The 72,089-nt window shown below is 40.5% G+C and overlaps 3 protein-coding genes across 5 annotated transcripts in view; 2 read left to right on the top strand and 1 right to left on the bottom strand.

The window, feature by feature from the left end:
• LOC147850465 (dihydroflavonol 4-reductase-like) overlaps positions 1 to 1,991 on the top strand; it is a 3,301-nt gene extending 1,310 nt beyond the window's left edge. The window contains exons 3-6 of the mRNA XM_087336411.1: positions 260 to 460; positions 941 to 1,100; positions 1,274 to 1,466; positions 1,589 to 1,991. Of these exons, the coding sequence (XP_087192537.1) occupies positions 260 to 460; positions 941 to 1,100; positions 1,274 to 1,466; positions 1,589 to 1,727 (693 nt within the window). The 3' untranslated portion in view covers positions 1,728 to 1,991. The remainder of the gene's footprint in view (positions 1 to 259; positions 461 to 940; positions 1,101 to 1,273; positions 1,467 to 1,588) is intronic.
• A 35,301-nt stretch (positions 1,992 to 37,292) lies between these two features.
• On the top strand, positions 37,293 to 40,477 carry LOC147850464 (dihydroflavonol 4-reductase-like). The gene is made up of 6 exons (XM_087336410.1): positions 37,293 to 37,491; positions 37,698 to 37,870; positions 38,590 to 38,790; positions 39,572 to 39,731; positions 39,898 to 40,090; positions 40,190 to 40,477. Exons 1-6 carry the CDS (start codon positions 37,377 to 37,379, stop codon positions 40,326 to 40,328), a joined length of 981 nt encoding a protein of 326 aa, XP_087192536.1. The 5' UTR covers positions 37,293 to 37,376; the 3' UTR covers positions 40,329 to 40,477.
• Positions 40,478 to 43,072: 2,595 nt separating this feature from the next.
• Positions 43,073 to 53,101, bottom strand: LOC147850463 (paired amphipathic helix protein Sin3-like 4). Of its 3 annotated transcripts, none has more exons than XM_087336195.1 (22): positions 52,468 to 53,101; positions 51,088 to 51,228; positions 50,838 to 51,012; positions 50,590 to 50,688; positions 50,335 to 50,481; positions 49,967 to 50,252; positions 49,757 to 49,890; positions 49,497 to 49,572; positions 49,392 to 49,421; positions 49,057 to 49,286; positions 48,810 to 48,964; positions 48,567 to 48,688; positions 48,171 to 48,425; positions 45,736 to 46,515; positions 45,491 to 45,624; positions 45,297 to 45,397; positions 45,069 to 45,207; positions 44,839 to 44,988; positions 44,471 to 44,637; positions 44,269 to 44,380; positions 44,048 to 44,177; positions 43,073 to 43,817 (listed from the first exon to the last, which is right to left on the bottom strand). In XM_087336195.1, exons 1-21 carry the CDS (start codon positions 52,530 to 52,532, stop codon positions 44,052 to 44,054), a joined length of 3,624 nt encoding a protein of 1,207 aa, XP_087192321.1. In that variant the 5' UTR covers positions 52,533 to 53,101; the 3' UTR covers positions 43,073 to 43,817; positions 44,048 to 44,051. The 3 variants fall into 3 exon arrangements, with proteins under 3 accessions (XP_087192321.1, XP_087192322.1, XP_087192323.1); XM_087336196.1 differs by having other exon boundaries at positions 43,073 to 43,718; XM_087336197.1 differs by lacking the exon at positions 49,392 to 49,421.
• Positions 53,102 to 72,089: the final 18,988 nt, after the last annotated feature.

Here is a 72,089-nt window from a genome sequence, read left to right as displayed (position 1 = left end):
ATTCTTATAATGCCCTTGGCCGTGATTCAGTATTTATTTCACTAATAGATGCACATTCTCATTTGTATGATGTTCCTGGACTCAGATTCAACCATTCATTCCATCAATAAACTAGATTTTTGAGCACTCATCTTGTGTTCTGCAATAAATCAATTGAATGAAGGACCCGATTTACTTTATTTAACCATTCTTTTTACTAATCGATTAAGCGTTTCGAGATCATACACCATATGACATTTATGTGTTAACTTTCTTGTAGAGGGATGTTATCGATCCATCCGTCCAAGGTATTCTTAATGTGTTCAGGGCTTGTATCAAATCACCATCGGTAAAGCGTGTTGTCCACGTTTCTTCCATATCCGCCATTCGATTTGGGGGCAAGGACGTAGCGGATAAAGTATATGATGAGACTTGTTGGACCGATGTCGACTTTGTAACTAAGAGCAAGATCCCTGGCTGGGTAAGCACTCATATATGCCAGTTTTCTCAACATGAAATAAATAATCTAGTGCTTGAGTAGTGGGTCCAAGGTTGTACAGGATTTGAAGTTATAATGCTTAGGAAGCTTTAGGATTTTCTGGGTTAGGCGGTTTTAGGAGATCCATTTAGCTTGTTTGTTGAATTCCATGTATTACTTGGATGTACCAGTTATGAATTTAAGAGTCTCGAATCAATATCTGATTATTTTGAAGTCCATGAGTGGTTTGAGTGGGCTTTTATTGCTTTAGCCCCTTGGGGATTTAGGGTTTAAGAAGTAATTGATTAGTTGATTTCAGTGGATTCCTAATTGAATTCAGTAGTTTTAGGCTTAGCAATTGAAATGACATGTTCTTGATTTGTTGAGTTCCATGTATATTTCTAGTTTGGTAAATATGAAAGAAGTCCCATTTGTGTCTATGTGTGTGTGTGTTTTTACTGAATGTGATGGAGTTTTCTCTAGCCATACATTGTGGCGAAAACTCTCGGAGATAAAGCGGCCATTCAATTCGCACAAGACCACAATATGGATTTGGTTATTATCAATGCGTCCCTCGTGAGTGGGCCATTCTTGCTCTCGAGGACCCCGAAGAGTGTAAACGATTCCTTGGCCCTTATCACAGGTAAAATTGTCCGAATAAACTTTTCTCTATGTACTTCAGGCTTCAAATTGTTGTCCATTTTTGAGGTGTTGAAGGCAAAAAGTAAGTATTTTCTCCACATTGTTCTTTAAAGTTCTTACACATACATAAAATGCGCCATGAACGAAGATGTAATTTACGTGGTCATTCTTTAGGGGAGTATTTCCATTTACTATTCCTCCAACTCATATCGTACCTCCACATAGACGATGCGATGCGGGCTTTTATCTTTTTGTATGAGCACCCAACGGCAAAGGGTCGCTACATATGCTCTTCAATACATGCATCCGTTGAAGATTTGGTGAATCTTATCACCAAACGATATCCCGAGTTCAAAATCCCAACAGAGTAATTGCAAATGTGTTTTAACATTTATTTAAAACTTTATTTTTTGTCTTTCTTGTTTATTTTTTATGTTCATACGATCGTGGATTTTACTCTCTTTTTTTATCTTTTTGATTTGTTTGTAGCTTGGCATATTCGAGAGAGGCATTGCGACATTATTTTGATTCGTCTAAGCTTAAAAACCTTGGTTTTGAATATGAACATACGCTCGAAGACATGTTCGATGGTGCCATCCAATGTTGTAGAGCGAAAGGGCTTCTTTGAATATCCTTGTGCTCGGAGGGTTTTGAACTGCAAACACCATGAACCTAGCTGAAAATTAACAATCCTCTCTCACTAAAAACGAGACCATGAAAGAAGGATGCCTTTTCTTTATTTAACTCATTTGTTGGCAATAGGAACAAGCTATTACAAATAAACACAAAATCAATTATTATTACCGTGTATGCACATAATATCCATGTGCACTTGCTTTATGTGTCTATGTCCATAAATATTGCAAGGTTGAAGCACCCGCTACGTGAAAATATTGCAATTAATTTTAACACTACAAATGGCGAAGATGCAAAAGAGGAACATGAAATTGAAAGAAGAAAGAATAATGTTATTAGAGGCATGTCAGAGAATGAATCAAAGAATGTGCTTTCACTTGTGGAGAATATTACAAAATTCTTTGAGTGTCGTTTTCTTGTTTGAAATGTTACTAACATATACACCACACATAAGGTTGGTAAGAAAAGGTTATCATCTTTATATTGGAGGATTGAAATCTAAAAGATCAAGAGCGTAGAACGCAAGAATATGTATCTAAGAAAGGAATTCAAAATCCATAGCATAGCAAGTGATGACCCATGGGACTACAAATACCTCAATTTAAAAAATTCATGTTTTGGAATTGTAGAGGATATCCATGGGGACTAAGGGATGTAGCACAGGTTATTGATTTTTTATTTTTGGTTGAAACTTGGGAGTATGATGCAAAACACATACCTAAGAGAGATGGCTACCTTATAAATCGATATGGCCTCACTCTAAAGGGAATATTAGATGTGCAGGGATAGCATATATTTACTATGAGAGATTAGATCATTATATAAGATTATGTAAGTATGATGATTATAAGCAATATGTATGAATAGAGATTAATTTGGGAGAATAGAATCTCTACTTAGGCACATGTGGGATTCCTCATAAAGAGTTAAACCATTATACTAGATTTGGTTTGGAACATGATGATCCTTAACAATTGGCAACGGTTTGGTTCATGCTCAAGTTTTTTTTAACGGTTTGATGGCTTTTAAATCTTTTGAATTTTGAATTTATTATTTTTTAAACAACCTTTTCATTTTAATCCTAATTCTCACATTTTAGGAAAAATCTTTAAATATTTGAAAATTTGAAAATTGAAATAATGAAAATTTTTAAGTTTTAAATTTTGACCTAAGTTAAAAACCAAAACCGAACCACGAAACCGCGGTATTAGCGGTTTAATGGTTTGGATATTTACCTAACGGTTCAGTTTAAACGGTTTCGTGGTTCGGTTTAGTTCGGTTCTGTTTAGGTTTCAAATTTTTTAAATAGTTCGGTTTGGACACCCTCGAACCGAACCAAACTGTTGCCGATTGTTAATGATCCTTTTAGGTTTATGTCAAGAGATACTTGTTTTTTAGAAGCTTGGTAACGTGTTGATTATGGGAGACTTATAATGCTAGAGTTGGAAAATACCAAATATAGAGATATCGAAAGAAAATATAGTGGATCCTTGTCTATTGTGTGACTCAAAGGATTGTATTGTGATGAAAGGATTCTTATACATATTCTTGACTGCACAAACTTGATTGTCTTAAATGCTAACAATGTTTTTCATTTAACAAATGTGCTCAAATGTTTACTAGCCTCATGTAGAGGAAGTGTAATAGATTATGTACTAATGAAGGCATGTGGTTTGTTCATGGTGGATGCATTTAAGATTGGTGCTTTATCTTCAAACTTGGTCCATAAGCCTTGGATCTTACACTCTCACACTCTATCAACAAATGTGGTAAAGTGAAAGAGGAAATAAGATATAGCATTCCACCTTGTTACAATAAAGTTACATTATATGCAAAAGAAGTTTAAAACATTTGAAAGATATATAGTTTGAGATATATCTTACATTTCCCATTACAAATTATATAAGATATATCTCAAACTATATAAGTTTGTGAAAGGGGAAAGTGAACGGGTCATGGCTTGGCACAAATATAAAAACGTAGTGAGGAGAAAGAAAAGACAATACTTCCAAATGCAATAAAGGAAAAAGGAAAGGTTGTTTAACCTCAAAGCAAGCATGGGATGATCAACCTCTGTGGTCCGCAGGGTCGTGCACTCTTGAAGCTTTGACCTCCATGATATAGCACCACCACCATAGGTGAAGATATACCCAGATGTTGACTTTCGATTGTTTGTATTACCGGCATAGGCGGAGTCAGTGTAGCCTTCGACTTCATTTGAGGTTGTCAAACTGAAAGTCAGTTGTGTATCTTTGGTCCCTCTTAGGTACCTGAAGATGTGCTTGACAGCCTCCCAATGCTTTCGTCCTGGATTTGACATGCACCGGCTAACCACCCCTATGGCATAGGCTAGGTCGGGTTAGGTCGGGTCACCACCATTGCGTACATGATACTTCCTACGGCCGATGCATAGGGCATCTTTCCATTAAGCTCTCTCTCCTTGTCCATTGAAGGAGAGTCTTTGTCCGATAATCGGATCGACGTCGGAAGCGGTGTTGATGTTGGCTTTGTATTCTCCATGTTGCAGCGCTTCAACACCTTCCTGATATAGTCGCACAGTCTGGGAGAGTCGGAGAGTCTTAGTCGTCCGATTTCGCTCGATCCTCATTCCCATTATGTGTTGGGCTTGTCCGAATTCCTTCATTGTGAACATGTCCTGAAGATTCCGCTTTAACTTCCTTATTTCCGTTTGATTGCTACTTGCAATCAGCATGTCGTCGACATATAGGATCAGATAAATCCTAGACTCGTCGGTCAGTTGTCGAATGTACATACATGGGTTAGAGTCAGATCGGTGGTATCCAAGTTGCCTAATGTAGGAGTCGAACTTCAGGTACTACATCCTCGACGCTTGTTTCAAGCCATAGAGGCTTTTCTTCAGTCGACATATGAGGTGACTTTTCTCCCCCGTCTCCGTGAAGCCTACCAGTTGAGACATGTAGATGTCTTCTTCCAAATCTCCATGTAGAAATGTCGTCTTTACGTCCATCTGTTCAAGCTCTAGGCCTTTTGTCGCCACAACTCCTAGTAGGAGTCGGAGGGTTGTCATCTTGACTATTGGTGAGAATATCTCATCGTAGTCGAGCCCATGTTCTTGTTTGAACCCTTTCGTGATGAGTCGAGCTTTGTATTTGGGTTTCTCTAAGTCAGATATATATTTGTATCGAAAAACCCATTTGCAAGTTAATGTCTTCCTTCCAGCTGGTGATTCGACTAGCTCCCATGTGTGATTCTGTTGAATCGAGTCCATCTCAGATTGCATGGCTTATAGCCATGTATCAGCGTCTGGTGTGGCTATAGCTTCTTCGTAAGTACTTGGTGCGCCTGCATCCGTGTAGTTGACGTAGTGGAGGCCCGGTTGATAAAACTCTATAGTCCTTCTGACTCATTTGGATCTCCTAAGTGCTGATTTTGTTTGTTCAAACTCTTCAGTCGGCCCGACCGGTTGATTGGTATTACTTGAACCGTCTTCAGGAGTCCTATTAGATGGCACACCCCTGTAGTAGGATTTCGGTGATGTTATGGCATCCTCCTCTTCTTCGAGATTAGTTGACATGGAGGTAGAAGACTTAGTCGACTTAGGCCTGTTTTTCCCTTTGGCTTTGGGTGTGTCGAGTGGATCGGCTTTGTCGTTTTTGGCGCACACCTTGTTGACTTTGCCTTTTTTTACTCTTGTCGATTCAACTTTGTCTTAGAGTTCGACTTGTGGACCTCCTACCAATTCGGAGTCAGCGGGTGTGTTATCAGCTTGGTCAAGTTCAACTGTTTGTCGAATCTCTGATTCAACCCTGTGGGTCGGTCTTTCTACGATGTTGTTATCGACTTTGACGGAGACCTTACTGATAGAGTGATGATAGAAAGAAAAGATAAAGAAGATATATATAAATCTAAAACTACAAAGATCTATTGATCATGAAAGAAGGAAGAGAGAAACAAGATACAACTACAAATATCTATTGATAAGAATTCAAACAACACTACATGAATTGGAAAGAAATCACCACAAGAAAGAGACTCTTCTTTCCACCACCTTACTCTTCTTGCTTTATATGAAGTTCTCCTCTACTAGATAAGTTTCCCTTACGTTCTTTTCCACGCTTTGTTTAGAGCTTTTCCATCTCCTATTCTTAGCTATGACACATAGATCTTCTAATCATCATATCTCCCTCATCCGAGCTCCAAATTTATAGTTTTAAAAATCTACGGATAGCTCTCTTCATAAGCTTTCTAACCAATAGTTGCACATGGTATTTGGCTTCCAAACGAATGAGTTATGATCGTTCGTTTCAGACTGTGTTTTGGTGGCCCGCTTTTTTCTTCTTTTACTTTTCTCCACGTGTCTTGCTTTTTGTTTGACTTATCCTCAAGACCTTGGTTCGTGTTCTCGTCCTCCGGATGTGAATGCTCCATACCTTATATTTTTGTAGTGTCCAATACCTTGAATTCTAAAATCACTTTCACACTTACCAACTATTTTCTGTTGGTTCCTAGTAGAGAGAATAGAGTCTTCATTGAAGACTACATAACTGCTTCGGATCAATTTCCGGTTCTCTAGGTTCCACAACCTATAGCCGAACTCCCCATCAGTTCCATAACCGAGCAATATGCATTTTGTTCTCCCTGGGGATGAAAGCGTAGGCTTCGCACCCAAATATATGGAGCCTATCGTAGGTCCGTTGTGTGCTTGACCATAGTGCATGTGGCACTTTGAGCCTGATTGCTTTCAACGGCGACAGGTTGATCAAATATATTGTCGTCTGCAATGCTTCGGCCCAATACTCTAGTTTCAATTCGTCTTGTTGGAGCATTATCGTCACTCTCTCCTAGATCATTCGGTTGATCCGTTCTACCACTCCATTTTGCATGGGTGTGTAAGAAACAGTCTTTTGATGCCGGATCTCTTTGTCGAAGAGGTATTGTTTCAAGGCTCTGGAGGTATATTCTCCACCATTGCCGTATCAGAGTGTCTTCATTATGTGTCTCGACTGGTTCTCCACTTCAGATATCCACCAAGTGAAGACCTTGATCGCTTTGTCTTTGGATCTTATCGAGTAGGCCCGAACCTTCTGTCTACAGTCATCTACAAATGCGATGAAGTATCGGGAGCCTCCTAGTGATCGCTTTGGCATGGGTCCACATATATCTGTGTGCACGAGCTCTAGGGTTTGTCGTACCATCTCGTAGTGGAGGATGCTCGCAGACGTCCATCTTTGCTTGAAGTTTCGGGATGTGGCCTACCGCCATCAGTCAATCGAGTCCAGCTTGAGACATATGGTCGAGTCGACCATGCCATAGGTTTGGGTCGGTCTTTTCAGCTACGTTTACTGCCCCTTCTGTATTGACTGCCATAAATGGGTACAGGTTGTTGTACTTGTCTCCACTCCCAATTCTAAGATTTCCCCGGCTGATCATCCATACCAACTCACTTAGAGTTGTTCGGTACCCGTCTTCAGCTAACATGCCGATGGAGACCAAACTCCTTTTTCAGATCGGGTACGTGCCGGACTTGGTGCAGGATTATTGTGTTGCCATTTGACAGTTCAATTGGTACTTCTCCAACTCTTGCTATTCTCCACTCCTGCCCATTGCCTAGTCAGACTGTGCCACTAGCGCTGGCCGAATAGTTTGAAAACCATTCGATGTTTGGGTTCACGTGGAATGTTGCACCGGAGTCCAATAGCCACGTGTTTGCATCTTATGCACTATAGAGGACTTCTCCGATCATTGAATCCTCTAAGGAGAGAATGTCCTGATCGCGTGTCAGCAACGTTGATTTGGTTGCCGACTGGAGAGTGGTCTGATCGGGTCGTCCTCGATTCTGCTCGGATCATCGACCACTCTCTTTCCTCTTAATCGACCAGTAGTTGGAAACATTGTGGCCAACTTTTCTGCAATGTGTGCAGAATTCGCCTAATTGCTCGTTCTCGACTTCGACCGTTGTCAGTCTCCCCTCGTTTTTAATTGACTATGGTGTCGACCAACTCAGTCGGCTTGTTCTCTTGATCAACTCAATCGGTCGACCGACTCAGTCGAGTGGTGGGCTTCTGCCGATTCGTCGATGGTGAGTCCCATCGATTAACGTCGAATGTCCTCGGTGAGGACTTGGCCAATTGTCTCATCTAGATTGGATTGGTCAGCTATTGGCGTAAGTCATGCAGAATACCTTCCAACTCGCTGCCAAGCTCAATAGGAGGGCAAGAGCTTTGACTTCTTCTTCGAAGTTGATCCCTTGTGAGGAGAGTTTTGACAACACCTAGCTGAAGGTGTTGATGTGGGAGGTAGCCAGATCGGCCTCTCTCATCTTCATGTTGACTAGTTGTTTGATCAAAATCAGTTTTGAAGGTCTCGTACACAGCTTGTAGCTTCTCCCACAATGAGAATGTTTTCGTCTCTTTTGCCATGCTGAAGTAGACATTTTCGGCCAGATGCATTCGAATGGTGGAGCGTGTGATTTTGTGTGTAGATCTCCACTCTTCGGCTATCATCGAGGCAGGTTTTTAACTGTATCGAATGGCTTCAACTTGTCTTTTGATGATCAACACGTCCTGCATCATCTCCTTCCATAGGGTAAAGTTTTTGCCATCGAAATTTTTTATTTTGACTCCTGTTCCGGATGTTGAAGCCATGTTCTTCTTTGAAAGTGAGATTTTACTGACCTGGTCTTTTTCCTTTCAGCTTTTTTTGCTGTTTGTTGCCGCCGAGCCGCAGATCGCTCTGATACCAGTTGTGGATTGAATATGCGTGGAAACGTATGCATGAGGATCTGCCATAGTGTCCAGCAAACAACATAAAAGGAATGCAAGAGAATAAACAAAGAATGGACACGTTCTAACCTTTAATGGAAGCTTTGATCTATTACATTCTTTCTCTCTCTCGCTCTCAGTCAGAGATCGCTCTACAAGATGATCAAAAAGTTCTCTCTCTTTTACACCGTTAGGTTTTTGCTTATATACTAAGCCCTAACTCTTTTGTACAAGTTCACACTAGGATACAAATTGGAAGGAGTCGGCCTTTTATGCCAACATAAACAACATTTGCCAAATGATTGGCTCATGAATTGGATTAAGACAAAATTTAAAGCAAGAGATAAAAATCAAGTGTCAAATTATCATACAATCATGGTGAGCTAAACTACGGGCTAAATTGTATAGTACCATCATGGAGCAAAAGTTAAAAACAAATGAGCACTTGAGCAAGCCGGTTTTAGACCAAAATACTACACAGTCTTCACAATGGAGGTAGGTTTTCAATTATTATTCTATTATAACTATGTTTAATTTATTAATTTAATTAGTTATTACTTTTGTATTATTATTATCATTTCTATGATATTGTTTACTATTTATTTATTATTATTATTTGCTTTATTGTTGTTGTTGTTGTTGTTGTTTTAGTATAATTTATTTATTATAAGTATGTAATCATTATTGTGGTTTATTTTATTTACTATGTAGTTAATTTACTTATTTATTTTCTTGATCTATTATATATTTATTTATAATTTGTACTTTGTTATTAATATTTATTTACTAATAATAATAATACTAATATTGCTATTATTATAGTTTTTTATTTAATTATTTTACTATTTCTATTTTATATATATATATATATATATTGTTGAGGTGGCCAGTGATGGTGACGGTGGCATATGTCGGATGGCGACAATGTAGCAGTAGGTGGTGGTAGTAGACGACGACGGCCATGCATGGTGAGTGGTTTGTTGCCTCTTGTTGTGGTTGGTCTTGCACGCATGCACTCTTGATTCGCAACCATACCTCTCTCTTTGGATTTCGAAAACACTTCTGAATCTCTAACTTTCGATCCCCCTAAACAATGATCTCTCTTCACCCATTTATAGGTTTCAAGAAACCCTCTCACAAATAAATAAATAAAAGTGGGTGTTTTTTAAATTTAGGCATGCACCATGTATTTTTTTTACTTGAATGCTCTACCATTTCTTTTGGCCTTGATTCTAACAAAAAGGTAATCATAATGTCCATCATTACATTCATTTATCCACTTAATCTACTATGCACTTATGCACTTGAACCTCTGACTTCCCACTCATAGCATATACAATTTATTCCAACTCACAATATGTCTTTCTTGCCACACCCTCGATCTATATTCAACTTTTTTAATATTTCTAGTTTAACTTAATTCCTAATATGCATTTCACACATCACAACAATCATAGATCACCTTGTTACAGTAAGAGTAATTATAGAAGAAAGTCGATTGCAAGGAAATACACTCTATTGTAGCTTTGTTTCATTTTTAAAAAAAACATTTGATACAATACCACAAAGTGAGCTCTGGAATAGAATGGTGAAAATTGGGTGCCATTAGAGCATCAAGTTGCTATTACACGATTATATGAACAAGCTAGATGCCAACTAAAAATTAAGAATGTTTTCTCTTAATACTTTTTATGTAACAAAGGGGGTTAAGCAAGGATGTCCATTATCACATACACTCTTTGGTTTATGCATTGATAAATTGGAAGAAGTGGTGAATAGCTTTGCAAGAGGAGAAGGATTAGATGCCCCAAACTTTATGCAACAAGTTACCTTATAGCTTTTATATGCAGATAATGTGGTTATCCTTTTACATAATGTTGATGGTATGCAACGTTTACTTGGAGCCTTAGAAGCATTTCGCCAAAGTGATGGACTAATTGTAAATGAGGATAAAACAAAAATGATGGTAGTGTGAACCATTCAACCTCACCAATACCCTATGCTTACATATACAAGAGAACATGTACAATTTTTACAAAGCTTTAAGTATTTTGGTGTCGATGTGTTGGGAAAACCAGGTCCTTCCGGATGGGATGAGCCGAATTGAAGAACAAGCTTGGCCGAGGCCAAGAGGCCGAGGATGAAAATTGATTTCCCGAAATCAAAATCGAGAATCGTTTATACCACTAATTCGAAAGACTATGTTTGTAAATAGTCTAAATGTGCCCTTTGTGGGCTATACTTGTAGATAACCAGAAAGTTGTTTTAGTATATAAACAACTAGGGCAAATTTTAGAAAATGTAGAATCATTGTAGTAGATCATTGTTGTATGATTAAGTTGTGAGTTACAAGAAGGTAGTGGCCTCTGTAACTGGGTAAGTTAGAGAGAGAGTGAGAGTGTAACTCTGTAACCGTCTGTCAGACGAAGGTGAACTCAAGGTCGTTGCCTCCAAGTTTCTCATTGTACTTCTCCTCTACCATAGTGATCTGTTTTGGAGTTTGTGGACTCCACGTGGTTTTTTTCCCAGTTCGGGTTTCCACGTTAAATATCTTGTGTCATTGTCTTCTCATTTTTCTGTCTGTGTACTGTCTATATAGTATTATGTGCACCCAAAGACATACGTGTAAACCGGTTGTGGCCGGTCGATTCTCAACACGATGTTCCTGCCACAAATAAATGGAGCATATGGTTTGAGTCTAGACTTCAAGTTGGTTGGAAAAGTGATTATACGTTGGAAAATAAATGCAACCAAATTTATATTCATGGATGGAAAATAATGCCATGATAACTTAAGTTTTCCTTTATGGAGTAGAGGTGTGGGGAGACACTATAGTATCTCTCCACATTCAACCTCACCAATACCCTATGCTTACATATACGAGAGAACATGTACAATTTTTACAAAGTTTTAAGTATCTTGGTGTCCATGTTCCTGCCACAAATAAATGGAGCATATGCTTTGAGGCTAGACTTCATGTTGGTTGGAAAAGTGATTATATGTTGGAAAATAAATGCAACCAAATTTATATTCATGGATGGAAGTGAAACTAATGTTATTTAATGCCATGATAACTTAAGTTTTCCTTTATGGAGTAGAGGTGTGGGGAGACACTATACTATCTCTCCACGTAATGCATGGAATAAGATTTAGAAGATTCAAAATATGTTTTTAAGGAAATAACTGGGAGTTAAATACACCGCCAGTGTTAGGCAAAGTCTCTAGCCCCTACCAAAAATTGTCCTGCTTCTTATGAACCTAACGGGACTTTTAAAATTTTAACCAACCACTCTCCTACAAGCGATAATGTCAACAAGAACATGTTGAATTTACTTTTTTGTGCATACCAAATCGAAAAGCAAAAATTCTAGCAATACCAAATCAAATAAATCACAAAAAAAAAACAAATACTAACTTTATAAATAAATTTCACTTTTCAAACCTTCGAGCTGAAATATTTAAGATCTAAAATAATATGTGTCTCTTTTATTTTTCCAAAAAAGAGTATACTCCATTAGTTAAAATATACACAAACTGGATCCCTTTCTCGGGTAGGCCTTGCCTAGACTATCCTATCCTATATAAGAGATCTCGCTTATTTATCTTACACTTTCACATATGTCTCTAGCCATCCTTTCATACATATCACCTACATTCACTATCTCACATGCCATCTCTTTCACGCCCCTCGTTCAACTAATGGGAGGGGGGAACAACCATCTTGGTACTTCATACTTCCATTGTATATTCATTCCATTTGTTGTAGCCATCAGTGTAGTACACCACTGCTTTCGAAAATTCTGCCTCATTAATTCTGCAACATCATCAATACCAGCAATCCGCTCATATTGAGCTCTTAGTGTAGTTATTAATGTGTGCCAGATTAGCTTAATTGATTCAGTTGGAGGGCATTTGTGTGCTGAAAATATCCTGGTACACCTTGTTGTCCATATACACCATATGGTAATGGGGGCAAGCAATGTCCAAAGATCTCCAAGTTTTTGATTCTGTGCATAAGCTGTAGGTACCCTGTTGTCAGTGATCAACCAAACCGTGCCATTCTCCCCTCTATACTTCGTATTGCATGTGCTATCGTATTTCACCACATCATCCTCAAGACAGTTCCAACAAGCATGTCCCCAATTGAGGGTGAACGAACTAGAGGCATGGCAAAGCAAACATAGTGCCCTTCCCCATACAACCACTGCCTCGCGACATTCCCATAGACAATGGGAAATGCTTTCTATCTGTCCACATGCAATACATCTAGGGTCTACATTGGGGCCTTTACCCCACGTCTCTACCGGCAAGGCTCTATGTGCAATAAGCCATAAACACATCATTATCTTGCGGTCATATCCGTCATGCCATATCATTTTCCAGAATTTATCTAGTCTCATTTCACTAATGCCCTCCTCTATCCAAAACTTCTTTGCCGCAATCTTGTCATGTTCTTATTCTAGAATAATTTGCCTCCCAATCTTCGTGTTGTACCTTTAAATTGAACCAGCTTTGCCCGATCAATTCGTGCTCGAGTTCTCCAAAAATACATCGCATGGGTCCCATGATAGCTGATCCAAGTGCCCTTCTATAGGCCAACACATTGTCGTCGATGTGATCTCCCTTGGCTTAGGGTCAATAATCATATTCTTTCCCTTTTTTGCTATCAGCCTAATCGACCTTTCTCTTTGAAAGGTTGGTTGCTCATCTCTTACCATTCCGTGCTCTAGTTTGTAGTAGCATACCTCATTTGATTCTACTTTCATTCCCTTAAAGCCAATTAAACAGTTCTTAGCATCTATAAGTCGTGTCCACGCAATTTCAAAGGTTGTTACTTCTTCCTCTTCCAAGGTATTCCTGTAGCATGCAATGGCATCTATAATTCTCTTGAGCATGCCTTTACCCATGCTTATTCTCCATATTCTAGCCTTTTGAGTGCCCACCTCATTGGGCAAAAACCTCTTCCACTCCACTAATGCATTCCCTTGGGCATTGATTAACTCAACCCATTTGAAACCTACTTTTTGTCATATCATCCGCCCATCCACATCTCTAATCAATGGGTTTCACACAATTTGCATGTACATTCGAGCATATGCATCATTTCTCCACCTACATGTGATCCCCTTTTTGATTTATTGCCATGCTTTCATCATTCCAATAGCACATAGACTCTACATACTTCCCCAATATTTGGGTCTCATTTATGGCACAAAGCCCCAAAATGGGTTGCTTGGCCAACGTCCACCTTGTCTCGGCTACCACATCTTCCATCTACGTCACCATAGAACTTTCCAGGGTGCCTCAGGAGGTTGTAAGCTCCTGACCACTAGTTTGCCTAGCAAGGTCTTCTTTTGCACCACGAGATCTATCAATCCCACCCCCCCTTCACTTTTCCTTTTTATAAGCGTGGTCCAAGCAACCTTTGCACAGGCCTGTTTTTCCTCCGTTGTCGGGGTAGTTGTGGTTCATGCGGTGAAGTCACATGGACTAAGGTTAAGAGGAGTTGAAGGAACTTTTATAAGGCTTGCGCACAAATGTTAGGAAGATTAAGGATAAGAAGAATAAGAGTTTAAAGTAATGTGTGTGTGTGTGAGAGAGAGAGAGACGAGTATAGATAAAAGATAGAGACAATGTATGATTCAAGAAGCAAGATAGAGACAAAGTATGATTTAAGAAAAAAAAGTATATGATATGAACATGATATATAATATTAAGAATACAAGATTTTACCAACTTTACAATGCTCGATAGAAAGATGAACTCTTTCTCTATCGACTCTTGATTCTAACCCTTGACTCCAACTTGGAAGCACGAGCCTCTTCATCAACAAGCTAATTTATTTGTTTCATTATATTATTCTCTAACTTTCTCTTGATTCCCCTCTTTTTATAGGTGCCCCCATGCATATAATGCATGTGAGGGTAAAGACATGCATACAGTGCATGAAATGCATGTGATGCATGATAGACATCTCGCTCATTTCAACTTCCATGTATGAAAATAGACATGGGATAAGTATAATGAATATTCTAAAATAACTAACCTAGCTAAGTGGTGTATACCTTATGCGTGGTATACAAGGTGGATGGTTCAAGTCTCTCAATTTTACTCAATACAATATTTTAGCTTCATTCTTATATCATGAAGCACATTCTTTACAATATTTCTAATAATAAATAGTTGAGCGTAGTGGCATGTACATTGTATTTCATATATAAGAGTGTGGGTTCAAGTTTCTCAAATATTACTAAATACAATATTTAAGTTCATTTTTATATCGTGAAGCACATTCTTCACGACACCCACCCCCTCTTAACTTGCACATTAGTTGTGCAAAGTTCATCCAACACTTCTTCTTATTCTTTTAGTTCTTCTACTTCTTTATAAAGTTCGGGCTCTAGTTACTCCCTCCTTTTAAATATTTTAATCCTTTTTCCTGCAATTGGGATACGAATTTCTGTCTCATCTAATTCATAGAGGAAATATGTGGCTTTATTTGCTATTTTCCTAACTTCATAAGGTCCAAACCATCTTTTTGCGAACTTCCGAATAGTACTATATTGATTATCTAGGCTGCTATCATATACTAATACCCAGTCTCCTTCTTGCACCTTTCTTGGTCGTATTCTTTTTATCTTATCAAATCTATCCTTATTCTTTATTCTTGCCTCTTTCAATCTAGTAGCAGCTTTTTCTATGTCTTCTATCCTTGATTGAAGTTGTTGTATCCGAATCGCAAGTAAATCTTCCCTACTCATTTCTGATTCCCAAGGCAACACAACCCATATAGTTATCTTTTCTTCAATTGGCATTATCGGCTTCTGCCCTGTGATTAATTCTGCAGGTATATATCCAGTAACAGTGATGTGAGTTGTCCTATCAGCCCACAATGCATAAGGTAAGATTTTTCACCAATCACTAACTCGTCCTTTACATGTCTTTCCTAAAGCTTTGACTATTGGCCCATGCCCCCTTTCTATCTTTCCATTAGCTTTTGGATTATACGTTGTTGTCAAAGAAAGTCGAATTCCTACTTTGTCGAAAAAATCTTGAGCTTCTGTAGAATTGAGTTCTCCCCTGTCTGCCACTATCTTCCCGATACATCCATATACAAACAATGTCCTCCAAGATGAATTGACATACTCCTAATGTCCCTTTTGTTCACAGTGCACGTCCTTCCACTTGATTGGTTAGATCTTCACTTGCAAGAACCAAGTATCTCTTTTGTCCTACTCCAAGTGGCATTGTTATCAAATCAATCATCCACTTGTAATGCACCCCCAGTGAGTATGTTGGGTGTAACTCATCACAAAATTTTACATTTGAATAATATTGACAAGTGGGACAAGTTTCCACATAATTTTTTATTTCCTCATAGTATCGAGGTCACCAAAACCGTTCTTTAATAAGTACTAAAAGTGGCCCACACTCCTCGATGACTAGCCCATTCTTTATCATGCAACTCTCTCATTATCTCCTTTCTTTGCTCTTTAGAACCTATTACTCTTTGCGGGTTTCCAGTCTTGGTTTTCAGATGTCGCCATAGATATCCTTCATGCAGGAAGAACTTATGGGCTTTCTTGCGAAACTGTGCAAACTCTTTTCCATATCGACCTTTGTACTTGTCAGGGGTTTGTAGGTATTTCCCTATTTCCTTGAATTCTTCTTCATACTCCTCTTCTAAAAACTGCATTCCTCCTTCCCGGGTAATGGTTGTGGTAAGGACTGTTTGTTCTTTGTCCTCGTCGTCCGAGTCTAGAATCTCCTCTTCCTCATACCTTGCTCTTGATAACATATCTCCTACTGCATTTCTATTCCCAAAGATATGCCAAACTTCAGGGTTAATTGATCTAATATAGATGCACCATCTTAACATAGCTTGATCTGGAATATCACAATTAGCTATGATACCAAGAATCGGCAAACAATCCGTTTCTATTATTACTTCAGCACCAATTAAGTAGTCTCTATCTGTCTTAACTGTTATTACTATCCCCCATAGCTCTCTTTTCACCTGTGCATATTTTCTTTGTCGACCACTAAGAACCTTCGCTCTAAATCGAACTGGATACCTTTCTTCCCCATCCAATTCCAATCGGATCGGAGTCTACTGTGAGATATATGGGCCAAGTGTAGTTAGGTTGCTTTAATGGTGGAGCGTGTGCCAAGTAGGACTTCAATTTCCTCATTGCCTCGGAATGCGTTTCACTCCATTCAAATGTTTCTCCTTTTCTTAGGAGTCTATATAAAGGTTCAGATAGATGGGCATAATGCGGAATCCATCGACAGTAAAAAACATATACCCCCAGGAACCTTCGTACTTCTGAAACGGATGTACATTCCTCTTGCATATTTTGAATTGCAGTGACCTTGGTTGGTGATGGCTTTCTCCCATACGGACCACACATATGACCAACTATTAATATTTCTTTTGCCCCAAATATTGACTTCGCCTCTGATAAGGTCAAATGCACTTCTTCCATCCTTGATAGTATCTTCTCACAATCCTCGATATGGTCGGCAACGAATTGTCAACAACCACTTTATTCCAATTCCTCATTCTTCTCTTCCTCCTTGCATCCCTTAATCGGAACATCATCTAAAAAAGGCATTGTAATATGAGGAATGAAATCACGAAGTACCTTGTTCATTCTATTCATCATATGTGCCACTGAGTTGGTCGCTCCTTGTGGAACACATCCATACTAACCCTATAGGTGTCTTGATAGAAGTAATATCTCGACTTTTGATAGCAAGTTGAAATTGATCATACCCGAAATAAAGGTCTCCCATAGAATATATAGCTCTTCCTACAAACATCTCAGCAAACTCATCTACAATTGGCCCTACTCCCAAGTTTCGAATTGTTACCTTATTCACGGGTTGCATATCTTGGATAAATCGGAGTCGCCCATCTTTCTTTAACACAATGAACCATCGACTCGAGTAAGGGGCGTTCGATGGTTCCAAGATACCCATCCTTATCTTTTCTTTCAGAAGTTCTAATAATTGAGGGATTGTACCCCTAGGCATGGGTATTGGCTTAAAATTCCATGGAATATGAGGGATAGTGAATATAACCATGGGCTCCACTATTTTTGGATCCACACCCTATTTCCTCAGGTTGGAATGCGAACGCCTTTCCATGCTTTTTTAATATCTCCCTAAATTGCTTTTCTTCAGCTGGTAATAGGAAGTCACCCCCTCCTATTTTCATCCCTTGTGTTGTTTTTGGAGTAAACACATGTCCCACCTTTCATGGGTCTCTAATCATTGGCTCTATGGCTGCTTCTTTAATTGCTCTTTCACTATCCCCTGGAAGTGGAGCAACAATAGGATGAACCTTCTTCTCCACTATCTTGTACTTTGTTAGGACATGTGCTTCATGATCCTTTCGAGCAACTTCTTCAATGACCTCGTACATCTTGATTGAATGGACAGGAACTTGGATTTCGTTGTCATCCTCCATTGCTTCCAAATGAGTTATCGTATCTTCAAAACTTAATTCTTCAAACATATCCTGAATTTATTTATCATCATCTATTAATCCAGAACACTTAAAGTACTCGAAAGCATTTTGTATTTTATTATTATCTACTTTTAGTATAAAAGTAGCACCACTAGATGAGATTGTACAAGGAATATCTTTATTTACATTATTATTCATGGGGTTTTCTTTCATGTCTGGGCTATCACAACCCCTACCTGTAAAAGCCCTATCTAAAAATCCTGAGAAAATTGTTCATCTACCTCCTGAACTGGATGCTCCCTCAAGCATTCTTTATTTCTTGTGGTTGGGCCTCACAATTAAGAATTGGACCGTCTTCCTTCCATCTTTACTCTTAATCCTTGCAAAAGTTGAACCATCATCAATCACCTTTGTTTCCATCTTTACTACGGTGATGTAAGGCTGCCCAAGGATGACGGGGTAGGTTGATCGATCCTGCACAAAGAAATTTTGATTCACCGACACATCACCAATTATTACCTTTACACTGGGACATGCTCCGAATAAATCTTTCGTGGTCTCTGTGGCAACTCTTACCTTCCACCCATGATTCTTGTCGATCGGCCACCGTCCTTGAGCGTAAAATTCCAACGACATCATGTTAATCTCGGATCCATGATCGATCAAAGCAATACATGGAATTTGTTTCCCCAATTTTTGTAGGTGCCTCCGTTGTTGCTCGAGCCCAATTGTCCCTTGTATAGTGACTCCTATCCTCTTCATGAACCCCAACATCATTTCTGTTTTTTACACTTGCAGCGTTAATGGTGCCACCATACAAATCTTGAAGTGTTGTTGAACACCCTCCCGTAACTTCCTCCGTCACTTGTCTCTTTCTTCTAATAATATCTATGATAACTTCATGAAATTCTTTCTTTGCTATACCCAACACTTCTCTTAAAGTAAATTCTACCTTACTATTTAATATTCTGGTTTCTAGTACCTTTTTTAAAACCGTCGTTGTTTCTATGTCTGAAGCAAGCTTGAAAGATGGGCGTGCCTTCCCTTTTACTCTATCAGCTTCCTTCATCTTAGGAGCACCTTTTTCCATATCCCTTCTCTTTTGTTCTCGTGTCTCATGTTTCTTTGCCGGATCAGCCTCCTCAGCTCTCTTTAATTAATCTCCTGCTCTTTTTAATTCATCCACTCGAACCTTCCCTTTTCTTGCATAATCCATCACATCTTGCCAAAAGCCAGATCCACCATATGAGTCTTCTACACGCAACCCTAACGTTGCGATGGATTGTATCGCTTGAGTTGTTTCTCTCTCGGCATCTTCCATTAGCTTTTTCATTCCACCTCGCCCGAAGTTGAGTTGAAGTGGTTGTCGAGTCTCTGTCGAGTGAATCTTACCATCTTGATAATAGATTTTATCATGATTAAGAGCATCCCTATGTTCTTGACAATCTTTCTTCTAATGGTTGATGTTGTCACACCACATACACCTTCGGACCATTCCACCTCCTTGCCTTGACGAAGTTGAGCTTTGTCCCGATTCTAGCTTCGTCACTTTGATTGGCAAGTCTTTCATGCCTTTCACCAACTCATGCAAGGGTGAATCTTCTATTTTCTTCTCTCCCGAGTCGTTTCCCGTTTCGTCTCCCTTCCTCTCCGGCAGCTCCATAAACCATAACTTTCTTTTACAGAAATGGGCGCAAGCCCTTTTCACCTCCTCCCAGTCTTCGGTAAGTCCATTCGGACTATTTTGATCTTCCAGAAGCATTCCCCAAGTCCTTCCTGTCTTTAATATTACTAGCTTGTAGAAACAATATTATTTTATCTGGCATTATTATGTTTCTATCCCTAACATTTAATTGCTCAAATCTTTCTGAAAACTCTTTTAACACTTCCAAAACACATAACTGTTTATCAGACTCTACCCAATCCATGAAAGCTCGCCTTGTCATCCTTGACATATCATTGAGGTTGTATTCATTCAATAATGCTCTTTTGAAAGTTGCCCATGTCTGATGCTCCCTCTATAGGTCTTGGATCCTCTCTTGTAGCCCAATTGTGGCAACTCGACTAAAGCGATTAATTTTTGTGGCTTCGTCGACACCACGTTTAAGCATTTCTTCATTGTAAATCTTCAGAAATCTTGTTAAATTTATACCTTCGAAGATTCCTACTCAAGCAACAATATTGTCGACAGCTTTGTCGATGCTTGACATCATCCCTTGGTCTCGCATCATTCGTTCCACCATCGTACACATAAGCCTCATTTGCTCCTCCATTTCTCCTTGTCGCCGCCTTCACGTCGGGTTCACCAAATGTGTCGGGGTAGTTGTGGTTCGTGTGGCGAAGTCACAGGGACTAAGGTTAAGGGGAGTTGAAGGAACTTTTATAAGGCTTGTGCACAAATGTTAGGAAGATTAAGGATAAGAAGAATAAGAGTTTAAAGTAATGTGTGTGTGAGAGAGAGAGAGACGAGTATAGATAAAAGATAGAGACAATGTATGATTCAAGAAGCAAGATAGAGAAAAAGTATGATTTAAGAAAAAAACGTATATGATATGAACATGATTGTAAAAGAATACGTTGTGCGGAAGTGTGTGCGTAAACACAGAGTACACAGTTCAGAGGAATAAGACAGTTCGGTAAGACACATAAAACGCAGAGATGGAGAGGGAGAGGGAGAGACAGAGAGTGAGAGAGCAGACAACGTAAAAACTCAAATTCACAATAATGACTCTTTGTTCTGTACATACTTCGTGTTCAGTGAGCACCTTTATACAAGCCCTGAATATTGGGCTGACACAAGTATTGACAGTACTTGACGCTCATAAATGAGCCGCTACACTCACTCCCAAATTTACTGCTATCAAGGAATATCTTTCTAACGGCCTCGCGGTTTACGCACCGCTACGGCTTACATTATGCGTACTGTTTTACGCACCCAGTCTACGCACTGGGTCACGCACAATGTTATGCACCCAACGTTGAGCTTGTCACTCAACACTCCCCCTCAAGCTCAACTTGAGGTTCTGTCTGCTCTTTCGGATCTACGCTCTGGTTCCTTCTGGCTTCACGCCTCGCCCGCGCTCCTCGACCCGTTCGATTCCGCGCGCTTCGACCCTTCTAGTCGGCTTGTCTACTTATTCGGCCCTGCTCAACTCCCTTGTTGTCGCGGTGTCGGTGCGTCCTTCGCTACCCTTTTCTCCACGTGGCCTTCAGTTGATTCGGCGTATCCGAATCGAACATACCGATTGAATCAAACTCCTCTGATTCAATTTCACTCCCATCCAAATTGGTTGTCTCCAACTCATCCTCAATCTTCAGGCCCCTGACAACATCCGACCACGTCTTAGTCTTGGCCTTATCTCCCCCTATTTCGGTTGTCCTCAACTCCTTCTTATGCTTACGGCCCTTGCTTCTATCTTCGGCTTCTTCAGCCGGTTCGAAGTCAAATTCTCCATCCGACTCCGCATCTTGGTTCTATTTGTCTTCCTTCCTCCCCCTCAAGTTCGACGTGTCGAGGTGACACAACCCAAGCTCACCCGAGAAATGTTGTAACTTATCGAGACCAAGAGGTTTTGTGAAGATGTCGGCAATCTGCCGATCAGTCGAAACATGCACCAATTCGACTTCCCCTGAAAGGATCTGCTCATGGAGAAAATGGAAATGCACCTCAATGTGCTTGGTTCGGGCGTGGAACACGAGGTTTTTCACAAGGTGGATACTGCTGAGGTTGTCGCAACATATCGTCATCAAATCAGACACCTCTACCTGCAAATCCCGTAATAGTCGTTTCAGCCAAATGACTTCGCACGTAGCGACAGTCGCCCCTCGATATTCGGCCTCCGTGCTCGACAGTGCTACTGTCGGCTGCTTTTTGTTGCTCCACGCGATCGCCGCACTGCCTAACGAGAAGGCGTATCTGGATGTGGATTTATGATCACTGGCGTTTCCGGCCCAATCGGCATCCGTGTAGCCGACTAACTGTTCGGCTACGCTTGCTCGATATAGCAACGCCATGTCTTTCGTGCCGCTTACATATCGCAATATCCTTTGCGCGCACTGAAGGTGTTCGGCCGTAGGTTACGACAGTCGAAAAACCCATCCTACGCAGCTATTGCGTAATCTTCGCGTTCCAAGCTCGCGGGGCTTGCTTAAGTCCGTACAATGACTTCTTCAATCGGCAAACTGCCGAGGTGTTTCGTTCAGATAGAAATCCGGGGGGTTGTATCATGTACACATGTTCCTCAAGCTCACCTTGCAGGAACGCATTCTTTACATCCATCTGATGTAAGTGCCACCCCTTTGTTGCAGCTACGGCTAGCAAAACACAGACGGTCTTCATCTTTGCGACTGGCGCAAACGTCTCATCGTAGTCGATGCCGTGTTGTTGCGCGTAGCCTTTTGCTACTAAACGGGCCTTGTAGCGGTTGACGGAGCCATCGGTATTGTATTTCACTTTATACACCCACCGACATTCGATCGGCTTCACACCCTTCGGTGCGTCAACCAGGTCCCATGTCTCGTTCTGCGTTAAGGCACGCATCTCTTCCTCCATTGCGGCACGCCAATTTGTGTCTCTCGTTGCTTCTGTGTAGCTCTCCAACTCACGCACTTCCGCCACTCGCGTCATGTATGCATAATGGTGCACCATGTACTCATTATACCCGTACCTCTTTACAGGATTCTTCTGGGGGGAAGATCGGCGTAATTCGTGATTACTCGATTTCGTGATCTTTTCGGTCGATTTCGACCTTGTCAATGGAGTTCTCTTTACGATCAGCTCAATGTCAGATTCACTTCGAACTGACTCGGCGGCCGAAATCATACTCCGGCATTTTCTTCTTGCCCTTCTCCGTGCGCGTAAACTGTCTCCTCAGTTCTTTACATGGGGACATCACGGCTGAGTCTCCACTACTTGCTGTCTCATCATCTGGTTGGCCATCTTGGCCCAACCTTTCATTCGGCCCGCTAAGCCGAAATGAGATCGGACTCTCTCTCAAAGCTCTGACGTCCTCATCATGCGGAGGCATTTCAGCCTCGCTGATCTCTTCTTCAGAAATCAGAACAAAGTCTTGAGGTACTAGAGATGAAGGTAAGTACCACGAAGCGGATTCGTCGAACACGACATCTCAACTTACGCGTACTTCCTTTGTTCGGGGGTTATAACATTTATACCCCTTCTATTTGTTGGGAGACAGGTCCCTCCGGATGGGAAAGGAGAAGAACAGTGTTGAACAAACTCGGCCGAGGCCGATAGGCCGAGGCCGAAACCGTATGACGAGTACCCGGCCACGGAGAGCTGGATGGTGCAGACCCGATGAAGACCGAATGAGGAGTACCCGGCTACGGAGAGCCGGATGGTGCAGACCCGGTGAGAACCGGATGAGGAGTACCCGGTTACGGAGAGCCGAATGGTGCAGACCCGGTGAGAACCAGATAAGGAGTACCCGGTTACAGAGAGCCGGATGGTGCAGACCCGGTGAGGAATGCTCACCGGATGAAGAGACATATTCGTAAATATGTTTCTGAGAGTCCATCGAGGCTATATTTGTAAATAGCCGAAAAGGCATATTAGTATAAATATGACTTAGGGCAAACTTTTATGTTACTGTTGTTGGTGTTATTCTTGTTGGCGCAAGGAGAGAGAGAGCGCGGAACTGTGTACAGAGAGAGAGAGAGAGAGAGAGAAAGAGGTCGTTGCCTCTGTTGTAACCGCCGCCTGTGGCGAGGATCGTGAGCACGAGGTCGTTGCCTCCGTGAACTCACTGTTGTACATTCTAGCATAGTGATAGTTTGCAGTCTGTGGGCTGTCGTGGTTTCTCCCTTAGTTTGGGTTTTCCACGTAAACATCCTGTGTACTCGTCTCTTCTTCGTGTCGTTCATTATTTCCCGTTTTCTGTGTATGATTCTAAGCTCGGTTATGGCCGAGCGTTGCGTATACGGAGCGTGTTGTTCCTTTCACTATTCGTCTGGATAGTCGACTAAGATGCACTTTTCGGCTTTGGCGTCCAGCTTCCTCCTCTTTTCCTTCGGCACATGCACATATGCAATGCTACCGAAGATCCTCAAGTGTGCCAAGTTCGGCTTTTTCCCGAAATACAACTCATGTGGTGACACTCCTACATTAGCAGAAGTCTGATTCCGCTTCTTCAATCGTCTGATTCTTCTGCTCGGCCACACCGTTCTACTGCGGCGTGTATCTACATGAGAATTCGCGTCGAATTCCCTCCTTCCGTAGATAACACGTGAACTGGTCGGAGAAGTACTCCTTCCCACCATCAGACCATAGGCATTTGGTCTTACACCCTGTTTCTCTTTCTGCAAGGCTCTTCACCTTCAGGAAACATGCGAAGAATTCGCTCTTCTTTGCGATTGTGCATACTCACGTGTGCCGAGTGAAGTCATCGATGAAGGTTACAAAGTAATGGCTTCCACCGAGACTCACATTCTGTGCTAGGGTTTAGGGTTTAACACATCCGAATGGATTAAGTCCAGCAGACTTTGACTACGATTACGCTCATTGGGGAATGGAAGTTGGTGTTGTTTTCCCATCTGACAGGCTTCACAAACTTGGGGATTACGACACCGAAATTTCGGCAATCCGAATACGATGTTCTTCGTCTGCATTTCATGAAGATGTGGGAAATTTACATGGCCGAACCGCTTGTGCCACATGTCGATATCCAATTCGACCTTTTGTCCTTTCGCGTACAACGCGGTTCCTGCTTGATTAGTGTCGAGGATAAACATCCTCCCTTCACAGTGCCCTTGCGCGATCACTTTGCCTTCCTCTTCTATGAAGCAACCGAGGTGCATGAATCGAACATGCATACCTTGGTCAACGATCTGACCGACCGACACCAAGTTCTTCATTATTGTCGGGACGTGCAACACATTCATAAGCTTCCCTTTCTACCCGACGTGGCTGAGGGGAACTTCTCCGACATGTTCGATGGTATGCGGGGTGTCATCTCCCGTTTCGACAACCCCTCATGATTCCGGCTTCTCCAAGTACGAGAACCATTCCTCGTGACTCGTCATATGATTTGACGCTCCAGAATCAACATACCACACCTCGCTTGATTTCGAGGTGTTCACGGCCATTGGGTTGGTCGTATGCTTCATTACGAAGGCAGAGCCCGCTCCATTTCCAGCTCGTTCCGAGCCTTCAGCGTAGTGCGATCTTTGACGCCTTCCTGCGTCTCTTCCGCTCGGTCCAGCTTTTTCCAAGTCAGCTTGTTTCTTCCAGCACTCACTCTCCCTATGGCCTTTCTTGCCACAGTACCAGCAATCCGGCGCGGTCTTCTCTTGTCGACTTCCAGCGCCGCCATGATTTCCCCTGCTTCCGGCATCTCGATTATGTCGTACATTCTGCTCTTTTCGGCCGCTTCCATTGCACGCCGATCCGCCTCGTCCACCACGACCACGGGGCCTATCATCCTCCGTGTAAAGCATCTTGCCATCGGCGTGCGCACTCATCGATGCACCCGCGTGGTTTTCTTCTACAAGCAACATCGACTGAAGCTCGAAAAACGAAGGCGTAATCTTCCTCGTGCAGACTGCCATTCAGAAAGGTCCAAACTTTGACGCGAAGCCACCAAGACAAACCTGCACCATTTCATCTTCCTCGACGTTCACGTTGACGGAGGCGAGAGAATCGCAGATTTCTTTGATCTTGGTGGTGTAATCAACCACCGACATATCTCTTTGTCGTACATTACTAAGCTCTTGTCTGAGCTGGAACTTCCTGGCCGTTGTGCTAGCAGCAAAAATCCTTTTGAGATTCGCCCACGTGTCCTTCGGCGTCTTTGCATCCCGAATATAGCTCAAAGGCTGATCGCTCACGCAGGACGCGAAGCAGTACAGCACTCTGATTGCTGCTTGTTCCCAAGCCAGATAGTCCCTGTGTGTCGAGTCGGGTGCCACATTGTTTGCTCCTTCGACATAACTCTAGTAGCCATGGCCGAGCAGGTACTAGTGCATCTTGCAAGACCAAGATGCGTAGTTGCTTCTATCAAGCTTTTCAGTCGAAAGTGAGCTTCCCATTCCTCTGTCCATATTGTTGTCTTTTTCTTTTCCGAACAACTTCAACTCTGTTTTGTCACAAGCTTTTCGTGTCGGCTGTAGAGGACTTCAACCCTCGCACTCTGATACCATGTAAAAGAATATGTTGTGCGGAAGCATGTGCGTAAACACAGAGTACACAGTTCGGAGGAATAAGACAATTCGGTAAGACACATAAAACGTAGAGATGGAGATGGAGAGGGAGAGACAGAGAGTGAGAGATCAGACAACGTAAAAACTCAAATTCACAATGATGACTCTCTGTTCTGTACATACTTCATGCTCAGTGAGCACCTTTATACAAGCCCTGACTATCGGGCTGACACAAGTACTGGCAGTACTTGACGCTCATAAATGAGCCGCTACACTCAGTCCCAAAGTTATTCCTTTCGAGGACTATCTTTCTAACGGCCTCGCGGTTTACGAACCACTACGGCTTACATTATGCGTACTGTTTTACACACCCAGTCTACGCACTGGGTCACGCACAGTGTTACGCAGCCAGCGTTGAGCTTGTCACTCAACAATGATGTATAATATTACGAATACAAGATTTTACCAACTTTACAATGCTTGATAGCAAGATGAACTCTTTCTCTATCGACTCTTGATTCGAACCCTTGACTCTAACTTGGAAACACGAGCCTCTTCGCCAACAAGCTAACTTATTTGTTTCATTATATTATTCTGTAACTTTCTCTTGATTCCCTCCCTTATTTGATTTCCCTCTTTTTATAGGTGGCCTCATCCATATAATGCATGTGAGGGTAAAGACATGCATACAATGCATGAAATGCATGTGATGCATGATCGTCATTTGGTGTTCATGCATTACATGTGATGCATGATAGACATCTCACTCATTTCAGCTTCCATGTATGAAAATAGACATGGGATAAGTATAATGATGGAAATACATTCTAGAATAACTAACCTAGTTAAGTTGTATATACCTTGTGCTTGGTATACAAGGTTGAGGGACTTGAGTTAAGTTGTATATACCTTGTGCTTGGTATACAAGGTTGAGGGTTCAAGTCCCTCAATTTTACTCAATACAATATTTTAGCTTCATTTTTATATCATGAAGCACATTCTTTACAATACTTCCAAAAATAAATAGAATAGCTTAGTGGCATGTACATTGTATTTCATATATAAGGGTGTGGGTTCAAGTTCCTTAAATATTACTAAATACAATATTTAAGTTCATTTTTATATCGTGAAGCACATTCTTCACGAGATTGTGCTCCCCCCCCCCCCCCCCCCCCCCCCCCCCATAAGAAATTTCTGATAATACTCTTTATCAATTTCATCGACTTGGGCACGATTATCCAGCATGCAGCAGTATGCCATATAGTGGCCATTAGAATCTGATTTGCAATCACAATCTTGCCCGCAAAGGATAGTTTTCTTGCATTCCACCATATTAGCTTCGCTTTTATTTTGTCCACCATATTAGCTTCGCTTCCAAGTATCTAGAGCTTCTCCTATCCTCAACCATCTAAAATTGGGGTTAGGGACCCAATTTAACATGGGCTTATTACTGATCCAAATGCCCACCAATTTATTCCAATTTATTCCAATTTATTTTAGCATCTGATCCCCTACAAAACTCATCAATTGCATTTTGCAATCTGCCCAAGTTGTGTGCATCACCTTTGACATAGGTCATTGTGCCATCGGCATATGCCGTATCAAGCACCATACCTTCATCATCATGCAAGGTGAGGCCTTGTATTTGCCAAGATCTATCGACAATTTGATAATGCAAACCTTCTGCTACAATGATCCTTGGCGTACCGAATGTAGCATCTTAAACCTCTTCCCCATACTTCCAGGCATTAAAACCTGGTTGGATGCTCCTCTGTAAAAGGCACCCATTCCAAGGATCCGTTGTTGTTCAAAGCCTAGGGCTGCCATCACTGCTTCTAGGAAATCCCATGAAATCTGTCATATGCTTTTTCAAACTCGAGTAGCATTACTGCTAGGTCCACTTCTTGCTCCTCCGCCCATGTTGAGTATTCCTAGAATGTTATCACATTGTCAACAATGCTCCGGTTTTCCAAGAACCCAGTTTGCGTTGTATGTATAATGTCCCCAAGTACCATTTTCAATCTCTTACCTACAACTTTGGCCATTATCTTATAAGCATTAGTGAGAATCGTCAATGGTCTTCAATTATCAAGCGTTGTTATGTCTTTACCTGAACCTTGGGTATTAAATAAATCTTTACCTGAAGCGTTGTGGGCATTAATCCTTCTACCATAATGTATTGCATCCATTCCAGCATGTCATCCTTAATTAGATCCCAATATTTGATGTAAAAGTATATAGGAAATCCATCAATTCCTGCACAGCTTTGTTTGTTCATATCCCCAATAGCATCCCACAATTCATGCATACCTATAGGGGTATTTAGTCGGTCCATCATCTGAACCATAACTTTCCTTGGTATCCTATTTATTATATTTCGAAAGGAAACTTGATCAATCAGTTCCTCATTGCATACATTTAGTAGTTGAGTATAATAGCTTGTGGCTATTTCAAGCATTTCCTCTTTGCATGCGGTCATTATGCCATTTGACTTTTTTAAACATGAAGGTTGAATCCCGAATCCTTTGCATTTAACAACTTCAAAAAATCTTGTAGTAACCCGATCTTCTACCCTCATCCAGCTTGTTGCCTTACTTCGATAGGCATAGGTACTCCTAAGTTTTTGGTACATCTCTAATTTGCTTTTGGCCTCCTCTAGTCGAGCCTCAATCCTTACATTATGTGAGTATAATTCTCTTAGTCGTTGCATAGAAGCGAGTGACCATTGCATTCTCTGCATTTTCTCCCTTATCTCTTTTCTAATTTCAATCGCTTTTTGTCGAAAAAACCCTGCACATTCCTCAAGTTTCCCAGCCAGCCTATGAGCAGGGTCAAGGTACCTCCATTTGATATTAGACCATAGTTTTTGTATATCATCGGTCTATTTAGTATCCATAACCAATCCCTTGCTCACCTTCACATTATGTAGCTTGCATTGATTGTTTTCTTGTATGTGCAACAGAACTGGGGCATGATCAAAGAACATTGTACCCAGACAAATAATGCATCTGCCTTTCCTATCCATGAGCTAATGGTCCAAATACCATCTATCCAGCCTGGACATCGTCCTCCCATGCACGCTTCCTCCTACTCTAGAGTATCGAAGAGATTTTTCTTTTTGCATTTGAAAGTTAGGTTCATTCCAACAGTCTATCACATTATATGCTAAACAAATCTTATCCCATGCATACTTCTCCGCCCTATGCACCGTGCCATTTGCATTGCCTCTTCTATCTTCTGGATGCTCCACCATATTAAAGTCTCCTCCAATGATCCACAACTCAGCATATGGTTTCTTGGCCACTAATTGCAACCAAAATTCTTGTCTTTCAGTAGTTGAATTTGGGGCATATATGTTCAGTATGCCCAAGTGCCCACAACTATGTTTTATCCTTATGTAGATAGCACGACCCCCGTAGTTATTGACCATGTATTGGTCCAATTCCCAGGGCAAATGCTTCCAATTTTATCGATCTTATCCCCATCTAGATGGTGCTCCTGCACCAAGATAACATCAGGCACCATTGCCTCAGTGCAATGCTGAATTTCAGCAGCCAATACATTCTTTTTCATCTGGAATTGGGTGCCACCAATTCCTTGTATATTCCAAGTTAGCAAGCTAAGATTCATATAACTTGCATCTTCTATGGCCCGGCCAATGCATTTTCCGCTTCCACTATGGTAGCTAATATCCTCTCTTGGAGATTTTCCTCTTGCAACTGTGTCAACATTTTAGGGATGTATACCATGAATTCCATGATCAGTTTAGGAAGCTTCCTAAATTTCACATTTATGTAGCATATGCCTTCTTCATTCGCCTTGCCCGAACTCCAGATCAAGGTGTTGGGAAATCGGTCCCTCCGGATGAGATCCGGTGATGAATAAAGAGGACCTGGTGAGAACCAGAAGAAATCCAGAAACCGGAGGAGAACCGGTGAGAACCGGAAGAGAACATATCTGTAAATATGTTTTTTGAGTAAGCCTATTGAGGCTATATTTGTAAATAGCCCTAAGTTCATATAAGTATAAATTTGACTTAGGGCAATCACTTTATCGAGTGTGGTTGTATTGTCGTAACCATTTTACAATAAGCGACAGAGAGAGAGTGTGTGAGATACAGAGTGATACTCTGTTGTAACCACCGGTTGGCGAAGATACAAAGCTCGAGGTTGTTGCCTCCGAGGCTCTGATTGTACCTTTCTCATATTGTGATAGTTTGGAGTCTTTGGGCTCCAATGGTTTTTCCCTATTAGGGTTTTCCACATAAACATCTTGTGTGCTCTCCATTTCCCATTTCTGTGTTTCATTCTCTTTTGAAGTGATTCAAGACTCGGTTGTGGCCGAGCAATATTCCGCATTGTTCTCAACAAGCTGATATCAGAGCGAACAACACAAGAAATGGAAGAATCATTCGGCGGCATGTTCAAGCTCATCAACTCCAATTACTCAGTGTGGAAGTCGAAGATGAGGGCTATGCTGGTGATTAAAGATCTTTGGTTTCCGGTTCAGTTCGGGGATAAGAGACCAGATAAGATCAACGCCATAGTGTGGGAGGTGATGCACATGAAGACAATGACGTACATCCGATGCTCATCGACATGAGCTTGTACAACCACTTCAATGAAGAAAGCAAGGATCATGAACTCTGGGAGAAGATCGGCATCATGTTCCAGAACAAGAATGTTGTTAATTGGGTTTTGGTAATCCGGAAGCTAGTGAGGCTCCGGTACTAGGATGGCTCTAGTATGGCGGAGCACATGAATGCCTTCGAGGGACTGATCCACCAGGCAACCTCATTGGAAGTACCTCTTGCTGATGAGGTACTCGCATTACTTCTGCTCAGTTCCCTCCCGGATAGTTGGGAGACGCTAGTTGTCACGTTGGGCAACGCCAGGCCGGAAGCAAAGCAGTTGTCCCTAACAAGGGTAAAATCAAGCTGGCTAGATGAAGAAGCTCGCTAGAAGGACCGGGAGTCCGGAACCGATCCGAAGTCCTTGGTCATGGAAGAGGCCAGTATTGGAGTCCCCAAAACTGGGACAAGTCGGGGATGAGGTCGAAGTCAAGGGGGAGGCCTACTTGCTTCTATTTGGGAAGTCGGGGCACTTCCAGAAGAACTGCCAGCATTTCCGGAAGGAGAAAGAAACCGGCACCACCGATTCAAAGAAGAGTTCGGACCAAAACGGTTCGAATAGGAGAGGCCCGGATCGGAAAGGAACGTCGGCAATCGTGACAACTGAAGAGGAATTGATGCTCATCACTGAGGAGAATGAGTTAAACCTTGTCGGCGACAAGACAACGTGGGTTGTCGATTCCGGAGCATCGTTCCACCTGACACCGGATCGGAAATGCTTATCATCCTATAGAGTCAGTGATCATGGCTGTGTCCGGATGGGGAATGAAGGTACATGCCGAATTATCGGCATTGGAGATGTGTTGTTGACGACATCAACCGGATGCAAGTTGTTGCTAAAGGATGTTCGACACGTTCCAGAGGTTCGACTGAACCTGATATCAGCCGGCCAGCTAGATGATGAAGGCTACACAGGTAGCATCCGGAATGGAGTCATGAAGTTCTGCAAAGGGAGCCTAATAGTGGCTCGAGCCTGGAAGGTCAACACATTGTACTTGATGAATGCCCGGATATGCCGGGAAGAAGTGATCGTAGCATCCAATACTATTGGTGAGTTGTGGCACAAAAGACTGTGTCACATGAGTGAGAAGGGGATGAAGAAACTTGCCGAAGACAATCTCATTCCGGTGAAGGACGTGCAACTTGGGAAGTGCACCGATTGTCTTGCCAGCAAGCAAAACCGAACCTCCTTCCAGTCAAAACTACAGATGAGATGAAATGCACCATTGGAGCTGATGCATATTGATGTGCATCAAGTGGACACGAAGTCACATGCCGGATCGCAGTACTTCGTGACATTCATAGATGACCACAGCCGGAAGTTGTGGGTCTCACCGTTGAAGACGAAGGATCAGGTGCTATTCGTCTTCAAGGAACTACACGCGAGAGTGGAAAGAGAAACCGGCCGAAAGTTGAAGGCGGTTCGAGTAGATAACGGAGGAGAATACTGGGGGCACTTCGAGGAGTACTGCCGGTGGAAGGGAATCTGGCTCGAGTTCACCGTGCCGAAGATGCCAAAAGGATGAACCAAACCATAATGGAGAGAGTCTGGAGCATGCTTGCACATGCAAAGTTACCCAAGAAGTTTTGGGTTGAGGCATTGACGACAGCAACCTATGTGATAAATAGATCACCCTCAACACCCTTGGAAGGAGACTCACCTCAGAAAGTATGGACCAATAAAGATGTATCTTACCATCATCTGAAGGAGTTCGGGTGTCTCGCATATGTGCATGTTGCCAAGGACAAGAGGGCAAAGATGGATCCGAAGTCCAGGCCATGCATATTCCTTGGATACGGAGATGATGAGTTCGGTTACCGGGTTTGGGATCTGATCGACAAGAAGGTGTTCCAGAGTCGAGACATAGTCTTCATGGAAGATGGAACCATTGCCGACTGGGAGTCGGAGAAGAAGGTGATGAACTCCAGATCATTCAATGAAAACCGGCTTGAGGACACAAGGACTTACCAGGTTGAAAACCGGACGCTAGTCGGTAACCGGATGACACTCGACGAACCGGTCGGAACCGGACAAGATCCCGAATCGGATGAGGATGAGGAACAAATGGAGGAACCAGCAGTCAGAAACCAAGGATGGAGATATCCTCTCCGAGAGAGAAGAACCCCCCGGAGATTTCCGGATGCAGAGCATGTGTTGCTAACCGATGAGGGGGGGCCGGAAAGCTTCGAAGAAGCAAAGAGAGACACCCACAACCACAAGTGGTTGAGTGCCATGCAAGATGAGATGGATTCCCTACATGAGAACCACACATATGAACTGATGGAGTTGCCAAAAGGCAAGAGATCACTCCGGAACAAGTGGGTGTACAAGCTGAAACCGGGAGATGCCGGAAATCCACCAAGGTATAAGGCCTGAATCGTGGTCAAGGGCTTCCAGTAGAAGAAAGGAGTGGACTTCGATGAGATCTTTGCCCCGGTAATAAAGATGGCATCCATCCGGATGGTATTCGGAATAGCGGCAAGCATGGACCTCGAGGTAGAGCAACTGGACGTGAAGACGGCATTTCTCCATGGTGACCTCGAAGAGGAGATCTACATGCATCAACCAAAAGGATTTGAGAAGAAAGGGAAGGAGCACTTGGTGTGCCGGCTGAAGAAGAGCTTATACGGACTGAAGCAAGCTCCCCGGCAATGGTACCAGAAGTTCGACTCCATGACCAACCAAGGGTACCATAAGACGCAGGCCGATCACTGCGTGTTTGTGAAGAAATTTGACGGAGGAGATTTCTTCATACTCCTCCTATATGTGGATGATATGTTGATCGTCGGACGAGACCAAGGCAAGATTCGGATGCTGAAGAAGGCTCTGAATCGGACCTTCTCAATGAAGGACTTGGGTTCAGCAAGACAGATATTGGGAATGCACATCATCTGAGACCAGTCGAAGAAGCTATTATGGTTGTCACAAGAGAAGTATGTGACAAAGGTGCTTCAACGGTTCAACATGTCGGAGGCGAAGCCAGTCGAATCGACACTTCCGGCAAACTGCAAGCTATCCGGAAAACAAAGTCTAAGGACAAAGGTGGAGAAAACGGATATGACGAAGATACCATATGCCTCTGCCGTCGGAAGCTTGATGTATGCGATGGTATGTAACCGGCCGGATATCGGATATAAAGTCGGAGAGGTAAGCCGGTTCATGAGCAAACCCGGAAGAGAGCACTGGAACGCGGTCAAGTGGATACTCCGGTATTTGAAAGGCACCACAAGTATGTGCCTCCGGTTCGGCTCCGGTAATCCCCAACTTGATGGATTCACGGATTTGGATATGTCGGCTAATGCGGATACCAGCCGGTCTACATCTGGATATGTCATGACTTATGCAGGGGGAGCTGTTTCGTGGCAGTTGAGGCTGCAGAAGACGGTTGCGTTGTCAACCATGAAGGCGGAGTACATGGAAGTTGTAGAAGTCAGCAAGGAGATAATCTAGATGAAGGACTTCATCAGAGAGCTAGGGATCCAACATGAGGAATATCGGCTCTACTGCGACAGTCAAAGTGCCATCCACCTTGCAAAGAACGCGGCCTACCATTCCCGGACGAAACATATCCAGCGGAGGTACCACTAGATCCGAGAGAGAGTAGAAGATCAAGAGTTCGTGCTGACAAAGATCCACACGGAGGAGAACGGGCCGGATATGTTGACCAAGGTGTTGGCAACCGACAAGCTGGACGCGTGCCGAAAGCGGATCGAGCTTGCGAGACATCCCATGCTGGAGTGAAGGGGGAGTTTGTTGGGAAAACGGTCCCTCCGGATGGGATCCGGTGATGAATAAAGAGGACCCAGTGAGAATCGGAAGAGAAAACATATTTGTAAATATGTTTTTGGAGTAAGCCTATTGAGGCTATATTTGTGAATAGCCCTAATTTCATATAAGCATAAATATGACTTAGGGCAATCACTTTATCGAGTGTGGTTGTATTGTTGTTGTCATATTGTTGTAACTGTTGTACAGTAAGCGACAGAGAGAGAGAGTGTGAGATACAGAGTGATACTCTGTTGTAACCTCCAGTTGGCGAAGATACAGAGCTCGAGGTCGTTGCCTCCGAGGTTCTACTTGTACCTTTCTCATATTGTGATAGTTTGGAGTCTGTGGGCTCCAGTGGTTTTTCCACATAATTGCTTCCACATAATTGCTCTCATGAGTTGCCTTCGTTATTGTTTCCCTTTCATTAGGTTTGTTTTCATTATCCTCTAAGGTTAAGAGTGCGTATTTGTTTCTAAGTGGGAGCCATTCTTATCCGACCATGACTTTTTGTTTGCATTTATAAGTGTTAAATTTCCATCCATCTTCATTCTTACTCATTTCATGGTTTATTCGTTGATTATTCTATTGCATTAGACTTATTTTACTTTTCCGTCCTTGCTTCCAATTTCCATGATGCATGTTCTCCTAACCTCTAGGGCTCTCGCATTGTGCCAAATCAGTAGGTTGTTCTCAACAATTTTGCATATATTCATTTCCGGCATCATTGTGACATGGTAGAACCCCTTTCCCATAAATGCAATGTCCTTCAATTTACCAAGGTCTTCTTATAGACAGCTTTGCAGCCAATCACGCAACATTGCTCTATTAGGTCGACTACCCACCACTTTCACCACAACAGATTCCCGTTTGAGATGTATTAATTCACTCTCCATAAGGCTTTCTTCTTCCGAGGAGAGAACAAAGGCTCCCATTGCATGCATCGAGGGACCATTTCGATTGTCCACCCCTTGTATTTCCTATTCTGTTTCAGTATCAATGCGATTAAATAGATGTTCATGACATACTTGTGTCCCATTGTTGTCTAGAAGGTTTGGGGATGATGCTCGTGCAGGGTCTGAAGCAGCCGAGTCGTTGTTTGAAGATCCCTCTGTGGCCATCGCTCCTCACAACCGAGTCGTTGTTCGATGACTCTGTTGTCGTCATTTGATCCTCCCTCTATTGTCGACGCATATGTTCCTCTGTTCTCCCGTCGACGTAGCCTCAGGGGAATATGTGCCTCTTTTAGGATGAGTGATGGGCAAATAATGTGGACGAGGAATTTCAAACTACCATGATTTTGGCAATGCAAGGGCCAACAAACCCCTTTGTTGATTTTAAAACATGCTTAAACAAGGTGGAAGCAAAAAGCAAAAAAGATATCTGATCTTTGTGACACAAAAAGGGACCTTTGAAGATTAGTCTAGTTTTGTTCCAACTTAAAGTATCCATGTCAATAACAAAAGGGACGGTTAGTCTTAAATAATATAGTTATTATCCTTCAATACCAATTATCACTACTCTATAGTTATGGTTAGATGGAGATTTAAAATGTAGACACATGAAACCCACAATGGTTATCCCTTGAATAGAATGCTCAGATTCTTAGAATCGAGATGATTAGACACCTACTGGCTACACCTTTCGAAGACAACGATACCAACTTCACACTTCCTATGACGATGAATAATGTTACCCCTAAGGAAATATTAGATGCGAGTGTAAGAGTAAGCATTCCAAGTTGTAGGTGTGTGCAGCAATGGGGTAGCCCTAAGATGGCACAAGAATAGACATTTAAAATTTGACACCAAATGCCACCCACCCACCATTGACCACCAAGTAAACACCTTCACATGAATCGGAAGTGGATTACCATCATGCGCATAGCACTCAAACAAATTCAAACAGAGAGAAATCGAGAGGAAAACCGATTCAAACAACGAGAAAAGGAGAGAAATAGAGATAATTAAGAAACAGAGAAAGAAAAACAAACAAAATACATATTTTAGAGTGGTGGGGTAGTGAACATCAAATGTTGTGCAATCAGTGGGTAGCGGCAGTGAGCAAGGAGCAAGGAGTAGGGAGCAGTGCGAAGAAGGGGGGCAAGAAGGGGGAAAGAAAAACATACAAGTGTTTTTCTATTATATATCTTTTTTTCAAAACTATATAAATAGCCCGTTCGAAAAATATGAACCGGCTAGATTCCGGTTGGTCAGCAAAAAGTCCCAATGCAACCAGAACGTTGACACTGTTCTTGGGACTTTGCCCAACACTAAGTAACACGAACCTCCTATCAAGTTATGCTCTTGGAAACAGGTGTTCAACCTATTATATAGATACATATTGGCACTACACAGAGTATATAGATACATTATAAAAGTCCAGGCATGGCCCCTTAACCGGTTTGAGTTCGATTTGGCTAGGCTCAAGCCGAGCCGAACCGAACCGTTTAGAGCCAAACCAGTTCCTAAACCAAAATTAAGGCTTAAACGGCTTGGACAAATGACATATCCCATCCCATCCCCATCTCTCTCACTCCCTTCGATTCTCTCTCCATCATTTTCTAAGCAGTAGTAATGAGCTATGGCTACGCTACTCAGAACGTGGAACTCGTGCAGGAGACATGCCACCTCTACCTTCATACACACATGTAACTTGCTCTCTCCCTCTCTCTCCCTCTCTCTCTCTCTCTCTCTCTCTCTCTCTCTCTCTCTCTGTATATACACATATGCCACCGATGTCTGGCTTGAAAGCTGCAAGGATCTAGGGATTTAATCAAATCAGGGTTTTGGGTTTTTTTTTAATGCTCGAGGATTAGGGTTTTAGGTAAAAGGGTTTCCAGGATTAGAGCCTTAGGGGGTTTGAGGAAGGTCTCCATGGAAACACAGAGCACAGTGTTGGTGACTGGTAGCTCAGGTCATCTCGGGTCAATGCTCGTCTTGCGACTCCTGGAAAGAGGATACAGAGTGCGAGCTGCAGTATTGAACCCAGGTCCACTTATATTGCTCACCATTTCCGCCCTCGTTTCTCATATCTTTTCTTCTCTTCCTAATAGCTTTATTTTTATTTCCACAATTTTTCTTCCCGCATCTTGTCTTCTACTACCATTTTTGTATTTATAATGTTGTCAATTTGGCCAAAAAAAAGATTTTCGCAATAACAATAATAATAATGTGAGGCCTTTTTAATAATGCCAGAGGATAAGCAAGATCTGCAACCTTTGCTAGAAATTGATCCAGCATTGGCTCAACGCTTGGATATTGTGAAAGGTGATCTTCTTGTGGAGGGAGACTTTGATGAGCATGTCAAGGGTTGCAATGGTGTCTTCCATTTGGCATGCCCTACCAATTTCATTGTTGAAGATCCACAGGTTGGTCCTTACATATTCTCGTACTAGATTTAATGTTTCATTCATTTGATTGATATATTCTGTTTTTCACTAAAAGAATAAGATTTTCATCCATGCCTTGGGTTGTTCAATTAAGCTGTTGATTCACTCATTTCTTTCAGTTGATTGATAGATTAAGGTTTTTATTCATCTGCTTGTTTGATCGGTTTGTTAATTTGATTGTTAAAGGAAGATGTTTGTCCATCATTTGATTGGTGGACTAAAATTATATCTATATGGTGATCTTGGACTCGCTGATTTGGCCATTTTCTGATGGATGACATAAGAATTTATGTTTTGGGCTGAATTGAACTATAGGTTTTCTTTTTTCATGCAATGTAATCATCCTTTATTAAACTATTGATCTGATCAATAGATTTAAGGTTTTGATTCATGTTTTGTTTTCAGGCTTGATTTGACTATTCATCTGATTGGTAGATTTTAAGGTTTTTATTCTTATAATGACCTTGGCCGTGATTCAGTATTTATTTCACTAATAGATGGACATTCTCATTTGTATGGTGTTACTGAACTCGATTCAACCATTCATTCCTTCAATAGACTAGATTTGAGCACTCATATTGTGTTCTGGAATTCGATTGAATGGTGAACCCAATTTTATTTAACCATTCTTTTGATGAATAGGTCATGGGTTTCTTAATCACTCACCATATGACATTTATGTGTTAACTTTCTTGTAGAGGGATGTTATCGATCCATCTATCCAAGGTACTCTCAATGTGCTCAGGGCTTGTATCAAATCACCATCGGTAAAGCGTGTTGTCCACACTTCATCCCTAGCTGCCATTCGATTTGGGGGCGAGGAGGTGCCAGATAAAGTATATGATGAGACGTGTTGGACTGATGTCGACTTTGTAACTAAGAACAATCTCCCTGGCTGGGTAAGCACTCATATGTCAGTATTTTCAACATAAAAAAAAATATCTAGTGCTTGAATAATGGGTACAGTGTTGTAGGATTTGAAGTTTAAGGCCTAGGAAGCTTTAGGATTTTCTGGGTTAGGAGGTTTTAGGATTTGAAGTAGTAGCCTATTTGTTGAATAACATGTATGGTAAAAGTACCAGGATACCCCTGGAAGTTTGTCTATTTACCAGAATGCCCCTGGAAGTTCCAAATTTACCAAACTACCCCTATGTCCAAAAAATTACACTGTATAAAGTAATTATACACTCAAATCTTTGGTAAATAGGGCTAGTTCGGGCCATTTCTTCCATCTTTGGTAAATAGGGTTTGTAGATTTGACTTTATAATTACTTTATAAAGTGTAATTTTTTGGACATAGGGGTAGTTTGGTAAATTTGGAACTCCCAGGGGCATTCTGGTAAATAGACGAACTTCCAGGGGTATCCTGGTACTTTTCTCTAACATGTATTACTTGGATGTACCAGTTATGAATTTAAGAGTCTCTAATCAATGTCTGATTATTTTGAAGTCCACGAATGGTTTGAGTGGGCTTTTATTTAGTGGTTTAGCCTCTTGGGGTTTAAGAATTAATTGATTACTTGATTTTAATGGATTCCTATTTGAATTCAGAAGTTTGGGCTTAGCAATGAAATGACGCATTCTTGATCTGTTGAGTTTCCTGTATTTTAGTTTGGTAAGATGAAAGAAGTTCCATTTGGCTATGTGTGTGTTTACTGAATGTGATGGTATTTTCTCTAGCCATACTTTGTGGCAAAAACTCTTGGAGAGAAAGCAGCTGCTCAATTTGCACAAGACCATAATCTGGATTTGGTTATTATCAACCCGGCCCTCGTGAGTGGGCCATTCTTGATTTCAAAGATCCCCAACAGTGTAAAGGATTCGGTGGCCCTTATCACAGGTAAAATGTCTAAACAGCCCTTTTCTCTACTTCAGGCGTCAAATTGTTTTCATTTTTGAGGTGTTGAAGGCATAGTAAGTATTTTCTCCACATTGGTCTTTAAAGTTCTTCCATGTACACAAAATGCATGATGAATGAAGATGTAATTTACGCGATCATTCTTTAGGGGAGCATTTCAAGTTACCATTCCTCCAACGGTTATCGTACGTCCACATAGACGATGTGATGCGGGCTTTTATCTTTCTGTATGACCACCCTACAGCAAAGGGTCGCTACATATGCTCTTCGACGGATGCATCCATTGGAGATGTGGTGAATCTTATCACCAAACGATATCCCGAGTTCAAAATCCCAACAGAGTAATTGCAAATGTGTTAACATTTATTTCAAACTTTATTTTTGTCTTTCTTGTTTATTTATGCTCACATGATTGAGGTTTTTTTGTCTTTTTGTTGTAGCTTGGCATATTTGGGGGAGCCAGTGCTCCATTATTTCGATTCGTCCAAGCTTAAAAACCTTGGTTTTGAATATGAACATACTCTCGAAGACATGTTCGATGGTGCCATCAAGTGTTGTAGAGAGAAAGGGCTTCTTTGAATATGAATACTTCAGCTCAGAGGGTTTGAAGTGCAAACACCAAGAACCTCACTGAAAATTAACATTCCTCTCACTAAAAATGAGACCATGAAAGAAGGGTCACTTATTCTCCTGAAGTGAGAAGGATGCAATTTCTTTATTTAGTTAAACACAAGATCAATTAGTATTAATAATGTATGCACATAATATCCTTATGCACTTGTTGCTTTGTGTGTGTTTTGTGGACCACAAATACTAAATAGTTGTAGCACGCACCGCTTGTGTGATGCAAAGTCCTGAACATACACGATGAATCAACAATGTGTCTGTCATACAACAATCATAAAATATAATCCTTCATTTCTCTTGCAAAGATAGTAAAAGATAAGATACGAAATCAATGATGTGAAGTTTGTCATGATGGCCTAGTGGATAGTGGAGGATTATGTAGAAGGTCCATAAACACTTGAGAAATGGTTAAATTGTGAGAATGATGATCTCACCTAGGTGAAGGGTCATGAAATATAACCATTCATTTCTTTGTAGGATAGAATATCACATAGAAAACTCATATACAATGGAGAAACCATTAGACTATGAGTTTGATCCCATGTAAGGAAAGGATCTTTAAAAATAATCATACTAGATGGTTATCATTAGCAATGGCCCGGTTCGGTTTCTTGGCCTTGAAACCAAACCAAACCAAACCATTTATTTATAATAAAAACCAAACCAATTTGCTTAAAATTTATGAAGCCATTTAAACTGAACCCTTTAGAGCCTAGAGGTTTAAAATTAAAAGTTCAAAATTAGAGCTTAGAGGTGAAATTTTAAGAATATTTTTTAACTTATAAACCTTTAAACTGAAACTGATAAATTGATAAACCATGAAATTCAAAATTGAACCGAACCGGATCATAACATTTGAAACCAAACCTAACAGTTTATTTATCTTTGAACCAATAAACCATTAAGCCACGGTTTAACAGTTCGGTTTAGTTTGAGTCGGAAGTGGGCCCATTGCTAGTCATCATTAACCTTGTTCTTTCTATTGAAGATGAAGAAACAATGTATGATATAAGTGGAATCATGGTTTATTTTTTACATTGAAAGTATTTTCCTTAGACTTTGAGTGTATAAATTTTAAGGGAATCATTAGCTTGTAGACTCACTTTTTAATGTCTCCAACATTAGATCATATTCCTCATAAATAGCAAAACTGATGAGTGTTTTCTTTTCTATCTACAAGAACATTTATTTGTGTAGCCTATATAAGGTTTTCAATGCTTCAAAGAATTCCCATCTTTAAAATGAGTTGGTTTTTATTACCAATAATCAAGATAGGGCTAGCACCTATTGTGATTGGTTTTTTCGAAAGTTTAATCTCCACATTATTCTCATCTTCTTTGAGGTGATGTTTCTCTTCTCTTGTAATCTTACATTGCTACTTTGATGTTTCTCTCTTTCTCTGGAACATTCAGAATTGATTGATCTCAACAGTGAGCCCTACAATTGTTTTTTGCCTTCTTTGTTCTTACATGCCATTCTATATAACTAAGAAATGTTTCTTTGACGAATTCTTTCTTGGATAAAACAAGAGAAAATGTCTATTTGCAGAACTTTATCCTGACAAGTTTTGTTTTTCCAGAATAAATATAAGGACATCTTGTAATTTCTGTGAATTCTTTCAAGTGCTTGATTGCAACTTATGCTATCATACGTTGTGCTTCTGGAACAACAAATTGAATCCTAAAATTTGTTCAATTTAATATTTTTTTCCTAATTTGTATAAAAATAGTCTTACTTATTTTGTAGCATGAGAAGAACACTTGAAATACAAACTAATGGCTTCTTTGTGATAGAGAAGATAAACCACATGCTGCAAAATGTTTTCCCATACAATTGATCAATCACGAAAACCAATAATTATTGATGACTATCATTAAACAAAGAAGGATAAAAAAAAGTGCTATCAAAACCAAGAAACTCTTTCTGGAAGTTCCAAGAATAAACATAGAAATAAAATATGCCATTAACATGTGCACAACAATAATAATAAGAGATTTAAACATAGGTTATAGCAAGACAATAAATTCACAATTAGTTACCCACATTTCTTCACCAATGGATAGCTCTTTTCAACCTGTTGAAACATTGGAGCTCAAGGGATATTTTACTATAGTTTGGTAGACAAGCGATTTCTATGAACAAAAATGAAATTAACAAACTTCATTGAAGAAAGATTTCACCAAGTCACGTAAATTTGCTTCTCTATTAATATAGATACACTCTGTAGAAATGTGTACAAATGCATCATAGAATTGCCATACTTAGTATGATTAAGATGATTGTTTTAGACTGAACCTAAATTGGTCCTACGTGCATTGTTTTATATAGATGTGTTTCTACATAATGTACACTGTAGAGATGTGTACAAAGGCATCATAGAATTGCCATACTTAGCATGATGCAGATGATTGTTTTAGGCTGAACCTAAATTGGTCCTAAATGCATTCTTGTAGCGATTGTTTCCATATTACCATTGTTTGAGAAAGAAACTGAAACAAAACTGTGTGAGAGTAAAGAGAGGAACTGAAACATGATCCACCCTTCTTGATTGAGGTATTCATACCTTATCCTAAATCTTTAAAGACATTATTTATGCCATATACCAAAAAAGAAACACATTCACTGTTTCTAAGACGTCAAAATGGTCTATAAAACCCACAAATGATTTAGTCTTCTTGACTTGAAGATTTCGGATAAAAGCCAAAAAACTCCTTTCATCACATTGAATCACTCAATACAAATGGTTACAACTAGAGACAGCACATCTCTAGCTTTCAATACCATGAAGTTACTTTTATGCTCAAATGTCTACACTTGGCTGGTTAAGAGGGAGAACCATTACGTTTTATTCCTCATTCGCAATTGATACACTCAAAAAAATGTTTTCCAAATCTACCTAAAAAAATTGTTACGAACTAGCTCTTTCCGAATATTAGAATCGTAAAGAGGGAACTTGTATCATATATGGCGGGAGGCTCTGTCCCATGTACAAACAACAAATTTCACCTCAAAGACTATTCATTGGCGGTAGCCACTTGGTACAAATGATCACAAACTTAATTTTGTGACTTGCATGCTAATATATATCGTATATATACTTTTTCTTTATTCATATCAAGACGATATGATCATCATACTTAGAATTCTATTTATGGTGATGGAGGAAAGAATGAGCTATATATATATATATATCACATTTATCCTGTCAACTTTTTTCTCTTGTAGCAGATTAAAGTACAGAGTGGGAATCCATACCAATTCTTGCTTTCTTTTCTCTCTTTACCATGTATGATCAGCATCTTCCGAAAATGTGCTTGTTCCAGCATTAGTTGACGTCCTCTTCTAATAAACAAAATTACAACATTATAGCCTTAAAAGCTATGGCTTGACATCCTTGGAGTACACGACTTTTGTATAGAAGATTCAGTGTAAGGATCGCATCTGTGCAAAGCATCACATAAATATGATCAAGATGAGATGCAGGCAAGATGGCCACATGCCATTCATATCATGTGTAATCCAACTTACCACAAATCATTTGAGTGCATACCAACTTACCATTGCACCATTCGTGCACACATCAACTTACTGGCTACAGCATGCACACGCCAACTTCCCAATCACATCATGCACACACCACTTTGGATGCATCATATACCACTATTGTTTACCTGCTTAGAGATCTATGTGTCTATCAAGCCACCTCTGGAATCTAGGCACATCAATGCGAGCAGAAATACCAACTCTCCTCTTCCTCTTCTTCCGATGGAGAAAATCCTCTGTATCTAGAACATATGAAACCTGTTTGCAACAACACATCTATATGTGAGTTTATGGCAAGCACCTTAAAAGAGTTCAGTACTAGCATGGGAAAGTATATACATTAACTTACCGTGTAGGTATTGCAGGATATCTTGTACTCTAGCCCATTTACAATATCAACATTTTCCAGGGCATTTACAAGTCCGTTCTGCTCATAATTTAGATTATAACGAACCATGTTCCTGTCCATGAAGAACGCGCTATTCATTTAGCATGTCTCCCAATTCATGAGAATTCACACAATTAGATAAAAAGAGCTTTGCACAATTCACCTTTTCAAGTAAATAGGAGGCCTTTCTTCTCTATGAAGTGGCTCCTTGCACAAAAACTTATCAAGATACTTTGCAAATGACGTTTCTACAGCATTTGCAAAGACATCTGATCTTTCAGGACCCGCATCCATAAGCTGGATAAAAAGCTGACTGGTAGGTTTCAATCTCTGAGCAGTTTAAGAAACATGGTCAGCATGCTATTTGAAATCAGAAAGCTATAGATGTATGCACATTTTACTACCCAGAGAAAGAGACAGGTTAAATGCATACATACTTACACGAGTAAATTTTTAATGTTTTTTTATCTGTAAAAGAAGTAGAAATCACAAACAAAAACAAATTTCTCTCATATCTTAAGAACTGCTTACTCTTTCAAATCTGTAGACATTCTCATCATGCAATACCATACATGCATTGGCATGATAAATAGAATCTACAAGACCATGGGCATGAGATTTCTGATATGCATGAAGCATAAGTAACTTGGATGCAGACTCATCAGATGCTATAGCTTGGAGCTGCAAAACCAGTGCATTGCATTTAATTAGAAAAAACTCATTCTTGAAATTTTAACCCTACAATGCTATATTACGCATACCTGTTTGACAAGTTTAAAAATAAGTTTATCCATTGTGAACATGAGATATGACTGAGTCCCAATGATTGACCTACAAACATCCTCAAATTTAGCATTATCTGCAGTCCCATCCAAGAGCTCATAAAGAGCCTGCAAAAATCTGGAGAGTTGATGGAAAAGAAGGATTTACAACATGGATTTTTAAAAACTAGAATTGACAGCATAAATGCAAAAAGAATCATTGCATACTTGTGATACAGCTCAGGAGAAGCTATCTCCTTGGAGGTTTTCATTTTTTCCTCAGTTGCAGCTGCATAAATCTTAGCTGCATGTATACGCTCATGAAGTGCCTGTAATCAATGGTATTATAAAAGACCAGTTACTCAGTATTTATTCTCATCACATCAAAAAGGATAGTCTGGAAAAGAATTAGGTATCACTACCTGATGAAGCCTAAATAACAGATAAATGTTGTCATTCCCATAAAAAAGCTTGCAATCCTCTGCAGCTAAACTAGTAGAGATTGGCGGATTGTGAAGCACAAGAGCTTTGCATCTAGAAATTCGCCTATCATTACCTATTAAAAATCGGTTTGTGTCAGAATTTTGAATCCCTTTGAAGCTAGTATCTTTCTTGACAATCTGTTCATCTCTACAATCTTCCAGGGACTCTGAACATGACATCTCACCAGGTTCAAAGTTACCACTAATTCGCTGCAAACTTCCATCTTCACCTTCAATCAGGTCACCACCGTCCGCTGCACCCTTTTCTTCCTCGCTGCTAAGGCAATCCTGAGATAGCGCTACCTTCACTGCACTCACATTCTCAAGAGAAGGTGGATGTAGACTATCTTCAGAACCATCAACTCCAGCATGGTTTTCCTCTGCATCTTGAGATGGTGAAAGCTCACCTTCCTCTCTTTCTACTTTTCCTGAACATCCATTTTTACTGATGTCAGGTATGGAATTATCTATTGACACTGAATCAGCTTTTATGTGTGAAACAGTCAATCTTTTTTCAGCTTCCCGCTTCATTTCACTAACATTCAAAGCTGGTCGGCTTGTGATTCCTGTTTGTGAATTCTTAGGGTTATCGCCTGTAGTTCTCACTACTTTTCTTCCATCTCTGTCCACTTTAGCATCACTATTGGTTGCAAAAGAACTTTGAGATCGTGCAGGCTTCATCATTACTCTCCGTGAAGCATTCTCTTTATGATGGGAGGCACCAAATATAGGTTCAAGAAACTGTTTCCAAAGAGACATAATTTTATCTGCTTGTTCTGACGTGGTGCACATCTCATCAGCTGAATGCTTAACAATTTCATATAGATCCTCATTCATACAATGATCCGGATACTGTAATGTCAGATCAGGAATGAACGGTCTTGTATTTCCAGCTGCTAAAGACAGTATAAATTCATCACCTTTCCTGTTTTTCCCATTGGCCTCTTTGATCTCTGCCAGAAGCACTGGAAACAAAAGAGAACTCTTGGCATTAGGCCACATGCCAAAGTTGACAGAAGGCACAATTGTGTATGTTAGTAAAATTATCATGTAAAATAACATACATTGTAAACCTCAATCCCTTAAACCAGGTTGTAAAGAAGATATGACACCACCTCCTTAAAATATCGGCGCACTCCTCAACTCAAAGATAACTAAGGTCTCAGAAGTGACTGACATTCATGCAACCAAATAGAAACAAGAACATTCTAAACTTCCTTCTGTCCATGAAACGAAGTTGTAACTAAAGGAGGACACGCTTTACGGTGGGGTCCTGTGGCCAAGGGAGGATATCACGTCTCATGTAGACTGAACATCATGAGTATGGTTCATAGGGTTCAAAGTCTGACTCATGCAGCCAGTGGCTCAAGAGCCACATCCATGGAATAACATGCATTATAAACCTCTATGCTTTAAAGCAAGTTTTAATGAAGATGTTTTCAGTCTTGTTAAATATATAGGTGCTTCCTCAATTCCAAGATAATTAAGATCTGAGGAACACTGACATTCATGCAACCAAATAGCCACACGAACTTTCTGAACTTCTGTACACAAAACAAGAAAGTAAGTAGTGGATGACATGCTCTACAGTAAGTTCTGGTGGTCAAAGGAGGATATCATGTCGACCATCGATCCCCAGGGCCCAATGTCTGAACCATGTAGTGAGTGGCTGAAGAGAAAGTCCATGCAAAAAACATGCATAATAAACCTCTATGCTTTAAAGCAAGTTTAAATGAAGATGCCTTCACAGTCTTGTTATGTATATAGGTGCATCCCTCGACTCAAGGTACAGCCATGCAACCGAAAGGACATAGGAACTTTCTGAGCTTCTTCTGTACACAAAATAAAGTAGTAAGTAATGGATGAACATGCTCATAGGTGGATTTGATCAATGGTCACAACCTACTCATAAGATGTCCCTGGGGATGGACGTGGACAGGGTGGACATGCATAGTAAGTAACTCATATGCATGGGGGCATCTACATAGGGGCATGTCCTATAGTTGGGAAGAGAAGCATTAGCACACAACCACACAACATTTTTGTTAACCATCATCGTCTTATTCTTCACGACACCTCTCCTCTTATTCCAAGAGAGAGAGAGAGAGAGAGAGAGAGAGGGGGTGGGGAACATGACCAGGTCAAGACATCAATGTGGAATATTAAGTCATGAATATGATTCATAGAACCCAAAATTTGGCTCGCGGATCTAGTGGCTGAAGAGTCACATCCAGACAGCAAAAGAGGCAAATGATATGATGTGTGCTAGAGTGTTTGAGTGTTAGAGTGCTTAAACTAAAGGTAATTTGGTATACTAACAATATATTTCTTTAATTTTAACACCTTTAACAACTGTGTTATTAACAGGTTCCCTATTTTGGATTACAGAAGATTTGTGTTCACCAGTTTCCTCACAGCTCTCCCATAGTTTAATCAAGATAAATAGATAGATAATCCCCAGATGGAACACATGATCATATAGGATATGGAGCATATGCACATTCAGATTCCCATTATATTGACATTTAATATGCTTTGACCTTGTATGATAGCTCTCCTCTATCATTTAATTTAGATATGAATGTGTGCAGATAAGCTTTATCTATATGTCTTTTATCACCTTTCGCACACAAACGCTTTTTATCTTGCTGTTTGAAATGAAAGCTGCGGTGATCGAGTGACTTGTGGTAGTTCTTGGCATAGACTTCAGCCCAAACTTTGTTCATATCTGCCCGACATTTTAACCACTCATCTTGCTTCTGTTTTAGACGATTCATCACAATGGGTAATGCCACTGTCAGATTTTTGCGCAGCAGCTCGAGAACATCAAGACCATGATCTCCATAAATGCGTTCAATACAGCGGAGCTGAATAGCTGGGAAATAGTGAAATAGATATAAGTGGAAGGAAGATTCGTATATATATATATATATATATATATATATATCCTAATGACATCATGGCCAACACAGCTTACAATATGCATTGCATCTAGGTTCTCAAAACAAGCAAGTACCTGTTAGATATTCATCAATACTAATTTGTTCTTTAATGTTTTCATCTTGCATCCTTTTCATTAACTCTTCTAAGCGCCTTGTTGTGACACCAGTAGATTCCACAAGCATGTCAAGCTCAAACCTATGTATATTGGGTTCATGGATATATTTTTACATCCACCACATAAGTTCATATCATAACAATTATATCTTTGAATAATATTTAAACTAAGAGAGCTTATATTAAGAATTAAAAAAACTACCTATCATCTTCACATCGAAACAAGCTTTCTTCATACTGATTCTTGCGCATATGCTTGAAAGGAGCTTCTTCACTTCCAGAAGTAACTGACACCCAGGAATCATTGAGCACAATATTTCCTACAGCTGTCCGACAGCTGACCTTAGGTATTGGATACTGCAAGTATTTACTTTTAAGTCAATATTAATGACAGCCAATGCATTTGAAATAGCGTAAGTGAGAACAAATTCATTTTTGAGGGAACATACATTCTCTGGTAGAAGCCTGTAACTAGGAGTACACTGCTTGCACTCAGTTAAATCTAGCTCAGAAATTGGTTTCATCATATACTTGTTTCCACTGGTGGTATTGGAAATCCTCAAAGGATGTTTGTCGGTTTCTTTCTTTTTCTCCATACCTTGTCCTGCATCCCCTTTGTTTTTATCAACAGCATCTTTGTCCCATTTCCACTCTTTTGCAACTAGATTAGATCCATCACCTGGTGTCAAATTTCATCCAACGTCTCTCTCTCTCTCTCTCTCTCTCTCTCTCACACACACACACGCACACACACACACACACACATCATCATCTCTGAACTTACTTTTATGAACAATGTTTGCAAGATATCCATCTGCCAAGAAAAAAGTAATATGAATGAGTATTGATATATAGGAGCCTACATGAACTCAAAAATCTGTTTTCTTACCATTCAATTCACAATGTCTCAAAAAATCGTTGAAGCCTTTAATTAAATCTGGAAACTTCAGGAACATTTTATCAACCTGGAGATGGTAAAACATTACTACAAAGTCAACGTAGGAAGTTTTTTCTCTTAATGAGCTATTTGTGGCAAACAAAAGTTGGATGTGATCTCCTGATTTTTGGCTTACAAAGCAAGCACCCAGACCACTGGACTAACCATCCCATAAAAATTTTAATTATTTATGCATAAAAGAGAACACAAACCAGGTAATTCAATCGCTCTCGTGTAATTATTTCTTCACTATAGAGCTTTAGGCACTTCAGGAATTCTTGATAAGTTTCTGCATTTTGTAATGTATCCTTCACCAGCTCAAAGAAACCATGTTGCTTTTGCACAGCTGAGACATTAGAGCTCAAAATCAGATGTCTTCAGAATTAAAAACAAGGCATTCGAGTGATGCATAGAATGCTTACATTTCAAGAGTTTCTTTTCAGCTGAAGGACAGGCAGCACTGTTTCCAACACATGGATCTCCTTTAACACTCTCTAATGTACAAGTCGCATCATTTGCTATTCTCGTAGATTTACATTTGTTAGGCTGCTGATCTTCTGGATACGTCTTATGCTTTCTTTCAATTCCGTGTGGTTCTGTTTGTAGCTTCTTGTGCTGATCTTTATTGCTCTTAATAGCACCAGGATTATGTGTATCAGGTCTTTCTGAGCTACATTCATCTTCAGGTAAAGCTTCAACTGCCTCTCTCTAGTTTTAGACACAAAAACCACTTAAATTACGCCTTGCACATTGTCAGTAAATTAGTATCATGTAGAGATGAAAGGAATACCTTAATAGCCCTTTCAAGCTGTGGTTTGTGAGGTAAAATTGAGTCATCCTGAACTTTAGAATGGGGCTTTACGTAGCCATTAGTATCTGGAAGGAAGCATGCAAATTCTTCCAGAAGATCTGCATGTTCTTTAAATATTATAGAAACCTGGTACCCAATCCTATTGAAATGAGTATAGGAATATGTCTGTTCTATACCAAATCTGGTACTACATTTGATAGAGCACAAAACTATAGTAAAATAAATACAGCATACCTCTTTATACACTTCACTTATTGATTTGCTACCTTTACGATACATATTCAAGATTTCCAAAAATGCTTTATAAACTGTCTCATCATGTTGAAACCTAAACTGGAAAAAATACAATAGCTCCACATAGGTCATCAAACAAAGAAAATGATTATATGATTTAGTGCATACAAAAGGCATGCAGAGGCATGTTGATCTTATTTACATAGCCAATGTGTGTTCCAACATCTAGAAAATAATCCAGGTGGTACCTTGATCTTATTTACATAGTTAATGGCCTGATGAAATTCCACTGGCTGCCGTTTTGGACCTTCTTCAAGCGTTATCTCATAACCTTTTGGAAGAAAAGTATTGAAGCCTAAGATAAGGTCACGGTGACCTTTAAAAAGCTCTTTTACTCTTACTATTACTCCATCTGTATCGATTCTGCAAAGAATCAACATCACAGAAAAATGATGTAAGATATCAAACCTAAGATCTCTCTAACAGACAAGTTCTTACCTTTGAGCTTTGAAGTCTTTCATGACGACGAGGAACTCGTCATACTTCCCTTTATTGTCTCGGAACATCTCTTTCACTGCTCTAAGGTATCCAAGGGCGTCATTTGGAGTCAATCTTTGGGCTTGTCCTTGCTGATTAGACCTGTTTTCCATCACATTTAGATCATGATCATGCAAGCCATGGGCAGGTTGTAGGCTCTACACTCCCATTATAAAGATTCAGAAAGTCGCCTAGGCATGACAAACATGTTCACATAATTTGATCATGTTTATATAGACATATATTAGTAACTTCTTAATTCCCGTCATAAATTCAAAACCTACATTGGGCATGTGTACTATTTAAATCACGAAATAACAATTCTGAAACTCAAAACGAATTTCAATCCTTTCTCTTGAAATCTTGAGATTTAACAAGAAAGCAGTAGCAAGCATTTGAGTGCATGTTACCTAATAGTTCATCTTAGTCACATGGTAAAGATTCTCAAACTCAAATCAACATTCAAAATAAAGCAATCATTTCTTTTGGAATCAAGAGAACCACAAGCACCACCAACACCAAAGGCTATGCTTGATATAAATATACCAATAGCTTCTTAATTCATGCCATAAAGATTAACAAATTTTAACAACCATGCTTTTCTAATGAAATAATGAAATTCCAAACAACATCCAAAATCATTGAAAACACTTGACCATGCTTACCATAGAAGCATCGCAATAGCTCCTAAATGCATGCCATAAATATTCAAATAAAAATTGTGATTTACAATAAAATCCAGAGAAAAGCACTTGATCCTGCTTACAATAGCTTCTTCATTCAAATCATAGAGATTCTGAAACTCAACCAGATCTTGAGATTTGCAAAAATAAAGAACAGAAACAAAAACTCGATCAGGTATACAATAAATATGCATAGATAGCTTCTTCAGCGACATCATACAGATTCTGAAATTCAACCAGAGTGTAAAAGAGAACGAGATTTACAAAATTAGAAACAGGAAAAAATTACTCAATCATGATTACCATAGACATATATACATAATGCTTCTTAATCTATATCACGAAATTTCCGAAACTCAGCCAAATTTCAAAACAAAGCAATATTTTCTCATGAAATCTTGAGATTTATAAAATAAAGTTAATGGCAAACACTTGATTACTCTTGGTAAATCATGCTTTCCCCTAAACATTTTGAGATTAACAAAGCAAAGAAATCAGCACGAAACCATTTGATAATACCGAACCAATGAAAATCAGCCAATTTCCAAAACAAAGCAAGATTCTCTTTGAAATCTTGAGACCTCGGAAAACGAAAAGGAATCAAGAGGTAAAACGTAAGGAAAACCCAGGGCTTAGAAACAGAAAGAAAAACTCTTACTCTTCCACGCGAAGTCGTTTAGAGGCAGGACCAGCATCAGTATTGTCTTCTCTTTCATGCTTCATATCTCTATATAGATAGATATAAAAAGATAGGAAAGTATAGATAGATAACACAAACTAGAAGGGAAAAAAAATAATTCTTCTCAGGGATTATCTTCTTCTATTCTCCTCTCGTTGCAGATCATCTCTCTTTCTTTCTCTCTCTCTCTCTCACTGAATGGAAATTTTGGTAGATCTTCTTGCCAAGCAGAAAATGTCAATGAAGAGCCATCCTTTTACAAACAGAGTAACCGGGTAAGCTTTGAAGAAAGGGGGGAATGAAATTAGATTGCAGAGTGTATTCCTTCCAGTCTGTCTACCTTTCCTTGGTTGTGCTTCAACTGGGGAAGAAGACCATGGCAGAGGGGGAGAGAGAGAGAGAGAGAAAAGAAGAAGAAGAAGAAGAAGAAGAAAATAAACAAGGGGATTAATACGAGTGGATGATCTTCCTTCTACCTCAGGTCTCAAAGAAGCAGAAGAAAGCTATGAAGTAGCAATGGGCATGGAGAAATAAGGCAGATGTTGGGTGGTTGTGATTGTTAAGAAGAAGAAGAAGAAGAAGAAGAACGCACACATACACACACACACACACACAGAGAGAACTTCAGAAGTATGAAGCTTTCAATCCTAAGAAACAGAGTATATTTTTTTATCTCTCTCTCTCTCACACAGTCAGTCCTGAAGTTTTTCTTAGAAACAGAGTATGTATGTATGTATGTATGTATGTATGTATGCATGCATGTATATGTATTATCATGTATTTATGTATGTATGTGTATGTATGTGTGTGTGTATGTATCTATATGTATATGTATGAATGTATGTGTGTATGTATCTATATGTATGTGTATGTATGTGTGTGTGTATATGTATGTGTGTATGTGTATGTATATGTATGTATGAGTATGTATATGTGTGTGTGTATGTATGTATGTGTGTGTGTGTGTATGTATGTATGTATGTATGTATGTATGTATGTATATAATTGGCTATCTAAGATGACATACACAGACAGATTCCACTCACTAACTCATTTATGCCCATCATTGCTTATTTTATGTCCGGGGCCTTTCTTCTTTCGGTGCTCGAACCCCCAACCACTTTGTGCCTCGAAGCGCATCCAAACACACCCCGCCACGACACTCTTGGTGCTTTTTTTCCCCCTTGGACAAGATCTACCTATGGCTACTTGCCTGCCTACCTTCTTGAGCTCCTTGTAGGCATTCAAGATAGTTCCTGAGGTCCGTGGCTGCCAGCCAAATGAATGCATCTCATGCTCCTAAGTCCTCGTGCACATCTGAGACAGTTCCTGAGGTTCCATGCTCTTTTTTCTTGTTAAATCTTGTGCCTGTTATTTGGGCGAGCCTGTGAATATCTCATGGGCCTGTTTTGACTTTAGAAGACGTTAATATTTCTTTCTTTCTTTCTATCTTATCTCGAGATCATCCCGAAAAAAGCATTGTTGGACCTTCGGTGCTTTTCGGTTTTTTCTTACAATTTAGGGCTGTCTAACTCTCTTTTGTCCCTGTGATGGTTGAGCTCATGGATGCATGGGTCTTTATCATGCCCCAAACAATTGTCCAGTGTTTGGTGATTTACTAGTTTCTTAAAAATTGAGCCGAGTGCATCCTACACCATTGGTTACAAATAAAACATTGATTGGTATCGCTGCACATTGTCAAACATTTGATGCTTTACCAACTTTTCAGCATTTAGACTTTATCTTTTCTTCTTCTAAGGACCTTGTCTATTAATGACTTTGTGTAATTACAATGTACAACCCATTAACACAATAGAGATATACCGATGGCGATGACTATATGTAGTCTAGACAAACTATTTGTGGGGTTGGATAAATAGTAGGAAACCTTCTCTTGAATCACACCCTATCGCTATAAGTATTCAAAAACAAAATGATCATCTTGGTTAAGTGGTAGATGTAATTGAGGTTAAATCTTGATGTGTTTTGTGCGAATTGATTGAATCAATAGTTATTATCATAGATTCACTATGTTTTGCATCTCTTGCCCAAGAGTAATGGTGCAACTTAAAATTGCATGTATGTTTGTAGCTTGCATTGTTAGATAGAAACATACTAGTTCATCACATTTTGTCATGTTCTCAAAATGTTAATATTGTATTGATTGTTAAAACGTTAAAATGCAGTCCAATATCGATAGCTTTCAAGCTTATACTATTTCTATGTGAGCACACAATTTATCAAATCCTAAATAACCCAAACAAGTTGCATCTTAGTTGTTACTTTACTACATTGAGATTATGTTATGCGAACCACTAAGTTGTTCTACAAACCAATCCAATGTTTACGAAAATAATGTCGTAAGATTTTCAATTTAGGACATTGAACATAATCTTATATGTATATACTAGAAACATTCCTTTAGTGTAGGAACTACCTCTTGCATGCAATAAGCATGCCTATATTGTAGGTTGCGAGGGGAACCTCTATTACATGGCAATGGCCCGATGGCCAATAGGTTTGTAATGTGAAAGGGACCCCCATAGAGTTTACAAAAAAGAAAGAGCTCTCATTATAAAGGGGCCTTTAGTGGCCATACAGTAGATCTACCTCATGGCCCTTATTCTCTCCCTTGCTTTCTACTACGAACCACTTTCTTCCAATTAATTGATTGCAACAAACACAAAAACTTGTTACGGTTGGGAAACACCTAAAACCAGGAGCAATGGAGATAGTGATTTGTTCAATGGAGACTCAATATTTCTTAAAATGTAGTGATTAAGCATTTGTTCATTCTAGCGTTAACCTTAAGAAGTCTTCTTGTCTTCCATGGTGGTATGTAGTTGAGAGATAAATTATTTAAATTTGACGAGTGTTGTTTTTCTTGGGCTCTAGGGAGATGCCCCCAAACCCACAAATAGCCTATGTGAAGAAGGCAAACCTCAAGTCTTGGTATTGACCCTTGGAAATGCAAAAGTTGAAACAATAATCCTAGGTAAGAGTTGTGTTGGTCCACTTGAGCAAAAAACAATATTTTGCTGGTTTAGGAGATTGGTGTATAGACCAACCTTACATATTAAGGGAAATGCTTGAGATCAAGCTTAAATACGGAGTTCTTTATTTTCGTTACGTTAAGTAGACTAGTTAGGTATTTAGTGCCAAAGATAAATGAGCCCAAAATCAAATCCACTACTATCAATCGTCGTCGTCCATTAGGGTGTTGACTAACAATAAACTATAATATATTCAATGGCTTTATTTTTCACTCCATGCTCATTCATCCTTGGTATAATATTATAATATCCAAAATAGAGCAAGTCACTTATGTTGTATGTGACACGCTCTTAATATTATGTCTTCTATTCCCTCTCTTACATTATTATTTTGTAATATACAAGGTGCATACGCAATGCTACATCATAAACATGAAAGAAAATGAGAGAACATTTTGCTATTATACAGTAATAATAGGGGCACATGAACATTGAACCACGACTACCTATGAGAAGATTAAATATGTTTTTTGAGGTTTCCTAGGACATCAACATATTGCAAGAAGAGTTTCAGCTGTTTAAGATAGGTGAAGGAAACATTGCACCTATATAGAATGGGGTTGAATAGAAAGAAAATAGAATAGTTTTTTTTTACCTTCCATGAGAAGGTCAAATTTGACCTATGGGTTTGATGAAACATATCAACTTGTATACGTGACTCCTTCGTATGAAGGGGGGTTACCAATTTGCATTAAAAACTCTTCGTGTGAAATATAACGCATGCACATAAGTGCTATCCCTTTTTGGTGGAGATTTGAGTATGACACCAAATTATCATTCATGTTTAACAAGTCATACTTCTCGGAAATTATATAATGTGACGAGAAGTAAGTTTTGATCATCCTCCACTAGGTTTTCATTATATACCTTGCATATATTCATACTTGGGTCATGATACCATGATGCTACGTCAACACCTCTCTTGTGTGAATGCTTTCGAAGAGGTGGGAAAGGAAAGAGGCACAAGCTTTCTTCACTCGTGTGACTTTGCAACTCTAACCAAAGAACCTTTGCGTTTTTGAGAGCCCATGCTCATGGAGGTAGTAAGATGGGGTTGGATACATTTTGGCATTTATATATTGCATAAGGGGCAAACAATAAGGCTTAACATTTGCAATGTATTTTTTAATGTTGACATTTAACAATATACATGTATATATGATGCTCCCCCTCCTTTTAATTATTTCATAATGTTAAGCACCTTTCCAAATGAGAGGAATTTACTCATATTAGTTTTTTGTACCTTGACTCATACATTCCAAACATGTTTTGACATTTTGTGACTGGGCACTTTTGTGACATTTTGGTATACTCTTTAGGTAAGCACCCGTTTCTGATAGCATGGCAAGGTAGAATATTGTTGAGGATTTTAACTCCTAACAAGTTTTGAAATTTCTTCATTTCATTCTATGCAATAAGTGAGATGATACCACCCCACATTTTCACTCTGTAAAACAACACTTGGATTACCATAACATTGACCAACATTAACGTGGACGACATGCTACTCTCCGGTTGGCATGCCGGAGAGCTCACCGAACTCGTTCGGAAACTGCGGTTGAAGTTTGCCATGAAGGACCTTGGTCCGGCAAGACACATACTTGGTATGAAGATTAGTCAGCATCGCGATAACGACAACTTTTCTTGTCTCAAACCGACTACATCGGACGTGTCTTGGAACGCTTCAACATGCACTCGACCAAGTCTGCTTCGACCCCGCTCCCCATTAACCTTCGGTTGTCTCAACGAGACTGCCCGACATCCGGTCCGGAGGGGGAAGATATGAAGTCGGTACCGTATGCACCGGCAGTCGGCTCCCTTATGTACGCGATGGTCACTACACGGCCCGACCATTATACACTCGTATTCGACACGAATATGTGACCGTGTCCGACACGACGAAAGAGGCCTTATGGCTCGGTCATTTGGCGCGCATGTTTCAACAAGCTGACTCCGATTCGGCTCCAGTTGTCTACAACGACAATCAAGACCTTGTCGTCTTGTCAAGAAATCCGGTCCAACACAATGCCTCAAAGCATATATATGTGTGATATCAGTTCATTTAGGACTACGTCATTTCAAGGAAAATCAACCTCAAGAAGATATCTACCGCTGATAATGACGTAGATGGCATGACCAAGTGTCTTCCGATAGACTATTGTCGGTCTCTTCGGCACTAGATGGACGTTCTGAGAAATTGGTCTGATTGAGTTGGACATTCAGGATGGTTTCGGACATTCGACATCGACATTTCGAGACTCAGCTATCAGCATATCTGACTCAACTTTAGACTCTCCGGCTAGGACTCACTTTCGGACTAGCTAATTCAACCTAAGCCCTCTCAGCTTCAGTCGATTCGACTTCTTGTTTTTTGGACATTCCCGAATCCGGACAAAAGCCGAATTGTCCAACCTTGTATAAATGTGTATTTTTGTTCATTCCTTTTACAAATTTTTGTTCTATACACCCATTACGGGGGAGTGTCGAATACAACTTCATAATGAACGTATTCACACTCTCCCATTGGACAGACTAGTTCGAGGCCATATTTGTAAATATTGGAAAGGGTAGTTGCCCTAGTTGAGTTTGGATTTAAACTGAACTTTGTAACCGAGCTCATTGTTATTGTTGCCTCCATTGTAACTTTGAGTTTGAATAATATAGTTACATATTGTTTGCCTCTCTGTCTCTTTCTTTCTCAAATTCTGTCTTGATCTTGATCTTTGTGAAGTTACCTTGTTAATCTCTGTTTCTAATCTATTCATTTGATTATTTCATATGTTAGAATATAAAATAAAGTATAATATTAGGAGTAAAAATAAAACATATTATGATAAATAAAGTAATAAATAATAATTCCTAAAATACCCCTCTTTTATAAAAACGTTTTGTAACTATCTTCTCTCTCTTATATACACATTGTAACCATTATTCATGTGGTGTGAGAAATACAACTATTAGTTTTTGATCTCTCTCTCTCTCTCTCTCCCCCCCCCCCTGTTATCTTCTTCCTATCTCTTGTGTAATTGCTTGATTTCTTACATGGTATCAAAACTAAATTAGAGACATCAATCAAAACACAAAAGATTTTGTTCTTGGATTGATCCAAACGATCTAAGCAAGATGGAGTTCGAAGAAGAATTAGAAAACCTATCCACATCTACATCAAACAATCACCATCCTGCAAATATATCAAGTTTGGTAAGAAAATATGTAGTTGAGAAACGAACTACTCACAATTACAGGATGTGGAAGACACGGATGAAGTTGATAATGGAGCGTAATAATCTAAAAGATATAATAGATGGTCCCATGAAAATGCTTGAACAAGAACCTAGGAAGAGCATGTGGAAAAGCAAAGACCTCGATGTTAGAATGGAGATAATAATGCACTTGAGTGATGAGCAAGTTGATTATGTTCGAAACTTACACAACAAATGAAATGTGGGAGTATTTGTGAAAGATTCATCAACCATCTGACGTGACAACTATTTTTTTTTTCGTTCAAAGCATTAATGAATTTACAGATGAAAGAAGGCGAACAAATTGACACATTTATAATGAAGTGGCAAAAGCAATTAGACATAGCCATCTCTTCAGGTAATAATATCGATGAAATGTCCAAATGTGAAATTTTAATGGAAGCGCTACCAAAATCATGGATGACCTTTATAAGTATTCACAGTGAAGACAAAAATTTAAATTTACAAAATTTAGTAGCAAAGTTAAAGTAGGATGAACTACAAAGGAAAAGAACAAGTTCACAACACGAGCTAGCCACATGGCCATGGCAGCCTCAAGGAGAAATAATTGAGGCAACTTTGCGAAGCAAAAATTCCAACGGTTTTCAAACAACCAGAAGTTTCAACAAAAGAACAAATAAAGTGGAATGGGAGGCTTGACGATATCTACAATCACATGTGTCAAGATTCGAACTCTTGACACGACCATGTTATAATCTAGTATTATGAGTTAACCAAGATATCTAGTACTAGTTATGTATGTAAATGGTCATTATTTTGCTAGCATCATGTGCATAGTTGCTCCCTTGTAGTATTTACACTTGGCACATGCATGCATACCTACATGCTCTATTGTAGATTCACATGCGTGCAACAAGTATGCATGCCATGTAGTATAAATAGAGGAGTTCACCTTGAAGGAATTCAAGGTGAACAAACTGTCACGGATCATAAACTCAAGAGACAAGCAAGAAGATAACCAAATGGACAAGAAAGAAGATAGTATTAAAGGAAAGACTCCATAACTGATCGCCATCGATCTTCCACTCCACACTTTGTCGTTGGAGACATGGTCTGGTTGTTACGTCGACACATCTCTACTACTCGTCCATGTGCGAAACTTGATTACAAGAAGTTGGGACCATTCCGTATCATCGAGTGCATCAATCCCGTCGCCTTCCGGCTCGCTCTTCCATCCCACTTCCGGATTCACGATGTTTTTCATGTCTCCCTCCTCGAACCCCATTATGCTTCACAACTCCCAGGACGTCAAGCCCCACCACACCACCTGTGCAATTGACGACAGGGGAGGAATACGAGGTCGACCAAATCCTTGACTCGCGTTGGCACCGTCGACACTTGCAATACCTCGTCCTATGGAGGGGTTACCCCATGTCTGAGGCCACATGGGAACCATCGGCAAATTTACAAAATGCCCCAGAGGTCGTCCAAGATTTTCATCACCGATATCCCCACAAACCAACGGCCGATTTGGGAAGGCGGCGCAAGAGGGGGGATAATGTCAAGATTCGAACTCTTGACACGACCATGTTATAATCTAGTATTATGAGTTAACCAAGATATCTAGTACTAGTTATGTATGTAAATGGTCATTATTTTGCTAGCATCATGTGCATAGTTGCTCCCTTGTAGTATTTACACTTGGCACATGCATGCATACCTACATGCTCTATTGTAGATTCACATGCGTGCAACAAGTATGCATGCCATGTAGTATAAATAGAGGAGTTCACCTTGAAGGAATTCAAGGTGAACAACACCAGTTATGGAGTCTTTCCTTTAATACTATCTTCTTTCTTGTCCATTTGGTTATCTTCTTGCTTGTCTCTTGAGTTTATGATCCGTGACAACATGTAGGTATTGTAATTTGAAAAGGATTGTAGAAAGAAGCAATTTGATCTGAAAAGGAAAGGGAAGAAGTCTTATCCTCAAATACATAGTGCATCATTACAAAATGATAATCTGAGCTATTGTGAAGAAGATGAAGAAAATAATTTTATTCAAGCTTTTACAAGTGATGCAAATGAAGGTCAAGTGAATCAAAAGATAGGCAATGGCAACCTTTGGTTCTTCGACACTTGGGCGACGCATCACTTGACAAATAACAAAAATCTTCTACATAACTATTGCCCCCTTCTACAAGCACTCCAAGTTACATTCGGCGACCATGGCACAAAAGTTGTCATTGGCAAAGGGGAAGTACACTTGTCTCTAAACAAATCAAAGATGGTGAGCATCCCAAATGTTTCTTATGTTCCAGGTGTAATGAGAAACTTAATATCCATAAGTGAAGCAATAAAAAATGGAACAAGTACATATACAATTCAATAATAATTTTGCATATTTCTCATGAATTACCTACTAGTGAGATGTTAAGAGTGACTTGCCCCGAATCTGGAAGACTCTACCCTTTACAAATGATGGACAAAAGTCCTATACAAGCCCTCTTTGCGTCAGGCGCTGCACACATTGATCCTACAATGCTTTGGCATCATCGACTCGGGCATCTCAACCCGAAGGCGATGAAGATTGGTCAAGTTCATAAATTATTCGAAGGAATTCCAATGAAGTAATTTAGATATATATCAATATGTGAGGGATGCATCTACGACAAGCAATGTCGACAGAAGTTTCCAAAAGGCAAACAGAAAAGGATGGAATGACCACTACAACTAATTCATTCAGACCTATGTGGACCGATGCAATCTCTTGAATGGACGAGGTTTTGTGAAGAAAATGGAATAAGGCATGAGCATGCTGTACCATACAACCCACAACAGAATGGTATAGTTGGGCGCAACAATTGAACCCTCCTAGATGTATGTTGAAGTATGATTCAAGTTGCTGGAATGCCTCTTCAATTTTGGTAAGAAGCTGTTGACATTGCATGTTACCTGCAAAACCGATCACCACATAAGATACTCGGTCTGGAAACACCATATTCACTTTGGTTTAAGCATAAACCTAACCTTAGTCATCTACGAGTGTTCAATCACTACAGTCATGTACCTATAGAGAAAAGGAAGAAATTAGATCCTCATACTAGAAAATGTATTTTTGATGGATATGGTGAATCTTCTAGAGTTAAAGCATACAAATTATTTGATCTACATACACACAAGTTTTTGTTTAGCCGATTAGTCATATTTGATGAAATTAATGTACTTGAGCAACAAACACAACATGAGGTACACGACTTTAAGCAAAATTTAAACATTAATGATCTAATTACTCCAAATGTTTCCAAAATAGAAAATTATGGTGGTCCGATCACAAGGAGTGTTTCGAAGTAGTTCCAACATCGCAAACATGCTGAAGTTCTAGCAGAAGATGAGGATGTAGGAGTAACTCATTACCTATACAACATTCCGACCTACCCTTACAAACAAGGATTCCGATCACTGTGAAGACACACACGAGACGCATACAATAGATAAGGAAAAGAAAGATTGGTTGTGGAAATCTCATCAAAATCGCGAAAATTATCAAGAGATTTTAGTGAAGGATTTAGAAAGAGTAGCTAACATAAGTGAAAGTCGATGGTGAATGAAAACTCTAGAAAGTCGACAGAATAAAGAAGTCAAATTCATTCCCGCATCAACATTTATGATGAAGCCGCATGAAGACGAACATCCTTGACATGATCAACATGATCATCCTCCACAAATTCAGCATGATCATTCTCCACAAAATCAGAATGACCCTCCACACTATCAACATCCTCTCGATCATCTACATGATTAGTAACTCGACCACCATCACCATCAGCTCAACCATGACCATCACCACCACCAAAAGCTCGGCCATGACCAGAACGACCATCAGCTCGGTCACCATCGGCATTGCCACCAACATCAACATGGCCATCAACAACCTCGTGATCAGTAGTAGAACATGGAGCAACAATGCTGTCATCAACACCACAACCAGCAGGAGGCGAGGTCAATAAAAGGAGAAGCGCGACCATCAATGTCAACAGTTTGGCGTGCAACGAGATGGCGATGAAAACAAATCCTTGGAGCAGAAGGAAACTCCATCGCAAAGAAGGAGCAAGGACTTTGAAGGTGGAGTGAGTCCTTTTATAGTAGAAGATACCTTTTTGGAGCGCGCCAACTCTTCCCGCTTCTCCAATTTAGTTGAGCAACAAATTACTCAACGTTATTCTTTACTAGATACTAACCAAGGCCTGGATTTGACAGGTTAGTCTTTAAGTTTTTTGACGGGCATTTTTTAAATATGTATGTCATAGGACATGAGAGTGCAAAAACAAACATGCCATTTGACATACAAGTTTTAATAATGAAAAGCTCTATATGATGCTTCATTATTATACAATTTATTACTAAAGAAAGTATACAAAGATACACAAATAAACATAACTACCTCACAAAGATAATGAAATCATACAAATTGAATACTTAAATCATCATATATTTCTTAAAGCGCAAAAAACACAAAAAATGTTTATCATATCGTGACTCCTCATATTAAGCATTGTGCAATATGTGTCTACTTCAATGATACTATCCTTCTCTCTTTTTCTTCAAACCAAAGGTTAAATATATCCCTCCAACAAATGTTTGATGTATCTTGAGCATTCAAGGATATAAACATCAAAGCATCTAAAGTTTCCAAAGATAAACCGTTTCTAATATCATTTTTATGATATTTTGACGTGAAAAACCTCGTTCACATGCTGTTGTACTAATAGGAATAGTCATACATAGTTGCCACAATTGCATAATACCCGGAAATAATTGCCACCAAGATTGTGCTTTGCAACAAATATCCCATGCATAATGCATTCCTCTTCCTTTAGCAATTCTAACAAGCATACCAACAAAATCTTCTCGTTCATTAAAGCATCTTTTCATCTCAACAATTTGCCTATCAATATTAAACTTCCCAATAAGTTTGTGCAACCATTCCTTTGTCTTTTTCTCTCTTTCATTTTCCTCAATGGGATTAAACAACTTGACAGCATTGAAAAATGTAACATCCGGGAAACGATTGTTTAAGGCATCAATAACATGTTGGACAAAGTCCTTTCCAATGCTAATGCATTCATCCAAACTACCATTTTCCACATTACCATGAAACATATTCAAGTTGAAATCACTATCTTCATTCTCACTATCAAGACCACTTACTAGTCTTCTTGATCGTTTTGTTACCTTCTTGAACACATTCCTCGAGAATCTTCTTCAAATTTGTCGTTTGCTCTATGTCCGACCTTAGCTTATAGGTAGGCATAATTCTTGTCTTCCAAGTGGGGTCTTTGACACCAACCTTCACGGGTTGTACCGTTTCTTCGACTCGTTTGCTCGACTCCCCTTTTCGCCTCGAGTCTCCTTCCTCCATTTGTAAAGCTCGACTCGTTTTTGCATCTTCTTTCTTTTTCGCGCTCCTTGTTTCATGTCTTTTTTATGGGTTTTCTTGCCCTTCCATTTTTTTTCTCTTTTCATCCACGAACACCTTGTGGTTGTCACACATCACTTCCGCGAGTATGGTGTTGTCATCCACAGGATCCGACCATCCGGTTATGCTTTGCACACTTCGGTATGCAAGCTCGACCTCGTTCGAACTTACCTTTCCCTTGTTCTCATACTCGAGAACGGTAGACCAAAACTTCGCTCCCGCTCTAGCAACTTCAGTTTTGTTTTTCCCGACACTTATTCCAACCAATGCAGCATAGTGCATCGCATCCACATGAGTGGCCTCGGCATCTTCCATGGTTTTCTTCATTCCCCCTCTCCCGAAATTCACCCGTAGGGGTCTTCTAGTCTCACTTGAGCAGATCATGTTGCCATCCATTATACGATATTTTGTCGAATGGCGTCCCGAAGGCTCACACAATCCCTTCTCATGTGGTCCATGCTATCGCACCACACGCATCTAAAGGGTTCTTTTCCTTTGGGGCCCCGACAATTCATGTTGGCTAGCGTTGTCGTAGTGTATTTCGTACACTACGTGAAAAACTTATAAAGTACCGATTTAATAAATATGAATAAATAGTAGAAAATATTAAAATATATATAATATGCATAGGGCAAGATTCAAACCTTGCACCTCCACGTTAATAATGTGAAACCTTACCATTACACTGGAATTTCATTCATGTTAAAAAGTAGATGTCCCACATAAAAAATGTAAGTTCACGTAGGATAAACTTTAGTTAAAAGAAAAACGCATGCTAAAAGAAAAAGCTACGCATGCAAATCTAGCGTGCATGAACGCTATAGTCGATAAAAAACGCACAAGTTAGAAAAAGCATGATCACTTTAGATAAAGCATATAGTCTATAGCATGGAGTCTATAGTTAGAAAAAAAAAGCATGGATTACTAAGACTCCCTCATCACTACATAAGGATGGGGAGCACAATGTAAAAGGTGTGTGAAAAATTTGGGAAATTGGATATATTTCCTAAAACACCAATTAATAACATATACTCGTGGGATTCACGAAGTTTTATATAATCTACTCTTCCAATCTATGCTAAATTGTTATTAGGATTCTAAATATTAATAAATCTAATTATATATACTTGTGGGATTCACAAGTTCTTTTATCTCTTTCTTATAATCTATTCATAACTAGAATCGTCTCAAATTCTTCCTCCTCCTAGTCCAAAACCCCAGCGGTTCCCACCTGACTCACGCAACGATCTGGCGCCGAAAGGAACGACATCGTGACCATCTCGAACTTCTTCGCCAGTTCTTTGATGATGTCGTCATCGATCTTCTTTTCTTCCGGGTTGCTTTGTTTGGGCGGCTCAACTACTTTCGGTTGTCTCGTTTTCTCCTCGGATGATCCTGCCAAGTTGGTGTCATCAACCCACTGACGACGCTTGTCGAGCCTATTGCACGCTCGTTTCACCGCAATCCAGTCTGCCACAAGCCCGATTGCTTGGGCATCATCTTCAAGAAGAGTCAGACCCAATTCTCATCTATCCTTCATATCCACAACTTTTAAGAAGTACAAAGTCTTGTCCTCCTCAAGCAACACTTGGTCTGTGTTGGGGGGACGACTAAACATCTGGTCGAATTCGTCGTATACCCTCGAGGCGCTCATCTTCTATTTTTCTTTTCTATCCACTTCATCAAGGCATGTCGAGTCATCCTCGACAAATCTTCCGTCGCGAACTACGCTAATATTGCTCTCTCGAACTCGGACCATGTTGTCTTGCCTTCTTGAAGCTCAATGACGCATCTTTGGAGGTTGTTGGCGACCACTCTCTTTGAAACTTGTAATTTGACGCGTTTCGGACACGTCCCTTTGATTCATCTCCCTTTTTTATGCATCAAGGAACTTCGTAATGTTCCTTCCATCAAATTGACCCTCGAGCTCTACGACACGGTCGACGACCTTCTCCATTCTCCACGCTCGCATCGTTGTCCCAAGATCTCATCATTTGTTTGACGATTAGCATCATCCTTTTGAGCTCTCCTACTTGATTACTTGAGGATGCCATCTCCAAGTATCGATCGATCCTTGACTTGATCCTTCCTACCGCCTCTTCACGTCGGGTTCACCACTTAATTATGTCGTGAAAATTCGGCACTATGTGCGGATCATGAGGCGGAATCGCCGGGGTTCTGGACCGGAAGGATTTGAAGTTTGTACTAGCTTTAACGAGAAAGTATTTAAGATAGATTGATATGGAGAAAGAGAGAGATTGAGATAAAGATTAAACGCTTAACTTTAGATTTGAGAGACAAGATACATCAACAATAGGATAACAAGTTTCTTATTTTTCCCAAATTTTTCATTAGTTTTTTCTTGCTTGATTCTTCCACTCTTTTATAGATGCCCCCATGCATATGGTGCATGTGAGGGTGCAAGACATGCACGTAATGCATGAAATGCATGTTTGCCATGTCATCATCTAAGCTCTCATGTATGAGAATTTACATGTAAAATGATCAAGTAAACCTTTTGAAGAGATGACTTGGCTTAGTGGTAAGCCTATCGACTTTCAACTTGGAGGTGCAAGGTTCAAATTTTTACTTGCACCCCTTTGTATACAAATTTTCTTTTTACTAGGCTTTTTAGTCTTGTTTTTACAAATGTTTAAGTGCATATTACACCTTCACTTGACCTCCAAAGAACTAGACGATTTTGTTCATTTCACACCGGAAAACTTCAAGACATCGTGCGTCGCGATAAATCTACCCGTTGGGTCCATCCGATCCGCATCCGATTCCTTCGCGATCCGTCTAACGGTCCGGTTCTGACTGGATTCGTCCAAAACCATCAAATTTGGCTGCATCCATTCATCAAGTCATACAACTCAACCTTTCTATGCTCCAAACACATAGATATATTATGAAGAGATATTAGTCTGCTTATATATTCTGGGATCATTATTTGTCCTATCTATGTGGGATATCTCATAGTTTTGTTTTTCTCTTCTTCTTCGCAATCTTTATACCCACATAACTTGACACTTCGTTGTCTGTTTCTTATGTAGTAAAGTGCATTCGAAAGCTCTTTAAGACCTCCATCTTTTCGTACCAAGATATTAAACTTATTTAGAATAGTATCTTCACTATTATTGTTTCATATCTTGTGAGAAGAACCACACTCGATTTTGTATTTTCCTCACAATTTACACACTATCGCCGAAAATCTTCACGACAACGGAATTGCTCTACGGGTTGTTGAAGAAGGGGCGTAAGTTCGAATGGAGCGAAGAGCATGCAGAGTCGGTCTGAAGGTTGAAGGAGGCGCTAACTGCGGTACCAACACTCTCGAAAGCGGTTTATGAAGGGGGGGTCCCAATTTATATGACCGTGGATACGAGTCCGACCGGGATCGGATGGGTGGTCCACCAGGAGGACAAGAATGGCACAAGGTTCCCCATCCGACTCGGAGCAAAGGTACTAAGTGAGTGGCAGCCAGGATATGCCCAGGTTAAGCGCGAACTTTGGGGTATCGTTTCAGCAGTCTAGGTCGACAAAGACTATCTGATCGGGACAGAGGTAATAATTGAGACAAACTGCCTACTGATCCTTAGTATGGTTTCTGGATGCGCGACAACAGACCTGACAATGCTCAGGTGGATCGCGTACATTAAGTCCCTGAATTCGGAGATATGACACATCTCCAGGAAGGACAACGCCATGGCCGACATGCTTTCCAGAGCACGGTTCAATGATGAAGACGTCATGGTTTCTAAAGACGAAGAAGTCGGTGTAGACTTCTTCGAGTCGGCAAGCATAGCGGCAAGAGAAGAGCACACTTCGACAATTAACAAATTTAACGAAGGCGAGTACGACGGGGAGTGGCTCCAGTTCGGTAGGTACTTGAAGACGTTGACACCAGACACGGCATGGACGAAGGATGAGGCAAACCGGATCCGAAAGAAGGCGTATCGGTTCTTCCTATGGGACGGGAGCTTATGGAGGCATCCGAAGAAGCGAAACGGTGTCCCACTCCGCGTAGCAGCAAGAGTAGAGGAACCGAAGGCATTGATAACGGTGTATCACGAGAGCCCTTGGGCCGAACACCGCGGAATGTGGGCTACATTCGAGAAGCTGAAGGAGAAATATTGGTAGTCGGGAATGTACTGGGACGTGCGCCAATTCATGACGACCTGTGAAAGCTGCCAAGTGCATTCCGCGATTTGGCACCGAGACGAGCTGCACCCGACCTACCCGCCGATTGTCCATTTCAAGTGGATGGTGGACTTAGTGACGATGCCGATGAGGGTAGGGCAGATGCGGTACTTGGCGCTTGCACGAGAGGACCTGATGAACCAAGTGGAGGGTCATCTGCTGCAGAACAAGACGACTGCGGCCGTCTGCTGGTTCTTGATCGAGGAAGTGATATGCCAGTACAGGTGCGTAGGGAAGATCGTGGCTGATCGGGGAGAGCTTGATGCGTAGGAAGCCGAGGAGTTGTTCGGCCAGTTAGGGGTTAAGCTCTCTCTCACTACAACGTACAATCCGGAGGCGAACGGGAAGGTGGAGCGCGGACACGGGCCAATCGTGAAGGCGTTAGTACGAGCGTGCGAAGGACAAGTCGTAATCGGCCGCGACTCCTACCTTACACGTTTTGGGCAGACCGAACTACGCACAGTTCGATAATTGGGTTCATGCCGACGGAGCTTATGTACGGGCAAAAGCCGATTATGCCGATGGAGCAGACGATTTCCTCATGGGCAACAGTGGACTGGAGAGACGAGATGCGCTGAGAAGAGTTGTTGGTGGCGTGGGTTCGCCAACTTGAGCGAAGACCGGAGGACGTGGACCGGGCGAAGGCGAAGCTACACGTTGCGAGGGTGAAGAATAAAGGCTGGTTCGACCGGACGCACCGGCTATGACCGAAGAAGATCGAGGAAGGCGACTGGGTGCTAGTTTACAACAATAGCCTCGACAATCCGCACAAGGCAACGCATAAGTTCGAGACGAGGTGGTTCGGGCCCTACGCCGTAACAGGCACGAACAACAACACCTACCATCTCGCGGAGCTCGATGGAAAGCGGAACGTGGTGCTAGTGGCGGGGAAGAGAATCAAGGCGGTCAAGAAGCGGCACGAAGACTAGCCGGTCCTGGAGAGAGCGGACGATGATTCGGAGAGCAATGGTTGACGATGGACCGGTTTTCTCCCGGTATTTGTCTCTTTTAGGCGCATGCCGGTGGATGTTGTGGAGAAAACCAGCCATAGGAGGAATTGGGAGTCCTAACGCGTGAACGAGTTTTACACGGATTTGCACCGATTTAAGTTAATGTACCTTATTTAAGAATAGGTCAGTGTGACGTAAATATAAACATGCTAATAGGTTAGCAAATCAAGGCGTATCTCTATCCGAAGGGACAAAGAATAAAGGTGATGTAACAAGGATGTAATGGCCCACCCTCAGCGGCCTATAAAAAGGGGAAAGAAAGACTGAGAGAGGGATCGGGTTTTGGGGAGAGGAGAAGGTGTGGTCGGACTGGGAACCGAGCACCAATTTCTTTTGTTATCTCTATAGGATTCTTGGGTGGACGCCTCTATTCGCGAGGAAAGTCCGTGTGCTTCCGGTAGAGATTACACAACACATTTTGGACCTGGTGTGTGTGTGTGTGTGCGTGCGAGTATGAGTGTTTGGTGAGGACGCCGACGTGCCGGTTGTAATCTCCGTTTAGTTGTAATAAACTCTTCTTAAGTTGTAATCGATTCTTCCTAAGTGTGATCTCTACTCAGTTGCAATCTTCTCTAAACTGTTGCGACTCTCTGTTTGTCTTGGTGTGTTGTCGTCTCATTGTCTGATACGGCAAGCTCTGTGCTTGCCGGCATCTGGCTCTTACCGTCTCACTCTTTCTCTTTCTTTGCCTTCTATCTTCGCGCACTCCTCGGTTCAGGGCCCCCGTTGTCCTGCCTTAGTTTCCTACGCGCAAGCGTGACAACAGGACAATGTGACGAACATCCTAGAAAGATTCAACATGTCGGAAGCAAAGCCGGTCGACTCAATGTTGCCAATTAACTGAATGAAAAGGCTGAGATGAGGCCTTAATGTACACTATGGTCTGCACGAGACCAAACATAACATTTGTTGTGGGAACAGTAAGCCGATACATGAGTAATCCAGGACAAGAACAATGAGCAGCGGTGAAATGGATACTCAAGTACTTAAAAGGCACCTCGGGTGTGTGTCTTAAGTATGGTGTCCAAAAACCCATGCTCAAAGGGTTTATCGACATGGACATGTCAGGGGATGTAGACTCAAGCTGATCCACGTCAGGGTACATGATGACCTATGCAAGGGGATTGCAGAAGTCTGTGGCCTTTTCGACCACAGAGGCAGAGTATATGGTAGTTGTAGAGGCCGACAAGGAGTTGATTTGGATGAGAAACTTTCTCAACGAGTTGGGGATGAAGCAAAAGGATTTCTTGCTTCACTATGACAGCCAGAGTGCCATACATCTAGCCAAGAATGCTGCATACCACTCCCGGACCAAGCACATACAAAGAAGGTATCACTGGTTGCAGGAGAAAGTCGAAGAAGGAGAGTTTACCCTCGTGAAGATCCATATTGACAACAATGGATCCGACATCCTGACAAAGAACCTACCGATGGACAGACTCAGAGTCTGTCGACAGAGGACAAGAATAACGAACTCCTCCCCACAGGAGTGAAGGGGGAGTTTGTTAGGAATATGTCCCTCCAGTGGGAGGAGCCGACTGTTCGGGCCGAGCACCGATGGTTGAAGAGTCGGTTGCGAGGAAGTCAATTGTGAGAGTTGACTGGGTGAGGCAACACAAAGGAGATCCAGGTCGAAGACGCAACCGACTAGTCGAGCCGACCAGATGGTCTATGACCAGGCCGACTAGTCGGACCGACTGGACAGTTGATCCTAGAGGCGGCTAATAGCTACTTATTATTATTATAGATAATAATGGTCTAAGTGATGTATAGTAGGGGCTACATTTGCAAATAGCAAATATTGTGTATTAGGATAAATACACCTAGGGCAAACGATATACAAGAAGTGAGAGTAGTGAGAACGAGAAGAGAGATTGAGCGAGCGGCACCATAGCTGTGTTCTATAATACATTACACCAAGAGCCCTGCGCGGTTGATACACTCGGTGTAGAGAGTGTTGTACTCTAATCTCGTCATTGTATATCCACCGTATAGTGAAGTTCCGTTTTCCGTGGTTTTCTCCCGCTTTAGGGTTTCCACGTAAAATCTGTGTACATTTTTTCCCGTGTTTCCAAATTGTGTATTTCAGCGCATTGTGCTTTATTAGTTAAATATATGTCATTTAATTTATGAGAATACTCAAAAATTTGAACTTTGGTTTTTGACGTAGTGGAACTTGGGGAATAGTGCCCTCATCTAAACTCGACTTGAATGTCACCAAATTCCTGTTAATCCCGAGTTTGAGTTCGAAATCCAAACATATGGAGTACTCTAAGCATGAATGTAGACGAAGCTTCTGCAACAGCACAAAAACTCTGATATCGACATTGCACCTTCAAAGCTACAGCACACCACCAGCTCGATCCTCGTCCATGTATGTATCAGTTACAAATTAAATTAATTTTTTTCCCTTTCTAATAACTGTAACTTTGTTGCCTATTCATGTTTTATAAAAAATGATTAGGATGAAGTCGTTAGAGTCCCAAACAAGGATGTCTTGAAGATCAGGGTATAGCAGCATGTGTGTTTTTTATTGACAATTTTTTATTATTAGGGTTGATTTCATACATATTTTTTATTAGGGTTTCTTATTAAGGTTTCTAATTAGGCTTTTTGATTTCCTTAAGCGGTTGATTTCTTATTAGGGTTCCTGATTA

The sequence above is a fragment of the Azolla caroliniana genome, unplaced genomic scaffold (genome assembly GCF_043228905.1).
Source record: "Azolla caroliniana isolate FFs.n. ecotype wild unplaced genomic scaffold, voAzoCaro1.0.p SCAF_21, whole genome shotgun sequence".
Taxonomy (NCBI): Eukaryota; Viridiplantae; Streptophyta; class Polypodiopsida; order Salviniales; family Salviniaceae; genus Azolla; species Azolla caroliniana.
The sequence above is the reverse complement of the archived record's forward strand: the minus strand, read 5'-3'. Positions and strand labels throughout refer to the sequence as shown.

Excerpts from the sequence above, each read along its gene's own strand:
- LOC147850464 (XM_087336410.1), top strand. The coding sequence starts at position 37,377 with ATGGAAACACAGAGCACAGTGTTGGTGACTGGTAGCTCAGGTCATCTC. Across the intron at positions 37,492-37,697 it reads AGCTGCAGTATTGAACCCAG|AGGATAAGCAAGATCTGCAA; the intron begins GTCCACTTATAT and ends TAATAATGCCAG. Across the intron at positions 40,091-40,189 it reads GAGTTCAAAATCCCAACAGA|CTTGGCATATTTGGGGGAGC; the intron begins GTAATTGCAAAT and ends TTTTTGTTGTAG.
- LOC147850463 (XM_087336195.1), bottom strand. The coding sequence starts at position 52,532 with ATGAAGCATGAAAGAGAAGACAATACTGATGCTGGTCCTGCCTCTAAA. Across the intron at positions 49,422-49,496 it reads GAGACATTGTGAATTGAATG|ATGGATATCTTGCAAACATT; the intron begins GTAAGAAAACAG and ends TTTTCTTGGCAG. Across the intron at positions 48,965-49,056 it reads ACAGGCTTCTACCAGAGAAT|TATCCAATACCTAAGGTCAG; the intron begins GTATGTTCCCTC and ends AAATACTTGCAG.